Raw genomic sequence first — 71,249 nt, forward strand, 5'->3', positions numbered from 1 at the left:
GATTCTTGACCCCCCTCCCTCTGCGTAGACAATTGTCCATACACAATTTTTTAAATTTGTTTGGGCCATGGATTATTATATTATAAGATCGATGTAGGCTTAGGAAGGCCTCTGCTGGTATCTAGGTTGGGGCCGAATACGCCATAGCCGACTTTGCTCGCTGTTTTTGAACCATCCGTATAAACGAGCTCGTATCTAAGCAGTATCTAAGTGAAGACCAACATGGCTTCACCTCTGGTCGATCTACTACCACGAATCTACTGTGTCTGACATCGTACATCACGCAAAGTATGGTTGAAAGGACACAAACAGACGTCATCTACACTGACTTGTCTACTGCCTTCGATAAGATAAATCACGACATCGCGATCGCCAAATTGGATAGACTTGGGATTAGCGGAAATCTCTTGAAATGGTTTTGCTCATATCTCGCCGATCGTCTGTTGGTGGTAGCCCATGGTGAATACCTCAAGGAAGTCATCTGGGACCGTTGATTTTCTTACTCTACTTCAATGACGTGAATTTAGTTATCGAAGGTCCACGACTATCGTATGCAGACGATCTCAAAATCTACTTACAGATCTGCTCGATCGATGATTGTCAATTCCTCCAACGTCAGTTTGAAGCGTCCATTCAGCGTTGTTCTAATGAGCTCGTTGAAGCGCGGGACCACAGTTTTCAGATTTTCTTTGGTTGGTTTATTTAATACCCATCCCAAGCATCATTACAAGTTTTATTGAGGTTTTATAGCATTCTACAAGTCTAAATCATGGTCTACAGAACCCTCATAAAACCAGAATTGTTACTTGGGATATGATCTTAGGTGGAGAGTTGTCCCACGCTTCGTCTCCGACCTAGTGGAACCCTAATAGTAGCCACCCTGTGCAATCCAGGCATAAAATCTACAATCAAAATCATAACGATACTTTCGACGATTTTTATTTTGAGTTGTCCTTTCAAAAAATCATCCTTGATTTCATCATTCCATTTTAGTAAAGTGTTCCAATTTTATTCTGCTTTTTTGATACAAGTTGAAATGTAAAATTCCTGCCTTTCGACAAGACATTTCGCTTTCTCTTGAGGCGGAATTTTCCATCGCTTCAACGCTTTTTATCGCTAAAAGATTTCATTCGTTAGACGGTGACACGTGCTAGTTTGCCGTTTTCTTACCTAATACATTATGCACAAGCAACTATGCATCACTGATGAACGTGACAACTTGCTTACCTTTCCCCCAAAAACAGATGTTTCGGTTCCCATGGGTCAATATTTACCCATGCTGTCCGGTTCATCAGCAACCACCTGACTGACAAATCGACAAATCACGCCAACTAATGGGCAGACAGAAAACATCCAGGTAACCATGTTCGCGAATCAGAAAGTCATAAATCACTTGCCGGTGACAGTCGGAGCGATCGAAACGAAACAAAAAAAAAACTAAAATGTGGTCCCGCAGGAAGCGCAACCCCAAGCATCAAATCGATTCAGAAACATTGACCGAAGGGCCTCGCAAAATTCGCTTCAATCTGTTCCACCGGCCGAAGGCCATCATTGGGCAGACTAAACCCGTTGTTGATGGTGGAAAAGGGCAACGTCCCTTCTCGAAAAACCAACCGAAGGTGAATCTGTTTCCGCAAGTTTCGTTGACCGATTTGGGTGGCGAGGTAAATTCGGTTCAAATTAAGCACTATTCCAAGTTATTTTTATTCTTATGAAAATTGGATCGATTTCCAGGACTTGAACAATGTGCTGGAATACATGTACTCATCGGATTGGAAGGAAGCTTCCGCGTACTGTGCCCATGCCAGTTACATAAATCTAGGAGATTGTGGTCGAACTGCGGCGGTCAGTCGAGATGACATCACCAAGCAATTTCCAGATCGATTCAGAAAGCAATCGCACAAAGCCCGTCACTTGGATCTACCCCGTTCGGAGGTCGATTTAGTCAAGTGGTACAAATCTTTCGTGTAACAGTGCAATATAAACGTTTATTTCGACTTCTTCCTAACAATTGTCACGGTTTTCTTCGGAGTTTTTTGGGGCGCTTGTTCCTTCCGATGCCACTCCCAACGAGCCATGTCGGATTCGGATGGGCCGAGCCGCTCCAACAGTTGGTAGATGTCGAGAGATTCCCCATTCGGAATGCCGTATCCCACGGCGAGCCCATGGGGGTTGGAGGGAGTTTTGCAGTCCATATGTGATTCCTTACGGAGGACGGTGTCTACTTCGACCGTGGAAAAGAAGGCTACCGAATGCGGTAGGTCGTTGAGGCCCAATCTAGAGCAGACGGAAGTTCTGAATTAGTAGAGAATACTTTAAATAAACGGTTATTTAATAGCTTACCTTGAAACACAGAAAGCTCGCGTCAGAAGATTCGTTGCGTGCATGGCCAGTGCCGCTCGGTGCGCGTACTGATCTTCCACCAGGTAGCGCACTTCGTCGTGGAAGCTCAGGCAGAACCGAACCCGGTTGCCCATCAACCAACGCATCGACACCAGCATCAGATGGAGGAAGTCTACGGCTCCACTCTGAACGACCCAGTTGATGCGGGTCGGTAGGAAACGCTCTTCGGTTCCCTCCTGGGGCTCCAAGGCCCGGCTCAAGCGTCCTCCCAGAAATGGAGTTACGGGAGCTTCCGATCCGGCAATTTCTTCCAGTCGATTGAACATGGCACTTTCGGTCCCACCCTCCCAGCGAGCCTTCTCGAACAATTCATCAACCCCTTTATTGCAGACCCTCGCCATCTTCAAGGCTTCGTAGCCGGAGTAACCTTTATGTGGAAATTCGTCCCGGAATTCCGGTTTGAGGTAGTAAAATTTCTTCCCTTTGGTCAGAGCAAACATCTTCATAGCCTTCGAACGGGCTTCCGCTTCCGAAAAGGTTGGATTGAACTGCTTGAGCAGCCGTTCGGCAAAGTTCTGTCCTGCACCGTAGATTCTTGCATAATTGATGACCTTGGCGTGATCCCGGGAAATTCCAACTGCCTGCGCCGTGACGCTGTGCATATCAGTCTTGGCTGCTTTCGACCCACTCAAGGTCATCCACCCGAAAGGGGTAGCTCCATGAATCCCTGCTGCATGGCCATCACCCAGAACCGACGCAATCCATAGCTCCTGACTGTCTACGTCAGCTCCAACCATTTTGAACCCTTTCGGAGCTTGCACCATCGCCCTCAGTTCGGATCCGATGCGTTCCCTTTGGGCATTGCTTGCCGTCATCCAGGTCGGTTCCATAGCCCTTCGCGTCAGTGTCCCGCAGACTACAACCTGCGGAATTATCGCTCCATATTCCACGTCCTCGTCCCTCAAACTCTTTGGCAATTGATCCTTCCCTAGCCAAACCACCAACTGTCCGTTGATCCTATCCCGATTGTTCCTCCAGTAGGACAACATCTTGGCAATTTCGACAACCCTCTCCGCCGTTTTCCCATCCCCGGCTAGGACATTCTCCGAGAACTTGTTCAGAAAATCCTTGGACAACGGATTCCCTACCCTATGCGAAGGACCATCCTTGTGTGGCAGCTTCAGAAAATAACAGCACTCTTCCAGATCCAGGTTGCACCAAATCCCAGTTCCCTTATATGCGTTGTTAGTCTTGTTCTGCTTCAGCTTCCGGTAGTAATCCTTCCGGCTAATGTTCTGCTCTACATCCCGCCACAGACTGCCGAGTGCCTCGTGACTTTCCTCTGCCGACGCATGTGGATTAATTTCCAATACCGGACAAGCTTCGACTAGCTGATCCAGCGGAATCATACCGGCCTGGTCCGGGTCATCGCGTGCGAACTTGTGCGGCACCAGAAAACCCCAGCCCTGACCACGGATGAAATGCAACGGGTAACCTTCCCAGCACAGGCGCAGCAGCTTCGGAGCAATCTGCATGCCGGTACCGATGTTGGTCGGACCCGGGGACCACTCGTCTACCGTCGGTTTCTACAAACAGAAAAAAAAAACGGAATTAAATTTCATTCTGAATGGAAGTACCTGGTTCGCCACTTACCGAGCAAAGGTTCCGATACCAAGCCGGATAGCCAGGAAGCAATGGACGTCTCACTGGAAGCTGTTCCTTCGTTTTATACAGGTACTCAAACTTCGCCGCAAGAGGATCCAAATCCTCCTCTCCATCCACCGGATCCATCTTCTCCTCCACCGGGACAACAATACCCTTCTTCTTCGACACCTTCTTGGGCGCCTTCAGTTTCAGTTCCTGCACACTCCAGTCATGATCCCACAACCACAAATCTTTTCGATACTCTTGGTCGTGCATCAATCGACAGGCCGCATCCGCCCGCTGGGCAAGCAGATGCTTCGCCTCGATATCCAAATCTTCGTATGCCAAGTCCGATTCTTGAATATACCTGCTCCAATTGCTATTCACTGGCAAATACGCATTTCCTATTTCCAGCATCCCGGCCAGCGTCGCAGGGTGCGGAAATCGTTCCAGAAACAGCGGAAGCAACTGTTCTAATACTCCCTTCGTTGCCTTTACATCCCCCGCACAATAGGACATCAAATTTTGGAAGTCCTCCCTCACATCCGCTAACGTCCCCTCCAGGAAAATATTCCGCTTCTCCTTATCCAATTTGTCCCCACAATACAGCTGATAGACATCCGCCAGATTGTTTAGCGAACTCTGACTGCTCCACCCCAGGTCCTCCAGTGGCATCTCCTTACTCGACTTCAGCATCGCCCGCTGGTAGCTGGTCACTCCGCTTACACAAACGTGCAGTGACATCGTATCCACAAAACGTAATCCCGTCGCCTCTAACCAATACTGTTCTCGGATCCGAGCCCGATCGTACGACACATTGTGTCCTACCAGCACCTTCGGCACCTGGAATCGACCGTCCGCACGTTTATCCTTATCGCTCGATTCCATGGGAATCAACTCCGCTGGCTGGTAACGATGACCTTCCCCGAAAGGAACCAGATTGATCAAATTCGAACTGGTCCACGAGTACCAACGGGAAGGGCTCAAAGCGGTGGCCATTATGCGGTTGGTGGCCATTATGCGGTTGGTAATCATGTGAGTTTTTTTTTCGTGCCCTCGACTTCGCCCCGCAATCTTCCTTTACGATGTTCCGTGATCCCGTGTTCCTTTGCCATTTTCCTTATTGAACGCACTGGATTCACCCGAATCTTCCTTTTGATAGCAGCGATAACCCTCGGAACCCGAGCTGACCTCGGACGACCTGTGGTCACCTTCGCGGATAGTTGTCCTTTCTTTTCTCGGTCTAAAACCCTTTTGACAGTCCACCGGGACACTCCCACGGCGATTGAAATGTCTTTTGCGACACTTGCGCATGGGACAAATCACGAATACGCTGCCACTTCGTCATGGTGCAACCAACAATCAATACGAAACTAACGATTTTAAATTGGCTCACCACTTTAGTAGCCTATTGGTCCCAAGCAAACGATTAACGTACCCTATTCTAGTTGAAATTCTATTACTACACTATGTTTGTTTTGATTCGCTATGAAAGTTTGACAGATAACATCAGGGGTGTGTGGATTCATGCAGAACATGCAGGGGTGAGTGAAATAGCTTGGGACTGCTTGGGACCGTTGTTCTGGTACTGAGTGAGCCAAAAATAATAATGATTTTCTTCGGGACCCAGTGGTCTTAGAGTTACCTCTATGGTGCAACTGTCAAACTAAGTAAATCATTTTCTTTTATGCGCAGCCTACTACCTACCTCTATGCTACTACGGTATGAGCTATAGGTTTCGTGCATGCAAAGAAAACCTAGGCATTGTAAGCACAGGTGAAACGGGAACCTTATTTGTACGATGGTGCAAACATTATCACGCATACGGTATTCTTGGAATTCTACTGACAAGTTCTTACAAATTCCGTAGATAGAACTGTCTTGGAAATCTCTTTGAAATTACCTTGGACTCCTCAGAATTATGTTGAAAATTTCATTGCATCCTTCTCAGGATTCCCTTGAGATTATACTCAGAAATACCTTGGTATTATCGTAACGTTTCATCGGGAGTTCAACAAACTTGAAAGGAAGCCTCAGATTTCACTTCAAGTTTTCCTAACAATTCTTTCCTTTAATTCCCATGAAAGCAACCCTAGAGATCATTGGAAATTCTTACCAAATTAATTCATTATAGTCCATAAGCTGAGATATTTTTGCAAGGCTTTCTAAATCACTATAATAAAGTATTTTAAAAAATTTTGCAAGGCACTTTTTTAAATCTGGGTTGGTAGTTATCATTCCATGTCCGACGTCTTTAAGGGGCTGTTCATTAGCTACGTAGACTGTTTTTTTAGATTCTTGACCCCCCTCCCTCTGCGTAGACAATTGTCCATACACAATTTTTTAAATTTGTTTGGGCCATGGATTATTATATTATAAGATCGATGTAGGCTTAGGAAGGCCTCTGCTGGTATCTAGGTTGGGGCCGAATACGCCATAGCCGACTTTGCTCGCTGTTTTTGAACCATCCGTATAAACGAGCTCGTATCTAAGCAGTATCTAAGTGAAGACCAACATGGCTTCACCTCTGGTCGATCTACTACCACGAATCTACTGTGTCTGACATCGTACATCACGCAAAGTATGGTTGAAAGGACACAAACAGACGTCATCTACACTGACTTGTCTACTGCCTTCGATAAGATAAATCACGACATCGCGATCGCCAAATTGGATAGACTTGGGATTAGCGGAAATCTCTTGAAATGGTTTTGCTCATATCTCGCCGATCGTCTGTTGGTGGTAGCCCATGGTGAATACCTCAAGGAAGTCATCTGGGACCGTTGATTTTCTTACTCTACTTCAATGACGTGAATTTAGTTATCGAAGGTCCACGACTATCGTATGCAGACGATCTCAAAATCTACTTACAGATCTGCTCGATCGATGATTGTCAATTCCTCCAACGTCAGTTTGAAGCGTCCATTCAGCGTTGTTCTAATGAGCTCGTTGAAGCGCGGGACCACAGTTTTCAGATTTTCTTTGGTTGGTTTATTTAATGCCCATCCCAAGCATCATTACAAGTTTTATTGAGGTTTTATAGCATTCTACAAGTCTAAATCATGGTCTACAGAACCCTCATAAAACCAGAATTGTTACTTGGGATATGATCTTAGGTGGAGAGTTGTCCCACGCTTCGTCTCCGACCTAGTGGAACCCTAATAGTAGCCACCCTGTGCAATCCAGGCATAAAATCTACAATCAAAATCATAACGATACTTTCGACGATTTTTATTTTGAGTTGTCCTTTCAAAAAATCATCCTTGATTTCATCATTCCATTTTAGTAAAGTGTTCCAATTTTATTCTGCTTTTTTGATACAAGTTGAAATGTAAAATTCCTGCCTTTCGACAAGACATTTCGCTTTCTCTTGAGGCGGAATTTTCCATCGCTTCAACGCTTTTTATCGCTAAAAGATTTCATTCGTTAGACGGTGACACGTGCTAGTTTGCCGTTTTCTTACCTAATACATTATGCACAAGCAACTATGCATCACTGATGAACGTGACAACTTGCTTACCTTTCCCCCAAAAACAGATGTTTCGGTTCCCATGGGTCAATATTTACCCATGCTGTCCGGTTCATCAGCAACCACCTGACTGACAAATCGACAAATCACGCCAACTAATGGGCAGACAGAAAACATCCAGGTAACCATGTTCGCGAATCAGAAAGTCATAAATCACTTGCCGGTGACAGTCGGAGCGATCGAAACGAAACAAAAAAAAAACTAAAATGTGGTCCCGCAGGAAGCGCAACCCCAAGCATCAAATCGATTCAGAAACATTGACCGAAGGGCCTCGCAAAATTCGCTTCAATCTGTTCCACCGGCCGAAGGCCATCATTGGGCAGACTAAACCCGTTGTTGATGGTGGAAAAGGGCAACGTCCCTTCTCGAAAAACCAACCGAAGGTGAATCTGTTTCCGCAAGTTTCGTTGACCGATTTGGGTGGCGAGGTAAATTCGGTTCAAATTAAGCACTATTCCAAGTTATTTTTATTCTTATGAAAATTGGATCGATTTCCAGGACTTGAACAATGTGCTGGAATACATGTACTCATCGGATTGGAAGGAAGCTTCCGCGTACTGTGCCCATGCCAGTTACATAAATCTAGGAGATTGTGGTCGAACTGCGGCGGTCAGTCGAGATGACATCACCAAGCAATTTCCAGATCGATTCAGAAAGCAATCGCACAAAGCCCGTCACTTGGATCTACCCCGTTCGGAGGTCGATTTAGTCAAGTGGTACAAATCTTTCGTGTAACAGTGCAATATAAACGTTTATTTCGACTTCTTCCTAACAATTGTCACGGTTTTCTTCGGAGTTTTTTGGGGCGCTTGTTCCTTCCGATGCCACTCCCAACGAGCCATGTCGGATTCGGATGGGCCGAGCCGCTCCAACAGTTGGTAGATGTCGAGAGATTCCCCATTCGGAATGCCGTATCCCACGGCGAGCCCATGGGGGTTGGAGGGAGTTTTGCAGTCCATATGTGATTCCTTACGGAGGACGGTGTCTACTTCGACCGTGGAAAAGAAGGCTACCGAATGCGGTAGGTCGTTGAGGCCCAATCTAGAGCAGACGGAAGTTCTGAATTAGTAGAGAATACTTTAAATAAACGGTTATTTAATAGCTTACCTTGAAACACAGAAAGCTCGCGTCAGAAGATTCGTTGCGTGCATGGCCAGTGCCGCTCGGTGCGCGTACTGATCTTCCACCAGGTAGCGCACTTCGTCGTGGAAGCTCAGGCAGAACCGAACCCGGTTGCCCATCAACCAACGCATCGACACCAGCATCAGATGGAGGAAGTCTACGGCTCCACTCTGAACGACCCAGTTGATGCGGGTCGGTAGGAAACGCTCTTCGGTTCCCTCCTGGGGCTCCAAGGCCCGGCTCAAGCGTCCTCCCAGAAATGGAGTTACGGGAGCTTCCGATCCGGCAATTTCTTCCAGTCGATTGAACATGGCACTTTCGGTCCCACCCTCCCAGCGAGCCTTCTCGAACAATTCATCAACCCCTTTATTGCAGACCCTCGCCATCTTCAAGGCTTCGTAGCCGGAGTAACCTTTATGTGGAAATTCGTCCCGGAATTCCGGTTTGAGGTAGTAAAATTTCTTCCCTTTGGTCAGAGCAAACATCTTCATAGCCTTCGAACGGGCTTCCGCTTCCGAAAAGGTTGGATTGAACTGCTTGAGCAGCCGTTCGGCAAAGTTCTGTCCTGCACCGTAGATTCTTGCATAATTGATGACCTTGGCGTGATCCCGGGAAATTCCAACTGCCTGCGCCGTGACGCTGTGCATATCAGTCTTGGCTGCTTTCGACCCACTCAAGGTCATCCACCCGAAAGGGGTAGCTCCATGAATCCCTGCTGCATGGCCATCACCCAGAACCGACGCAATCCATAGCTCCTGACTGTCTACGTCAGCTCCAACCATTTTGAACCCTTTCGGAGCTTGCACCATCGCCCTCAGTTCGGATCCGATGCGTTCCCTTTGGGCATTGCTTGCCGTCATCCAGGTCGGTTCCATAGCCCTTCGCGTCAGTGTCCCGCAGACTACAACCTGCGGAATTATCGCTCCATATTCCACGTCCTCGTCCCTCAAACTCTTTGGCAATTGATCCTTCCCTAGCCAAACCACCAACTGTCCGTTGATCCTATCCCGATTGTTCCTCCAGTAGGACAACATCTTGGCAATTTCGACAACCCTCTCCGCCGTTTTCCCATCCCCGGCTAGGACATTCTCCGAGAACTTGTTCAGAAAATCCTTGGACAACGGATTCCCTACCCTATGCGAAGGACCATCCTTGTGTGGCAGCTTCAGAAAATAACAGCACTCTTCCAGATCCAGGTTGCACCAAATCCCAGTTCCCTTATATGCGTTGTTAGTCTTGTTCTGCTTCAGCTTCCGGTAGTAATCCTTCCGGCTAATGTTCTGCTCTACATCCCGCCACAGACTGCCGAGTGCCTCGTGACTTTCCTCTGCCGACGCATGTGGATTAATTTCCAATACCGGACAAGCTTCGACTAGCTGATCCAGCGGAATCATACCGGCCTGGTCCGGGTCATCGCGTGCGAACTTGTGCGGCACCAGAAAACCCCAGCCCTGACCACGGATGAAATGCAACGGGTAACCTTCCCAGCACAGGCGCAGCAGCTTCGGAGCAATCTGCATGCCGGTACCGATGTTGGTCGGACCCGGGGACCACTCGTCTACCGTCGGTTTCTACAAACAGAAAAAAAAAACGGAATTAAATTTCATTCTGAATGGAAGTACCTGGTTCGCCACTTACCGAGCAAAGGTTCCGATACCAAGCCGGATAGCCAGGAAGCAATGGACGTCTCACTGGAAGCTGTTCCTTCGTTTTATACAGGTACTCAAACTTCGCCGCAAGAGGATCCAAATCCTCCTCTCCATCCACCGGATCCATCTTCTCCTCCACCGGGACAACAATACCCTTCTTCTTCGACACCTTCTTGGGCGCCTTCAGTTTCAGTTCCTGCACACTCCAGTCATGATCCCACAACCACAAATCTTTTCGATACTCTTGGTCGTGCATCAATCGACAGGCCGCATCCGCCCGCTGGGCAAGCAGATGCTTCGCCTCGATATCCAAATCTTCGTATGCCAAGTCCGATTCTTGAATATACCTGCTCCAATTGCTATTCACTGGCAAATACGCATTTCCTATTTCCAGCATCCCGGCCAGCGTCGCAGGGTGCGGAAATCGTTCCAGAAACAGCGGAAGCAACTGTTCTAATACTCCCTTCGTTGCCTTTACATCCCCCGCACAATAGGACATCAAATTTTGGAAGTCCTCCCTCACATCCGCTAACGTCCCCTCCAGGAAAATATTCCGCTTCTCCTTATCCAATTTGTCCCCACAATACAGCTGATAGACATCCGCCAGATTGTTTAGCGAACTCTGACTGCTCCACCCCAGGTCCTCCAGTGGCATCTCCTTACTCGACTTCAGCATCGCCCGCTGGTAGCTGGTCACTCCGCTTACACAAACGTGCAGTGACATCGTATCCACAAAACGTAATCCCGTCGCCTCTAACCAATACTGTTCTCGGATCCGAGCCCGATCGTACGACACATTGTGTCCTACCAGCACCTTCGGCACCTGGAATCGACCGTCCGCACGTTTATCCTTATCGCTCGATTCCATGGGAATCAACTCCGCTGGCTGGTAACGATGACCTTCCCCGAAAGGAACCAGATTGATCAAATTCGAACTGGTCCACGAGTACCAACGGGAAGGGCTCAAAGCGGTGGCCATTACCGGGGCCACTCCTGCCGGAACACAGACTTCCACGTCGAATATGAACGCCTGTTCGTCCGGGTATGGGACAGACACTGGTCCCCGGTCGGGGTCGTAGCACGTCCAACCGGGAGTGTCCGACCAGCGGTCCGGAATGGTCGGAATCTCACTACTCACCAGCAGTTGAAGCAGATCTCTGTACGGTTTACTTTGCTCCTCAGCAATCCGTAAGAAATGCTCTTCAATGTCGCTTCCTTTTAACTTTGGCAATCGCAAATCAACACCGGGCATAATTTCCGGACTAGCCAAAGGAATTCCATGTCGGGTGAGATCTTTTCGTAGGGCTTCGATCTGGGCTGACGTTGGCGAATGTGACTTACGGCCCGAACCTACACTGAAGATTTGCTCGTACAGGCCTTTGGGCAGCAACTGGATGTTCATCTCATTCAGACGGGCTGGGTTTGGCGCCGTCACCGGTTTCGGTTCGTGTACAATCTTCTGCTCCTGGTTCGATGGCACTGCACTCATATCATTTTGCACTTTTAGTCGGCGGACGGTGCTACGTGGAAAAATTTCCTGCTGGTTGCAGTACCGCCGGATTTGGTACAGTCTTTGCATCTTTTGAGGTAATGGTCATAATAAATTTACGGTAATTGAAGGCGAATTTCACGTGCTGTGACAAAATTTTCGTGACTCGTATGAGGATTTTGTTTGGCCAAAGAAAATGCGCGCACACACAAAAACGCCGGTTATGTTTTGCTTCGTTTGTTGTGATTACTGTCCGCTGGTTCGCTTTTTGGCACAGTGCGATGCACGTGGATTTTTTGGCCAAAAGATACGATGAAACATTTCACACTTTAAAAAATTCTCATATCGTATTAATTAAAAATCTTCAGAGCAAGAGATGAATGAGCGGACCCGGAAAAATCAATATCAAGCATGATATTTTGTTCCAATATCACGCGTGATATTGCGAAAAATATCAATTGATTTCTGATTTTGCCAACACTGACTGCAACCATTACTTTGATCCTCGCTTTGATCTATTGTGATATTCCCCGTTTTTATATTGCTTTATCAGTTATGTCGTATCACTATTTTGTGAAGCGACCGACATAGACTGACCAAAAGCATTTTCCCAGCCAGGTATTACATTTCGAACGAAATGTACTACTTGACTGGGATCTGCATTCCATATCAAAGGGTTCTGCCCGAGGGGGGCGACACATCTAAATCTCAAGTTTAGATGCTCAACAAATCTCACACTAGCTAATCAATCTTCGAAAAATCTTCTTTCATTTGGCGCATCTACTTGCATCGTGCATCATCTTTTTGCAGGAAATCTTCAGAATCGTCATCAATCTTCTTTCTGTCTACTCAGCGTGCGCGCAGCTAGCCACAGTAAAACACAATCTTTTCTGCATCGCAGATAGAGTCGTCCCCCTCGGTTCTGCCAGCCTTTTATCCAGAAAAATACGCCTTTTATCTTGCCTTTTATTGAAATTGCTGCACAAGAGCATAGCAGGTGTTCAGAGTCTTCCTTTTCTATGCCACATAATCGACACATATCCTCTTGAAGTTTTCCTATTACCTTTAAATGATATTTACATGGACAACCCAACAAACATTGAATGTTGAATAAGAGCTTATTCAGGCAAAAACATGCTTCTTAAGCTAAAAAATAGCTTATTCAGCTGTTGATCAACTCAAATTGTTTGTTGGGAATGTCCTGTTATCAAACCAGTATAGACTCTGAGATCTTTCTTTGATAATTCAAGAATTTTGCTAGTCAAAATGTTCGGAATTATGAACCGTTTCGACTGCTTAGTAAGGAAGTGTTGTTCCAATTGGGCCCCCCTTTTTTTTTCTTCCATTTCTTGATCTCCATTATAAGAGGACAAGTATAAACTCCACAGAATGGTTCTGGTCCTATGAATTGCTGAGATGATCCAAGCCTGGCTAACGTGTTGGCTTTTTCATTCCCTTCAATTCCACAGTGGCCAGGAACCCAATATAGGTTTACTTGGTTTTGACAGGCCAATTACTGAAGTGGCATTGCACATTCCCATACGAGTTTTGAATTGCATGTTACTGATTTTAAATCATTTAATGCTACTTGACTATCAGACATAATGCAGATATTCGAATGTTTATAATTTCTGCGCAAGCATATTACAGAGCAATCAAGAATTGCTTGAATTTCTGCTTGGAACACGGTTGGTCAATAATCCATAGATATTGAGATATCTATCCCTGGATCAGTTAAACGCTGTACAGACTGGAGAGTTATAACATGTTATAACGGTTGTCAAATAATTGCAACACAGAAACCACCATCAAGATAGCACTATAACATGTTATAACTCTGTAGTCTGAACGTACTATTACGCCTGTTCTCACAAGATTGTTGAATCTTGAACCGTCTGTATAAAAAACAGTTGAACCTGGACTGATGTTTGGTCCCTTACGTTCCCAAACATTACGATCAAATTCTGCTGCATTGTATGAACGACAAAATCAATTACGACCCTTTGAAATGTTGGCACTGATTTGTTTGCCAATTTTGTTGAAACTCGCATCAGCGCATGTAAATCAGGGGTGGGATGTATCGGTCAAATACGAACAATCGTCGCCTACCTCATATACACTAAAGACGGTAAGCTCCATCTTGGATTAACTTTTAATTCCGACCCTGTTTCGACGATCTGCCAAATATTCGCTTAAGCTGGGTTTAGACAGGGCAAGTCAATTGATCAAGTCAGTTGAATTTAACTGACTTGAACGTGAATTGAACGTGTAAACCATGCCATTCAACTGACTTGATCAACTCACTTGAATTGAAAAAAGTTGGACCAGGCTCAACTTTTCAAGCCAATTGAATTCAACTGAGTTGATCAATTGACTTGAATCATCTAAACCCAGCTTTAGAGTCGTGTTATTTAACTCTGATGTTGAAGTCAAAGCAGCTGTATATTCTTGATCGGGATTTAATCTGAGGATAATACCAGTTGGAGCTTACCACCATAAGAGGGAGAGGTGACAACTGGCTTCTTTTTGTCTGTGACGTGTTTTTCTCTTCTCGCGGAAATGACAGTGCCAAAACTATTTCATTTTTGGGCAAAGCAGTCGACTGTCAAAATATAAGAAAATAGATTCCCTGTTGTTTCTCGTGTTTACACTCATAAAATTTCAGATTGTTTTTATGTGTCCCGCACATGAATTTTTGCAATGTGATCAACAAATGATATCTATGTGTCGGACACATACTTAATATGTGTACATACTAAAGCTTTGTGTAACCACATTGGTAGCCTAAATTATAGTCGCTATATTCATAGTCTGGCGGATAGAATCTTGGGAACCAATTGAGTTGTCAAATAGCGGAACCAATCGAGCAAATCACTACCAACAACTGAAAAGAGCACATCAGTTATTGCGAACAAATCTTCGGAACTCCTTTTCTCGTGACTCAAGACTCGCCTACGCAAATTAACACCATCTTTGGGTTGGGGAAAGTTTCCCATATCCGATGATGCTGGTAATTTGCGTTCGATTGGCGAGGAAAGAATAATCAACGTTTTATTTATAAAAGTTGATAGTACCTTTTCAATTGTTGGTCTCCAATATTTTGAATTGGTTCCGCTTTTAGATTGATCAAAATTCTATCCGCCAGACTATGAATATAGCGACTATAGCCTAAATGCCCCTAATTTGGGCTCAAACACTTAAATTTTTTTGCCGAGATTCCCACAGCCGAGTAGTTCTGCAATTTATTTTGCTGAGATTCAGTAAAACAATTGCCGAGACTCAGCTAACAAATAACTATTTGCAGAAATATCAGCTAACAAACAGATGTTTTGCAGAGATATCAGCAAAATTAAATGGCGAGGTAATCGGCTGTTGGAGATTTTACCGAGATAGATTAAGTGTACATACATAAATTCAGCTATCGACTAAATTTTCAATAGCGATCAAAAATATCCATTAGTACCGTCCCAATGACGCGTTCATCTAGATAAAAATGATAAACAGCAGATTTTTAGCGATGGGTCCAATCTTATAGCGAATTCGTTTATTATCGGGGTTGGAACCAGTTCCAACCCGTGCGAACCCGAACTTTTTGTCAGTGCGAACCTCGACCCGTGCCAGGTTTTAAAAACAAACGATCAAACTGACGTTTGCTAGAAAACAAGCAGACCCAATCTTGATACCCGATCCAGGTTGGAACTGAATAATAAACGAATTCGCTATTAGATCCATAGGCAAACATTAGAGCCATTTTCCCTACTATTAATTTAACTCATAAATTTCATGTGTGCTTCTAGGTGGATTCTGTTTATGTGTGGTCACATGAAAATCATGTGGAATTTCACATGGAAATTCATCAATAAAAATGTGTGGAATTTACGTTCACCATGGTGGTTGTTGTTGGTTCACCATTGTCAGAAAATTGGTTCAAAAAGGCCTCTATTGTCTCCTCTTCATCTTAGGTATAACTGGTTTCAAACGTAAACAAGCCATAAGAAACCTACATGATGTATATATTTGGAACCAATTTCATACAAGCATGAGTATGATGCCCGCAGGCGTAAATGTCTAAATCCAAATCAAAACAAAAGGAACAGACGAGTCTCGTTATATTGAAATACAGTATTTACAGTAACAATTTATGTTCTCCATGACCCTAATAAAAAATAACCATAAACGAACGATAACCCAAATCATTGAACTATTCGACAAATGGTTTGGATGATACCCAGAACACATCGTTAAGCAAATTAACCATACAATTTTTATTAGGGGAGCAAGTTGACATCAATGTTCAACCCCGAGCCCTACGGAATACTTCAATGCTGCACCTGCCCATACAGCGAACTAATTATAGTCTGTTCAATGCAATCGGTGGTGTACAGAGACTCTTCAATAGGGTCTCCGCACTATTTGACTTTGACCTGACTCGCCAGCTGCTTCTTCGGAGGTTTAGTTCGTTTTTTCTAGATCAGTTTGGTTTGTCTAGCAATGTTCCTTTTTTACGAGATGACTATTGACTTATTGATGTTTATTTTAGTTCTTTTCATGTTTAGTTTAGGCTACATCATTGGGGCCAATGAAGCCTGCTGATGTTTAGTCATAAATAAATAAATAAATTAATGGATGTTGTCGTATTTCTCTAACAATTCCATCGTTGGAAACATGGTTAATTATTCAATAATTCAGTGCCAACATTTCAAAGGGGCGTAATTGCATTTGTAAACAATGGCTTTAGCCATCGGTTTCTCGCGAATAAAAGCTTACTCATGAAAAATAATGACACCAGCAGGTAGAGGAATGTTTCCTCTACCAGCTAGCATTGTTATTTTGAAGAGGTAAGATTTCATTCGCGAGAAATTGATGGCTAAAGTCATTGTTTACAAAAGCAATTACGCCCCTTTGAAATGTTGGCACTGAATTGAGTAATTCCTAAAATTATTCAAGTAATCGTAGTAATTTCGGTAATCGATAGTGTTAAAAATAAAATGTTTAAAGTAACAAAGCTATTTTAATTAATTTAAAAATAATCATAGTATTTTTTGGTAATCTAACTGGCACTGATCGGTAATTGACCACTTTGTCAAGCAGTTTTGGCGTTACTTTCTACCAGCGATTCCACAACACTGAACCAACTAATTTCTATTTTTTATGAAACGCACAAATGATGGCTACTTTTCTCGAGGTTCTAGAAGAAAAAAATCTCAAAATAATGTTTCATTTCAAAGTTCGAGTGGTAGTAAACGTCATTTTATCTGCTCGAATGAAGTGGTTAATTAATATTAACGTTAACGCTGGTAGAAATCCCTTGAGAAATAATTATACGAGTAGCTCGACAAATATCTAGATCAGTTTTAATTAGCCATGTGAATACGGCACTGTATGCGTCCCCGACTGACAGAATCTGCTGTCATCGCTGTTTCTCTTTTGCTTTCCCAATTCTTTGTTCGCGTTTGGCAGACGGCAGTATTCGGAACGTTTCTCGTTGCAGCGCAGTTGATTTTTCTACATCGGTCTCGTCGGGTCGGTCATCCGCTGCAATCGCGGTCGTAACAATCCGTCTTAATCCGTTAGTGTTTCTGTTCGTCTCTCGTATCTGGCTACAATTTGCATAGCTGCAGTTCCGTGCATCCACTGGGAGTAGCCTATCGACCGCAGTCAGTCGCAATTATTCTGATGGTGGATAGTGGATTTAGTGGACACAGCCCCCGTTAGCACTCAGTCGTATAACATACCTGCGCCCATATGTGCCATTACAACATCTCGTTTTTTTTGCTTTCCAATACCTCAACGTAGTGCTTGTGGGGCGTTTGCTATGACTAGTGAAGTCAGTAGTGCTGGAGCAAGTTTTTAGTTTTAAAACCGACCGACGACCGCCAACCGAAGGCTCGCTTTTGAGGATTGATTTAGCACCTGTGGAGACGATAATACATCATAAAGTCGTCGTTGAGTTGTGTGAAGGACACTGCTCAGTTCGAGGATTAGATAACAAACAATCCGATTTCGAATAGCGGTGGTGAGGAATTTGTTCGCAGTGCAATTGAGAGATACGTGTAGATACTTCTTTGATTTTGCAAAACAACGGCAGTAGTCTCCCTCCGAGGATCGACCCCCTCCACATAACTAGTAGAGAAACAAAGAGAAGAATCAATAAAGTTGTTGCCTATAGGAAGTGGAAGCCAGCAGGAAGAGGAGTGTGGTGTTGTGAGGAACGCGACTGGTGCTGATCGGAGAAGAATAACAAAATATCGTACGATACAGCAGCAGAGCGAGAGGGGCCAGATAGATAAAGCCCGCGAGGAACAAAGAAGGCTATAGATATCATCCCATTTTATACGCGCTCTTGCTGGGGGGACAGCGTGCGGATTGTGCGCGAAGTGCGTCGTCGTTCTCGTCGTCACCGCTGTCGTTTGTCATCATCATTAGTCGTTCGTCCGCGTGATCTCTGCGAATAAAACTGCGGCAATCCGGGCGGTCTTTATCTATTACTGTAGGAAGGCACTAGAGTTCATCGTGGTTTAGTTTAAGTCGGTGCAAGTCCAGAACTCATTCTGGTTGCGATTTTTTTCCTGTGCTGATTAGGAAGCCGTAGGAACTCACAGCGCAGCAGACATGGATACCGTCGAGACAGCCAATCACTTCATGGCCTTTGGGGAAGGTAAGTTGAATGGGAATGGATTACTCCGTTCAAGTAGATAGCATTGGAATGATGTGCGTAGAGGCAAAGCATGTGCCTTTATTGTGATGGGAACATGTGGCATTATATAGAGATAGTCTGCTATTAAGCGATAGAGATCGTACAGTGATCGGCGTAATGACCTTGAAGCGTATCGAGTGGGAACCTGTTGCGGGCGTTTAACATTCCTTCAGAAACACCACATCAGGAAGGCCAAATACAGAATGCATACAACGTGACAGACCGGGTCGTACGGACTACCATACCAATAAACAGCTTTCTCTTTATTTTGTACTTGTCGGCGTGACGACATGGAAAAACTAACCCCGGTCAATGACTGACATGTATCAGCTGATGATGTGATGCCAAGCCAATCGCCATCAGGGGGGACAAGAGCCACGTTTCTCAATTGGCCCAACCAACTCTGAAGTTGCCGCTGCCGGGCAAGTTCATACATACCTACCAATGCTGGATGCTTACAGTAATAAAATGCCCCGTGGGAAGCGAATGAGTAGTTCCTACCCGGGGCACCGCAGAAGGAAAACACGAATGAAAACAAACGGCAAGATAAATGTGCGAAACCACATGAAAAAGATGACGTACTGGATGAGCCGGACGGACTAGCCATAAAGCGGACGAAAGCGATTGATCGGAGTTGTTGAGTTGAAAGTGAAACCATTTGAATATGGTTGGACTGACGATGATGATACTGCTGCTGCTACTAAATGACCGGTAGTAACCGTTTTCCTAATCGTTTATTTCTAAACATAATTCAACTTATTCAGACTGATGGATTATGCCATTTTTTTTTAAACCTCGGGCCTCGACCAATTGATTGATGACGCAACGGAAGTCTCCTATTACAAGTGGTAACCCTAATAAACTAAACTACTTACTGCCACTTACCTCGGCATTAATCGAATTCACGAATTCCTTCAAGTCGCGTGGGTATCGGTTCCGCAGCCAAGGAAGTAGAGCAAAGATAGGCTAAATAGTGAAATAGAAAAATAATTTAAGACCCTAGTTTCTAGGATTTCCATGAAACTTTACGTAGGCGCAATTGTTCGCTATGTGCTGGAATTCAACAGTTTGCAGAACAAAAAGATTAGTTAAAGTTGATCTACAATTTTAAAATGTCCATCTTGAATGTTTCAGAAAAGTTGGCATATTTATATTTTAAAGATAACTTTAAAAATATAAAAATAGGAGAACATGGGACAGTTTTTCCACCTTAAGAAAATCAGCATGGCTTACTATTCTAATACTGCTCCTTAGGGGGACGCTCAGTTGCCTTAGCAGAACCTTTAGCAGCCATATTTAATGCATCCTTTGAGCAAGGGAAATTCCCAACATTGTGGAAGCAGTCGTATATGTTTGCTGTTTTCAAAGCTGACAATAAACGGGCTATTAAGAACTATCGAGGTATCACCAGTCTTTCGGCAGCGTCCAAACTGTTTGAGATCATCTTGAGCGAATTTGTCCTTAATCGCTCGAAGAACTGCATTTCAACTGACCAGCATGGATTTATTCCCGGTAGATCGGTAGCTACTAACCTTTTGGATTTCCCCAGTACATGCATCACCGCGATGGAGGATAAGGCACAAGTCGACGTCATATATACTGATCTGAAAGCCGCATTCGACAAAATCGACCTGAAGGTTTTGTTATGCAAGCTCTCCCGACTAGGAGCGTCTGAGCAACTTAGGTCGTGGTTACATTCCTACTTGACTGGACGAACTCTTCGAGTACGACTAGGATCTTGTGTCTCTTCTACGTTTATCAGCATCTCTGGAGTACCTCAGGGAAGTAACCTGGGTCCACTTTTGTTTACGTTATTCTTCAACGATGTAGCAGCTTTGTTGGGAGTTAAATGCAAGCTCGTTTATGCAGATTCGTCATAGAGCTATTCGTCATAATTCACTCGATTGAGGATTGTCATCGTCTTCAAGCTCTGCTAGATTTGTTTGTGGATTGGTGCCGTCGCAATAAGCTCATCATCAGCGTTCCAAAGTGTGCAGTGATGACGTTTCACCGCTTTAAGAGTTCAATCCTTTACGACTACTGCACTGACAATGTAACGCTTCGCAGAGTAGAACGTATGACTGATATTGGTGTTCTTTTGGACCCAAAGTTGACCTTCAATCTTCACTATTCCTCGATCATCTCTAAGGCGAATCGTCAACTGGGATTTATTTCGAAGATTGCACGTGATTTTAAAGACCCTCACTGCTTGAAGGCACTATATTGCTCTTTAGTTCGGCCCATACTTGAGAATGCATATGTGGTCTGGTCTCCATATGAGCTAGTGTGGAATCTCCGAATAGAATGTGTTCAGAAAAGATTTTTGAGGTTGGCTTTGCGCAGCCTGCCGTGGCGCGATCCAATGAATTTACCACCCTATGCAGACCGATGCATGCTATTGGACCTGGACACATTGGAACACAGAAGAAAAATGCAACAAGCCTTATTTGTAGCGAAACTTTTAAATTGCGATTTGGACTGGCCTCAACTGCTTTCACAATTGAACTTCCGTGTTCCTCAAAGGATGTTGCGGCAATCATCCTTACTACAACCAAAATTCAATCGGACTGCATATGGATACCATGAGCCAATGTCTACGATGGAAGAAGCATTTGAATTCGGAGAAACGTCGAACCAATTTCGAAACCGATTGAGAAGATTGTGATTATTTTTGTAATCTGTTTATCTGTTGCTTTTGTGTGTATTATCTAAGTTGACCACTTCTTTCTTCAGTGCACCTCGAATATAGTGATGCCTAATATCGATATGCCTTGTCCTGGGATTATAACCTCCAGCTTTAGCAACGGCAATTGTGCTTTGATTATCACAAAGTATCTTGATCGAACCTCGACATCAATCCTTTCCACCATGTTACTTCTTGAACTGCTGCAGATGGGCCATAGGGCCCATATACTCAGCTGCACACGTAGATAAAGCGATCGTAGGCTGCCGCTTACAGCATCAGAAAATCGCTGCACCCCGTAGCTTGAATATGTAACCACTTGTTGATTTCCTGTCGTCCGGATCAGCTGCCCAGTCCGCGTCACTGTATTCAATAACTTCTACGTTTGCATCCTTCTTGTACACCAGTTTCATTCTCGAAGTTCCACAGAGGTAACGGAACAAATGCTTGACAGCACTCCCAATGTTGCATTCCTGGATTTGAATTGTAACGGCTGAGCTGGTTCACAGTGAAAATAATATCCGGTCGGGTACATTGAGCTGCCGATTGCTTCCTGATACGGAATGGTGGCCATCTGGTTCGTCTTGTCCGAGATTTTTGGTGACATTTCATTGTTAAGCTGGTCGGTCATCGGTGTCTTCGTTGATTTGCAGTTAGACATGTTGAATTTAGTCAGCATCGCTTCAACGTAAGCTTCTTGATCTAACGCAACGGTATCCTCAGTCCGGCTGATGTGTATGTCCAAGCAGCTCTTAGATTCGCTTAAGTCCTTCATCCGGAAGTTCTCGTTCAAGAACACCCTTGACTTGCTCGATCCAATCGTCAATCGAGAAAAGTGGTCAATCGAGACGGTTTTATAAATTTCAGGGAATTTCCCATTTTTCAGAGACATATTGAAAAGGCATTCTAAAGGAAGGGTGAGTTGTTCTGAAAGATTCTTCAAGAATACAGGTGCAATTCCGTCAGGTCCTGGTCCGTAAGATCCGTCTAAATTTTTTAGTGCATCGAGGACTTCATGTTGACATATTTGATTGACAAATAAGTTGTTAGAGACTTCGGGAATTAATGCAAAAAAGTCGCGGTCTTTTTCAGAAAAATGTGGTATATACTTCCTGAAATAAATTTGCAAAGATATTGCTGATTTCAGATGGATTTTCACCTACATTTCCATCAAAATGCATTCGTGATGGAAAATTATTACTTTTCAATTTCGTTTTTACATAATTGAAAAAGTTCTTAGGACATGTTTGGCACGATGGGACACATAATTGACAAGTAGGCCATAAATAATATAATAAAAAAAGGCCATCACTGTTGAGTGTTGACGTTCAGCCAATCGTTGCTAAAGTGGACTACTCGATTGAAGACTTTGTTTACTCAAATGTGTGACCAGTGAGAGAATGTTGTGCCATACATAAAACTGGTAGAACAACGATTCAATGAAAATTTAAGAACGACAAACCGGTTTCGAGGATCATTCGAAAAAACCTGAAAGTAATCTGTAATCTAGTAAAACTCAGTCATCTGATTCCCAGCAAAAATTCCAGCGGCTCGAGTCTTCATCCAGAACAGCTTATATTCGAGCTTCACTTCAATCAAGTTTAATCAAGTGGTCGGTTGAGAGGATCTTGTCAATATGGCAGTCAAGACGGCTGAAAAGGGGTTACCTCCAGCTACGGTTGGTCAAAAGTCTGGAAGATCTGGTACAGTTCGGAATGCGGTCGGCGAAGTCGTTGAGTTTTTCTATGGTGCAGAGTAGTTGGATCCCACGATCATGAAAATCTAAATCAAACCTGGAGACATTGAACATCAGTTTATGCACGTTCACAGTACGTATCATTGTTGGGACGCAAATCAAAATTAGGCCGGCTGCGGAGGAAACTTTGAAGAAGTCTGACCATAGAAGGCAAGTTTTGACTACGCTGGGACAGGGTAATGCTATGATAATTACAAGCTGGTCACACTGTGGCTCACCGACCGAAAAATGCCCGGCGGTTGCCATTGATGGCAAAATTGAAAGGCCAGACAATCTCATCAATATCAAGCAAATGGATCCCCTATGGATGAACCTCGATAAACCCTCACATTCTTGCCCACATGCTTTCACCAAAGGTCACCCACTGGAGGCTTTCGCTTCTTATTTTTGGACTTAATATGTTGTACTGTCGTGGGTATCCGATCTTGAAGCGTACAATGAAGAATCAGAGTAGGATGACCTGCGAGAGTTGCAGGTAAAAGGGGTAAAAGTTTGTTATGCAAAATAATCAATAGCAAAAAAAGCTTATCCCCCCAGATTCAAATACCGGTCTTACCGAGGATCACCGGTATGGACATTTTCACACTTTTCTCTGCGTTATCTCTCGGTTATTCTTGCCAGTCATTGATCTCAATTGGTATGGGCTTTGATGGGATATCCACTGAACTTTATAGGGATGTCTATATCATATTGAAAGAAGTTTCAATACTGCTGTGGGATGCCAATACGTATTAACCCCACACTACAAAAAATATGCACGTCCGATCTACGTGAAAACATAGGTAGCTTTTGTTCATACTACTTTTCACGTAACATTTACGTTAATACCATGTAGCCAAAAATATTCCCATTTAGCGGTCAACGTGAACAGTAAGGTAAATGTAACGTGATTTCCACTTAAGTTGAAACCGGTTATCACGTAATGTTTACGTGATTTTGAAATGATATTTACTGGAAAATACTGTTCATCTTACGTTTAACTCTGTGTTTACGTTCTGTGGTTTCCGCTATAGTTGGAATGGATTTGCATGTGATTTTGAAGTGATTTTTATCGGATCTAACAAATACTGTTTTCCATTTTGTCCAACCATTTAAACATTGTTAGCATTTTTTGTATATCATTGTATATCATATAGTATATCATTGAAATGTTAATACTAACCATTTCCCTTTTCCAACAATTAATTGATCATGAAAATTCAGATCTCGATTCAGATGCAATATCCGTTTGCACTGTTTACTGCCTGAAATTGACCTTTGGAAAATGTCCGTAAATTGTATCTTGTAATCCAGTCTCTGAAATCAAAATTAATTTAATTAGCAGTGTATGACGGATTTCAAATAAAGCGAAATAATATAAAAATACATTCAAACAGTTGCAGTATGCTGCTAAGGAATCACTTCTTCCACTAATAAAATCGATGCCGCCATATTGAATCACTTTTTCATACATCACACAACCGCATATATAAGTTTGATGTGAAAATGTTGTCACATTCATCATAATTTGACATTGACGTGAGCCACGTAGAAATGATCGAAGTGGGATGTTATAGAGGTTACGTGATTTTTCACGTAGCATCAACGTGAAGATTTTTTAGAGTGCACATATTCCATCAGACCTGGATCGGTGTACGATTGCCTTAGCGCAATAATATAGGATTTATAGGAACGAATCGTTGCTGTTAGGAATGCAATTACATTTTTTTTTCTAATCCACTAGTCCGACATCAAGCACATCCCCGTCACCAGATACGGTCATTTTGCAGATACATCTCTGTCATCATCCTTCTGTTGCACTAGCTCGTACCAACCCGCATAAACAATAACCATAAGAAGTGCCTAGCCACCAATTCGGGATATCATCCCAACTTTATGTGGTACTGTCGTACCATATCGTTAGTGTATGGTACCCGTTTATTAGGGAAGGAACTCCGTGTTTGCTACAAGTTTGATGAGTCTCGCAATCCGTTAACGCTCTAATGAGAATGATGGGAAGCGGATTGCTTGCCATGATCCATCAGAGAAATTGAGAATGTAAACACAATCGAAAAAGTCATAGCTTTCGGGGTTGCCAAACTCATGGAATATTGACTTCTTGAAAAGGCATAACGCTTGGCAGAGTTTTCGGCACATCTCAATCACTCGGCACAGATTTAGGTGAGCAGAGTTGAATACCCCTTGGAATGAAGACATTTATTTCGTCGATAGGAATCATGGCTTACTATTCTAATAGCGTTAAGTTTAAGTCGACCAAATTTTGATCGTAACACCCTTTAAAGAATCTGATGGCCCTTGAAATTGCAACATCTAATAATCATTAATTCCCCATCAGGTACACGGTAGCCTTCCTTAACGTTTTTGCTCTTACTGTTGGTATCAATTCCATTTCATACGGCCCTTTTCAAACAATCGGCCACCAGTTGAAATATTTAAAAAATCAAAGATCAAGAGATCAAGATTTACAGCAAAATAGTATCTTCACTGCTTGACACTGAACTAACAAATTGACAGCTCAATCCCATACAAAGTCCCACCAAGGGGCACTATAGGGGTATTTTTTGCTAATGTAATAGAAGTTATTTAAAATAGTTCCAGTGCACCGGAATTGATGAAATTTTGGATTTAGATTCCATTTTTAATGCAGATGACTAATATGCATTTACCTGCAAGGTCCCTAAAGAACCCAATTGTACCGACCAACCGCGGTTCTACGTCAACCATTTCGTATTAGGCCGTATCTTTGTTCGATGGTCAAATTTCAGTTAGATCCTAGGGCCGCTTACCCTGCCTTTCTTCTTTTCTCTGTTTTTCTTCGGCACAGCAGAAAAGCTATATTGCCACCAATACTCTTTTGAGTCCCTTAGACTTTCTGTTAATCTTCTTCGTTTGTTTATTTTCGACACATTTGTTCACGACCAAATTGCCGCTGTTTACACCTTCCTTAGTAATGTTTATACCTTCCTTAGTGATGTTTACACTGCTTATAATATTTTCTTTATCTCCTTCAAAAACTGTGTGACATTTTTTTAGAACAGTTGTATTTCTTGTAGCATATATTTCTTGGAATGAGTTATACCGAGGGGGCGACACAACTAAATCTCAAGTCTTCGAAAAATCTTCTTTCATTTCTCGTATCTACTTGCATCGCCCATCATCTTTTTGTAGGAAATCTTAAAAATCGTCATCAATCTTCTTTCTATCTACTCAGCGTGCGCGCAGCTAAAGGGTGATACGGTCAAAATTTGGTCAATATCAACTTGACGTATTTCTTTCAATTTTGCATTTAAAAAACCTGAACACCCCTCATTTTGAAGGTGTGTGTGTGTGTAGAATGTTGCTCCTATTTTGATTTTGGAATTCACTCTTCAGTTGTCAAAATGCCGTCCAAGCAAGAAGAGCAGCGTATCAAAATTTTGCTCGCGCATCGCGAAAATCCGAGCTACTCGCACGCAAAGTTGACAAAATCGCTAAAAGTTGCCAAATCAACCGTTACAAATGTAATTAAAGTGTTTGGGGAACGTTTGTCGACAGCCAGGAAGTCTGGATCGGGGGGAAATCAAAAACCGGAAGCCGCTGAGACGACAAAGAGAGTTGCCGGTAGTTTCAAGCGAAACCCTAACCTCTCTCTCTGAGATGCCGCAAATAAGCTGGGTGTATCGTCTACAACCGTGCATCGAGCCAAAAAACGAGCCGGACTATCGACTTACAAGAAGGTAGTGACTCCAAATCCCGGAGGCTGTACACGACGATGCTGACGAAGTTTGACTGCGTGGTAATGGACGACGAAACCTACGTCAAAGCCGACTACAAGCAGCTTCCGGGACAGGAGTTTTATACGGCAAAAGGAAGGGGAAAGGTAGCAGATGTTTTCAAGCACATGAAACTTTCAAAGTTCGCAAAGAACTATCTGGTTTGGCAAGCCATCTGTACCTGTGGCTTGAAAAGCAGCATTTTCATAGCTTCCGGGACTGTCAACCAAGAAATTTACGTGAAAGAGTGTTTGAATAAACGTCTGTTGCCTTTCCTGAAGAAACACGGTTGTTCCGTACTGTTTTGGCCGGATTTGGCATCTTGCCATTACGGTAAAAAGGCCATGGAGTGGTACGCCGCCAACAACGTGCAGGTGGTTCCCAAGGACAAGAACCCTCCCAACACGCCAGAGCTCCGCCCAATTGAGAAATACTGGGCTATTGTCAAGCGGAACCTAAAGAAGACCAAAAAAACTGCTAAGGGCGAGCAGCAGTTCAAGGCAAACTGGCTTTCTGCGGCGAAGAAGGTGGACAAGGTGGCTGTACAAAATCTGATGGCAGGGGTCAAGCGTAAGGCCCGGCAATTCGGATTTGGAAAAGCGGAAGCCTAACTGAATATTTTTCCTGAATTTTATACTAATTGAACTTGAAAAAGAAATTTAATTTGATTTTTTAAATAAACGATTTCACCGATTTACACGCGTTTTCCCTTGACCAAATTTTGACCGTATCACCCTTTAGTCACAGCAAAACACAATCTTTTCTGCATCGTAGATAGAGTCGTCCCCCTTATCCAAATCATACTTAGCTCTAGTGTTCAAGTATTTGATACAAAACAGGATCACATGCATGGCGCCTTCAATTTCATTGCATAGATCGCATATGCAGTTGTCTTCTAGCTTGATTATGTATAGTCCATGCTTCGAGTGTCATGTCCAGCGAATATTCTGTTCAGTGTGCGTATCTCACCGTTTTCCAGTCCTAACGCATGGTGCCATGGCTTTCCCGGTATAGTGTTCTGTAGTGTGAAGAAATTTCTGCCTTTGCCCAGCTCCGACGTATAATTAACGTACCATTCCTGTGACCGTAGTTCCGTTAGCTGACAGAAGTAGTTCACCGCATCGTGCTTCAGAATTTTATTAACTGCCGTCGAATCCTGATTCAAAGCCGACTTGGAATATTTCTTTTTTTAATCTGATGATATTGCATTCCGCTTTCTTGAACTCGGTCAGTTCCACCATACCGCTTGTCCTGTTGAAAGTGGCTCTGGCTTCCTTTTTGTGGAGCCAGGCTTGTTTAACTTGGTCACTTCACCAATGTTTTAGCACAGACAAATAGACATAACTCTTACAAGAAAATTCTTCAAAAAATATCGTCAAGCGTATTTTGAATGCACACTAGCACCCTCTATCTTGCACATTCCGTGGCATTGATTTGCAACCGAAGCATCCCTCGTCCATGCAATTTTTTCACTAGTTGCTTTTCCCTCGTTCTGTCAATAGGTCAGCTGTGTTGAATAAAAACAAAACAAATGCAAGTCAGTGATGCCGGTTCTACGAAGGGTTCAGTATTGATTGAATTTAGAATTTGTTTGTTTTGCAAGATTTTTATTTTGATGGAAACAAGCTTTTAATCGTGATAATGTATCACCTTTCTACCACCTATGTACACAGCAAACAAGTATAATATGCATCAATCAATATTATTCATGATGATGTATTGAACTCATAGATTGTTAAAGTGGATACAATATTACACTCATTAAAATGATGTGTTGTCAAATAGCGTAATATTACACTATAAGCGGAACGAGAACGACCAATGTGCAGCTTTTCGAATCTAATATTCAAAGCGTTCCTCTTCTTCTTCTTATTCGCATTTTAAGCTTATTGCTTAGCGCATATTAGCTTATTGCGTGCTCTCAACTTAGTGTTCTAAATGCACTTCCACAGTTATTAATTGAAAGCTTTCGATGCCATTACCAATGCATGAATTTGTATATTGTGTGGCAAGCACAATGATACTCTGTGTCCAGGGAAGTCGAGAAAATTTCCAACCCGAAATATTCCCTCGACCAGACCGGGAATCGAACCCGCCGCCTCCGGCTTGGTAATACCATAGAGGTAACTCGTAATACCGTGCCTTTACTGACTAGGCTATGAGACCAAAGCGTTCCTGACGTTGCTGAAAATTACGATAGCATCAGATTACGGGGTTGCTAGTGTATTATAATGTTTTGTTGATTATTCATGAACTCTTGATCGCTGGGAATGCTTATGAATATCCGAGGTGGACAAAAGAGTGAAGCAACTGAAAAGTGTTGAGAGAATTTATAACTGTATTTTACCGAGCTAGATTAAGTTTGTAACTGTAACCAGTTCGTTTTTGTTTGCTAATCTAGTTAAATGTTATACTTAATTATCTTAAAGATAAATCTTCCATCTCAAATCTTTGTAGGAGTAAGCGGTGGGACCATCATCATCACCTCCAATAACTTTTTTTCTGTATTCGCTATATTAGTACGTGGGATGCTTTCCCTAGAGTCGGTGTATAATGAGTCACGCCAAGAGTGAAGCCAAGTCTACCTATTGAACTGTCAAACCGGCTACCTATCGTGCAAAGTAAACAAGCATTACGATGCTATGAAAGGTCCACGAAAGGTATTGCAATTAAATATTAAATATAACCGAAGAAATGATCATATACACGCAGTGAGCATTACATTTGTCATGCGATACGTTTTGTAATGATCAGTAATGACAATTTCTACTATTTTTCCTTAAGATAATTCCACAAAATCACTGATATAATGATATACTACAGCCGTTATTTTTTTTCCTCGCTAGAAGTCATTTGAAGTTGATGCAGAAGTCCTCTGTTGCCAAGTTAAAAGAAAGGGAATCTTTCGAAAACCGTGATGCGAGTTCAACTGTTTTTCTCTTGGCGTGACTCATTATACACCGACTCTAGCTTTCCCAAGAAACAATGAAAGGTGATTTGTTGCGTTGCTTCTTTATTTCAAGAGCTAACATCTACTATATTGACCTGAAAACGAACTGGCACCACTGATAAGTTCGAAATGTGTTCACTTGCTTAACGCTTCAGTGGCACCACCATGACAAATGCGAGCACATTCCGAACTAAAACCTTGTTTGCGAAGAATGTTATTGTGAGTGTTATGTCTGTTTGTCTGTGGTTTTTGTATATGCTTGTTCTTCTGCTTTGCGTTTTTTGTAATGATTTTCACTCATGATTGTAGATCGTTCATGTCCTCTATCTCTTCTATTGGTAATTTACCCAGCCCTTCCTTAACTTTTTTTTCTGATTAATGAAAAACCAGTAGGTTTGTTGGCTTTTCCCACGTTGCTAGAGCCAAGTGTCGACTGCCTTCTATGCCAAAATCCAATACCGTCATATTAAGATCTTGATAGCTTGCAGGTGTCGCCAGTACCAGGTCAATCGCCGATGGTTTCTTGTGTAGTTCCGCTGGAATGAAAGTAGCTTCTCCTTGGTTCAGTAGCAGGAAGTTATACTCGTTGACTAGGTCCATGACAACTGCACCCTTGCGATCCCAAGGGTTCCATCAAACACTACTTTGGGAAACTTTTCGATCTTCTTGAAGATTTGTTTAAGGCTATTATTTATATCATTCCTACTTATGCTGTAAATTGAAACGACTACTAGATCTATGCTAAGTATTCTCTTGCTAAACATTGTATGTGATCGAATTCAGGGATTTGTATTTCTCTTGAATTGTATCGTTTGTCGATTAGGATGGCGGTTCCTCCACCGACAAACCGACATGACACTTAATTCTGACTTTTGCCCGAAAATTGTAAACGGTCGATTTAAATGTACAGTGATCCGAACTGTCAAAACCATAGGATTTTTTTTATATAGATAAAAATAATTTGTCCATAATAGATCAGACACGAACCAATTCATAACTTTTGCATGCGGGCTCATGGCTTAGCTGAATATTTCCCGCGAACCCGGAGCCAGATGTCATTTGTGTGCTTTGGTCAGAAATTTTATTGTTTTTGCTATGGTCATTCATGTCGGGTTGTCGGTGGTTCCTCTATAACCATCCGCTCTAGAGTTAAGGTAAGTATGATAATTCGTTATGCTGCATTTTGTTTTTTCCAACTGTAATTTGCTCCAAGTTTCAGATTGTTCTTGTAGGTATTAATATTCTGGATAATTCATCCTTGTTCTTTTGCATACTTTTCCTGACCGCTGGTCGGCCCGGTGCTTCTTGTATTTGTTTTGTAGAGTTGTTCGTCAACAACTGTTGTCGTTGCTTCTCGAACTGAGCCTATTGAACAGCGTGACGCCTGTCTGTTCAACCGGTTCGTCAGATTTCTGCTTCCTGTCCACGTAGATTGTGACGGAATCTGCAATGTTCACACCCTTCATGGCTCTCTTGTTCTTCTGCGGCTGCGGTTTGTACTGGTTCTGATCCTTTGTTTTGTACTTTCCAACTACCATGGCAGCAAAGCTCTCGGCTGGCGTTGGTGACTCCGACAGTTCCTCCAGCAAATCGTTACGATTCTGCGTAAAGATGGGGCTTAGTTCCTTTGCTTCAAGATATGTCATGTTAGATTTCGCCATGATTGTTTTGATGTTCCTCATGTCATAATAGGCACCTCGCATGACATTTTTTCCATAATTTCAGCATCCGTCATGTCTGCCGGCACCCCGGCGATGACTCCCGCTACTGACAGGAAACTTTTCGGTAGACGGTTGGCAATGCTTAGGTTCCTGACAAATACCAGCAGTTTTTTCAGTCCTATAGGACGCATGTTGATGACATTGTCCTTGTAGTCCTTTGTTTTGCTCAGCGGTTTTCCTAGCGTCAGCTTGTTGATACGGATCGTGCCTTCCTTGTCGTCGAGTAGCTCTACAATCAGCCGATATGATCCGACATAATTTTAGCGGTATACGTTGACTTCGTGAGTTTTCTGCTTGTTCCCGGTGCCTCCAGTACCGGGGGTCGGATCCCCTGTCGGCATGGTTGTGGTTATGTAACTCGCGCAGCAGCGAATAACAATTACACTGATTTCCCGTTTCAATTTACTAAGGCTCTGAACCATTTGGTGGATTTTTTTTTAACTTTTGGTTAAAATTTGACAGTCGGAAAGTTATCGATTAACCCTATACTATCCGAACGTGGTTATTTCTGACAGACAAGAAGTTAAATTTAGACAACCGTGGCTGAGTTCTTATCGAAAACCGGTCGATCGACAGCACAGGGATTTTCGAACATAGAGAATAACTTTCAAAATGTCACTTTTAACCACGAGTTAAATTTAACTCGGTAAACTGTTGGGCTGTGTTCCATTTGGGCATTTTTTGGTAAATTTTCACTTACATTTGACACTTCGAAAATAAATTATAATGTTCGAAAATCCCTCTGTTGTTGATCTAAGAGGAAGAGTTGACAATTGGCTTCTTCCTCTTTTATTTCTATCTCTATCTTTATCTTTATCTATCTCTATCTCTATCTTACGCAAATGAAATCGGCCAATCAGGAGCTGGTTCACGTTTGACAGAAAAGTGGTTCATTTTCGCCCCCGTATTGTCACCTCTTCTCTTATAGTAAAATCCAACCAATTACCGCCCACCCGTGGCGCTGTTGTCGTAGCGGTGATAAAAATGTAAACATCTGTCAAACGCACCCCCCGAGCATCTAGACAGCTCCAGTGTAATGCTAATGTACCCCGAAAATTCTGGTACTCTGGTTCTGTCAAATCGAATAATGGTGGAGTTAATTTACAATTGGTCTTATTTTTTTATCAACTTTTTTTTCCCGGTTTTAAGTTTTTTGTTTTTTTTTTTTAACTTTTTATAAAAACATTGATATTTTTTCTAATAGTCTTCCAATCGACTCAGCATGACGGGATCGGAAAATGCCTGTCTATTTATGTGTGTGAGAGAGCGCGTAAGACAATTTTCTTATATGTATTTCTCGGCAACCACTCTACCGAATTGAACGCAACAACAACCAAATGAAAGCTACCATGATTCTATAGAATGTTAATTAATAGACTTTCAATCGATTGACTGGTTCCGGATATATGGACGGAACAAGACCCTAAAATCCGGGAATTAAGTGATGTTTGTCGGCAACCACATAACCGAAATAAACGAAACCCTTTAATCGGGTTACTGCCCAGTGCCCACATAGGAAATAACCATAAAAAGTGCTTAAAAACCTGTGCAGGTTCCGAACTATGTGTCATATGGTTAAACCATTTGGGTTATGGTTCGTGTATGGAACATTTTTATTAGGGTGGTGCTTTCGGGGTAATTTTTAAAAAGAATATCAGAATTTACAGAAATAAGAAGTGCCAGATCACACCACTGGTGGATTAATAAAGTAATACGACTCACTCAAAATTTATTCTTGGTTTGCTTTCGAAGTCCACATGAAGTGAAACAAAAACATGTTTTCTGATGTGAAAAAAGTTGTGCCACCAACTTTGGCTGACCCCATTGTTTACGTACGGTGGAGACATCTACAATTTGCAAGTGGGTACGTGAAACTAAGGTTTTCTGTCTAGATGCTCGGGGGGTGGTCAAACGTGACTCATATCAGAATTTTCACTTTTTAAATTGAAAATTTGTCTTGTCTTGGTACGTTTTTGGTGGTCAAAAAGCTTGTAGAATTGTAGGAAAAGTGTCCTTCTTCAAAGTGACAAATGACTACAATGATATCACTGCTTGCAATCAGGAAAATAGTTGAATTTTTAGACTACGTAAACACAAGTTCCACCGCTTAACATTCTCATTGTTGTTGCAGGATCGTTGCATTATCCCGGGATGCAACGAGAACAAATTTCAACTTTTTCGAGTTCCAAATTCGGGGAGCAACAAATTCGTGCAGTGGAGAAAGGTTGCCACTGTTTACGGATCAGAAGAATATAAGTTCCAAAGTTTGTTGTCCCCCCGACAACATTAAATTTGAGATTAACTTCATGTGGTCGCTCCCCGGGATAGGAACTTTGCAGAACAAATCCATTCCCCTCAATTCTTGCTTTGCTGCTGATCTACTGGTGTAGCCCAGGCACACAATATGCTAGGTCTCTAAAATCCGCTAGCACGGAGTCCCCAACATCATCCAGCAGACTGCCTCGGACGTCGATTTCAATCATACAAAACATAACCTAAATAATATCGGTGCATCAATAAACACATTTTCATTATCTTTCAATGACATTGTAATGAAAATTAATATAACATTACATTATTCGACAAATTTCCTACATGTATCATCCATAGTAATGCTCGTATCTCACTATTTTGAACTCTTTTTTCAATAATTTATCACTCAAACTCTGGAATTTAAACCGGCTGTCATAAATTTATCACCATCGACTAGTACTATTTCCCGCCACTAGTGACGCATAAATTTCACTTGGATTCTACTATAGCGAATTCGTTTATTATTCAGTTCCAACCTGGATCGGGTATCAAGATTGGGTCTGCTTGTTTTCTGACAAACGTCAGTTTGATCGTTTGTTTTTAAAACCCAGCTCAGGTTGAGGTTCGCACTGACAAAAAGTTCGGTTTCGCAATGCTTAGTTCTGGTTCCAACCCCGATAATTGAGAAATCCAACTTAAACTCCTGCGCGCCTGGTGGCAGGAATAAGCACTAACCGACGGTGATAAGTCTGTGACAGCCCTTGACAATTTCATTGATTGTTTGCAAAATTGTTTAATTTCAATGTAATTTCATGCAAATTTCTTGTCAGCATGGATGAACCTTGTACAAAATGCATAAAATTATTTTGTAATGCATTGTTCCTAAATAAAAAGCTACTTCAAGACAGTTAAATTACAGAAAACATGTTAAGGTTTGAAATCATCTGCCGATTAAACAACAGACAAAGTTGACCGACTAAATCAATCAACTAAAAACTATTAAATAGGCCGATTGCTCGGTGTAGCACCAGACGAAAAACGATTTAATCTGCTGATTAATACACCGACTGAAATTAATTTTTAAGTGGCAATAGATTTAGTCGGTGGACGAATCGGGTGATCTGGATGATGTTTGTTTATTTGGAAGATATTTTCGAAACAAAGCACGATAAAATTCAGAATTATATACCATTATTACGAGTACTACTTTTTTGCTCGGATCATGTTTTGACTCCCACAGAAACTCGCTAGAATAAATACAAAATAATAGTTTTTTGGTTGAAATTTCAAAAATGTATTCAGTTTGACACATTATTTCAGACTTATCACCGCTGCGATTGCAGCGCCACGGTGGCCGATTGAAACTTGGATTTGTCAATTCGCTATTAGTTGTTGATCATAAAGCCCTACAGTAAAAGTATGGACGTCTGTCAAAAGTTGTTCCAATCGAACCGTCAAAATGCACAGCTTTGCTCGATCGGAACAGCTTTTTTCAGTTTTGTGGTGACAGTTTTCCATACTTTTTTTTACTGTAGGGCTTTAGCTGCTCATCCGATTTTCGAGATGGTGTTTGTCAAAATTGATTCCTGGTCTATCAAAAATAAGTCAGGTATCCCGAAAAAAAAAATAATTATAATAAAACAATGAAATCACAATGATTTTTACTGTTGAATTTCGAGTACATTAAAATTTATTGTTTATACACTTGAATGACAAACTATGAGCATGAGCATTATTTGTAACATATTTCAACACTGAACCCGCATGTCTCCGGTAAAATCTGTAACGGCAAATTCTCAATGTTTTAAAAATCATTGCTCAGCAATTTCTCTATAGATTTTAAATCTATTGATACCGAATAATCTTTAAAGTCCGTAGTTTCATATAGCGCCAATAGATTTGAAATTCGTCAAGAAATTAATAGCTTTTTCAAGCATTGAAATTTTGCTGCTGTTACACATTTTACCGGAGGCATCGTGTTCGGAGTGTTAAAGTGGACTTGTGGGTAATTAGTGTTATTGGAATAAATGTTCTGGTTTGTAAATAGCCAAGCATTATTGATTGCAGTGGTGACGTGCTATCGTAGTTTCTAAACATTAAACTCGTGTTCAAACTCTAGACAAACAGAATGTCGTTTCAACGATGTAATTATTCATCAGAACTCGTTCCACTGCACATGTGCCAATACTTGTAGCCTACAATCAGAAATAAATATGTATGAACAGCCGCCACAGCCGCCGCCATTGCTGAGGGCATCGGGTGGAGCGGAGGAGAAAAGAACACGTCATTGGGCAGACTGTAGAACCGGTAGAACGTTCTTCACCTGAGTCATATTGAATTTGAAACGCGTCGTGATCGAGTGTTTAACAGCAGCTTGTTATTGTGTTTTTGTAATTTTCGAACAAACCTCACGATCGCACGTTCGTGTCCGGTCTTCAGTGTCAAGTAAGAAACAACAAAATCCATTGAAGAGTGGCGGCGCAGGTATATTTATATTTGAAAACGGCACCTCTTCAATGCCATTCGAATTAAAAACAACAACAACGCTGCTCAACGCCACAACAAGCACAAACTCAACTCAACACAACGCAGTTCGGTTTGCCGTAATCAGATTTTGAATCGCGCAGTATTTATCTAGGACGCGAAGTCGTCAGCTGATTCCCTTCTTCTTACCACTAAGACCACGCGTCTTCCTACTGATGCACATCGCTCTTATCAGTCACATCAAACAACGTGCCATATTCATGTGTTCGTCGTGTGATTCTTTGTTTACGGAACTAATTTTAATTTTTTTTTTCTTTTCCTTGACTCGTTTTAGCATCCAGCGATAAGGCGCCACTGCTGGGAGGAGCTATGACGTCGCCAGCATCCAACGGTCAACTGAGGTATGCTACGAGCAATGGCATCGGTGTTCACTCGACGACCACACAGCGGAAGACCCAACCCAACGGAAGCGGCGTGGAGTGCAATGGAAAGGGACCAGCAACGGTGGACGAACCCAGCAGCGAAGACAAAGAAGAGGAACGATCTGCCCGACAGTCGCTGATCATTCTGGCGTCGATCTTCTTCACCAGCCTGTTTGCGATGATCTACGTGTATGCGATGTTCCCTGAGCTGGAGGAGTGAGTATTGTTAAGGGATTAAGCGAAGCAGCATTAGAATCCTTGAAGTTTATATGCAGGCATCACAACTGGTATAATTGTTTCACAGGTCCGAAAAGCAGTACATCAAAGTGCCGTTCGACATCGATGATGCCAAACAGCTGGGCCGTGTGCTGGATCGCTACAAAGATCTCTACTACCTGGAAGTGATGTCCGGCGTTGTTCTGGTGTACATATTGTAAGTAGAGTCCCTACCACAGTCACAATCATTGTGCTTTCAATCCACAATTCCCCTTTCTATTGCAGCCTTCAAACGTTTGCCATTCCCGGTTCGCTGTTCCTATCGATTCTGAGTGGGTTCCTGTACAACTTCCCAGTCGCATTGACGCTGGTCTGCTTCTGCTCGGCCCTCGGGGCCACCCTGTGCTACCTGCTATCGCAACTGGTTGGTCGTCGGGTGGTCATACACTACTTCCCGGAGAAGGCTCGCGTCTGGGCCCACCAGGTCGACAAACATCGCGAAGATCTGCTCAGCTATATGCTGTTCCTGCGGATGACCCCATTCCTGCCGAATTGGTTCATCAACCTGGTGGCTCCGGTCATCGGCGTGCCGCTGTATCCGTTCGCATTGGGAACGTTCCTGGGCGTGGCACCGCCCTCCTTCATTGCCATTCAGGCGGGCAAAACCCTCTACAAGATGACTAGTTCCAGCGATGCCTTCAGTTGGGGCTCGGTTACGCTGCTGGCGGTGTTCTCTGTCTTTTCCCTCGTTCCGGTCGTATTCAAACGGTACTTCAAGTCCAAGATCGACTAAGCGGCCACCACACGCTGGTATTACCACGAGTTAAACAAAAGGTTAGTCATTAGGCTATAGAACGGAACCGATACAAACGATTTAGTGAAGATGGGAGGGAGAAATTCGCAATCGGAAAACAAGGATGAATAGTATAATTTTAGCCAAAGATGTGTGTAAGGTTACAAATATTGTTAGTTGTTTAAGGCGGGGATAAACGGCGAGCGATGCGAGTGCGTAGAGATAGCGGTCGAATAGATATGATGGGGGGGCAAACAATAGGCAATTAAGAAAATAGAGATCATCTGCGCAGCTTGTTCGAAAAAAGTAGGGATGGGGTGAACATTCAGCACCAACATTTCAAATTAGTTTAATTTGGTTGAGCCTTGATACGCAGTTTTGTCCTTTTGAAATGTTGATGCCTCCATAATTTGGCAGTACTGCATGCAAGTAGGTTATTTGCTTGCAATATCTGCAACCCACCTTAACCCGAACGAGCATCGAGAAATGATCGCTAAATTATGCAGAGTTCTTAAAACAAAAGCAAAGCATTTCGTTATTGGGTTGTGTATATGTTACATCCCCGTAAACTACCGCTCATATAAAATGGGGAATGTTTTTTTTTAGAGAAAAAAAATCCATGTTCCACAACTTCGAAACGAAGAAATGTGAACCCAAACAGGGGAAAGTATTACCGATGCAGAAACATAGAACACTGATCAAATGCCTCCGCGCGTTGCTAGCTGGTTCTCATCTCAAGCCATATTACCAGGCGCTGTAGGACCAGCGGCAGTCGAGGAAATACGATTGGTCACACTAGACATTTTAAAATCAATCATGAATGATATAGCTACATACTATATAAGTGAAATAAAGCATCCTACTCCTATTACACCTAAAAAAACCGGGGACAATGTTGATATTCCCACAAGATATCAATCGCATAGAAATGACTAAACAGTTCCCACTATATGTGAATTTTGAGTTTCTTTTAATACGAACTTTAATCTTGGTAAATAAGCTAACTATGATATTCAAATAGACACACTTTTATCTTGAACCCAAGCACACACACCAAGAGTGGGAAAATGTTGGCACCATTGTTGTATGCGCCCTTAATAGTTATCTCATCGATGTGATTTGTTTGCACAGGTTCGAAGAACGAAAAAAAAAGAAACCAGTTTATGTCGTATACGCACCGACGAACCGACATGCGATTCGAACGTTCAAACGGGGGATCAGATCTGTCAAATGAGGTGAGACGTAAACCAAGGCAATATAAATTATACGTGGGTTCGTGTCCTTGCTAATGGTATGACGCGATCGGATGAGTAGATGTCGGTAGTGTTTAACGTATTTTAAATATTGGGCACGAATTTGAAAGTACAGTCAAATTTCGCTCGTTGGGCTATGTTTAAGTGGGCTACGTTTTAGTTGGGCTCCCGTTAGTAGGACCGTAGCCTACCTAAATCGAAGTCAAATGTCATTTTTGACAGTGCTATTTCTTTTTCGAGGGGCTCATGTATGAAAGCCTTTCACTAAGTGTGGGCTACAGGTTTAGCCCAACGAGCGAAAGTTGACTGTAGCTTGTATGAGCTGTCACGTCGGTTCGTCGGTGGTATTAGTTCCCTATGCAAATAAGCAAATGAACGTGTAACACCGACTAACTGACATGAATGATCATATTAGTAACTATTTATAGAATCACGACTGACATCTGTCGCCATGTTCGCGGAAATCGTTTAGCTAATACATGCAAAATTCATGAGTTGGTTCGTGTCCGATCTATTATGGACAAACTATTTTTATCTAGATAAAATAATCGTACCTTTTTGACAGATCGGATCGCTGCACATTTTAATCGGCCGTTATAGATTTTCGAGTAAAACTTAAGTTTTAGTTTCATGTCGGTTTGTCGGTGCGTGTAATATGATAAAAAAAAAGATGAAAACACAACCGAATGAAAGTAAGTCAAAAGGCAAAAGGGATAAAATGGAAAACAAAAATAGTGAAAAGAATGCTAAAAAAATATGAAAAAAATATTAAAAACAAAGAATACCTAATGACACGAATGTTGGTTGCTTAGAAGTAGTGTATATCACCGGTCCTTGCAATGCTGTCGTTTCTCAGCCAAAACATTAGATGGCGTTGGTTGAGTGGTAAGCGTAACTGCTTTCGCACCCAAGGTCTGTCTGAGTTCAATCCCAGCCGAGGACGTTTATTGTTTATTGCTACTATACACACTTGTTTTGCATCAACTTTTTTCGCAGTGTAGCTCAGTATGCCGCAGCTGGCTCTACACTCAAAAATATTACAAAACGAATATAGATTAAATTTTATGCATTTTATGGTTTTTCAAAATTTATACATTGGTTCGATTAAAATTTTCGTCAAAATTATACTAACTCTGAATAACGGAGTGGAATTCGATCAGTGTTTACTAAAATGACAGGAATAAGAACATCTGGATTCCCTTCGGAGCTTCGTGCTGGTGAAGGGCTTTGTCCCAGCGGATTTCTACTGCGCTTGTAATCTGCTGGGCAGCATCGAAATTGTAAGTATTTTTTTAAATATTATAAATAAAAAATAAACTAATGAAAAAAGCTTCCTGAGACAATTTTTATTTTCATTTGAAAACAATAATATTTACCATAAATGAAATAAAGAAGCAAAAAATACATTCTCTTGAATAAACCGTATCTATGCATTGTGAGTATATTTCGATTTTATACTATGGCACGCATAAACCATTTTTATACTAAGTTTGCATTCTCTCCCTTTATACCGACCTTTGCGTCGGTACGGAGAGTTGCTATTTAGCGTAACTTTTATACTATTTAGATTTTAATATTTTTTGAGTGTACAGTGCCGAGAAGTAATTGAACTGACTTTTGTTTGCTTTTGAATAATGAATTCTCGCGTCACTTTTCAAATAGACCAATGTAACATATCCACCATTTTGAGAAAATCGAAGTTGAAGTTCGACAGATTATTTTTTTAACTGTTTAAAAACAATACATTTTGCATTACTATTTTTAATGTAGTCAGCATATAATAACGTTGAAAATTCAGAAGAAACAGTAAAATCACAATTTTACTTTGAATTTCATGCTACAACATAGAAAAAATCACATAGGACGTTTTGACAAGTCGAGTTGTACATCGGACATGTTACATTGGACGATTTTTCTCAATGACATAATCAATGATTGTTACATTGAACGTTTTGTCTACATGATACTAGATTCCCTTTCACAGATTTCAGAGTATAGTACCTAACTTTAGATTGGCCCCGCCTTTGGAAAATGAGCACCAATCATGTTAGGCAGTCCGAATGACCAAAGTAACAATCATGTACCCATCATTTCAAACTGTACATTGGACAATTTTTGATCAATGATTATCTTAAATAAATGAAAGTAAATTTGGATGGATGTTTTTGTATCACATACAATGACAGAAGAGCAATAGTTTGTATCGCTTAACTCGATTTGTTTACATTTGTTACATTGGACTATTTGAAAAGTGACGCGAGAATTGTTTAGCAACCCGGTATTTTGACAACTCTTGATTTTGTTCTGTTTTTCGAAACCTGAGAACTCATTTGTCGACGACGATTTTGCGTGGCCGGAGCCGGAAAGCAGTCAAGAAAGTGGTGAATGCTTTGTGCTAGTCACGATTGTCGGATCTTCGGAATCGAAAGGAAGAAGAACACCAACGGACGATCAAAGCCATGAAGCAGCTGAACAAACAGCCAACGGTAGAGGAAATCAATCGGTTGAAGGAAACGGAATATTTCTACCACTCGAATCTGTTCCGGCTGCAGGTCGAAGAGATGCTAAGCGAGGTGAAGGTGAAATTCAAGGAGTTGAATTATATTAAATGAACGATCTCTGAAGATGTGGATTATGAAGGGGTTGATTTTCCGCTGGCATTTCCCGACGGGTCGCATGTTCTTGCCAAGGAAAGCTCCAAATTTGTTCAGCAACTGATCGCGCACCATATTGGATACAGTCGTTTGGGAACATCTTATGGCAAGCCACTGAAAGTAGGTTTACTGCTGGAGATTCTGGACATGTGTTTCCGGAAGGATGATTATCTCAACTTTACCTTAACTCACATTAAGAGGGCACATTTCCTGTGCCATCTGGCTGGCGGAAGCATTGGACAAACAGTCAAAGTATTCTTTGGCCAGTGGGATGCTAAAAGGGGACATTCGATGAAACATTTGCCAATCGCGTTCTGTTTGTGGTGCACACTGCTGCATTTTATTTGCAACAAAATTAATTACAGTTTTAATTTTTAATATAACCATATTTTATTTCAGCAATTATTAACAGTAGTATATGGTAGCATAATGAAAACGAGCATTTTAGCCATGTGCATCTATTATCACTCGTCGGCACCTTCCTCTTCTTCGTCGAACTTTCCTTCCTCGTCAATCGTCGTCTCCTGGTACTGCTGGTACTCCGAAACCAGGTCGTTCATGTTGCTCTCGGCTTCGGTGAACTCCATGTCGTCCGTTCCCTCGTCGGTGTACCAGTGTAACCTTCCGGCGGAACATGGCCGTAAATTGTTCGACGATGTGTTTGAAAATTTCCTGAATCGGCGATGAAGGTGGACGACATTTTCAAATGTATGTATGGCTCTACGACGGTGGGGAGACTGTGTGCGATGGATCGATGGAGAACGGGTTCATGATGCGATCTGGGTATTCTTCTCGAATCTTCGAGATCAGTATCGAGGAAAGTATTGTTGCTAATGAATTCTGCCAACGTTACAAAAGATTTAAAATTTACCTGAGCCAGTTTCACCGCCGAGCGAGTGCGTAAGCTGAAAGCCCTGCAGGCAATCGCAACCCTCGTATTCCTTACGGACAACATCCAGCACAGAATCCACCAGTTCGGCACCCTTGGTGTAGTGTCGTTTGACCCAGTTGTTACCAGCACCGGACAGTCCGAAAACGAAGTTATTCCGTCAGAACAACCCAAATGGTCGTCCCGCTCGGACTAAATCCATTAGGCCTATTCTGCGCGGCGTGTGAGGTGAAGTGCCAATTGTCACCTTGGGTGAGGTGAGTCTCCATGCAAATCAAATGGAGTCACCTCACCCGAGGTGACAATTGTCACTTCACTTGTGACAGCGAGTCATCTCACCTCACACGACGCGCAGAATAGGCCTACATAGTTCCCGGCTCAAGGTTGATCAGAACCACTCGTAGGACGTACTTTTCTCCGGTCACGGGAGTCTGAGTAACGACTTTAATAACGGAGCTGGAGCATGTAATGTTGTGATTGATTGAGTGGTGTTTCTATGCAAGCGATTGCCCTGATTTTTCCATGTACTTCTTCGGACAGGCAATAGGATGTGCGCTGACGGTACTTTGTGGAATTCAATTCGATTTCGGAGAATCACTGGCGGGACTTGATAGAGATTCACGGTTGTGGTTTGTAAAAATTGTATTGTATTGTGGCAACATCAATATCAAATTTTGATACATGAACATTCCGCAGGCGCAGAAAAAGTTCAGTGTTGCCAGTAGCTTTAAAGATCATAAAAATTGTAACCATGAGCATGATTGACCGCCCACGGTTGCTACTCTGTTATTGCCAGACCTGCTGTAATTACACAGAGAACCAATAGACGATGCTTGGGACTAGCAATCATCCTCAATGTGTAAAAACTGGTGATCTCAAACTAGGCAATACCAGCGCCGGCCGCGCCCAAACACAGGTCAAGAAAGGAAGGGGTAGGAATGTGTTGACGTGACACTCGCTTTGATGGAAGCGGAGAACACCTCTGCACTTCCACGAGGAATCACTGGGATATTGGGTAATAGGGTTGGGTTTGCAGCAGGGTTCGTTTTGGTAAACGATAAGTTGAATTGATGTCCAAACAATCATATAACGCGAAGGAGCTTGGGATTGAACCCACGGTCTTCTGCTCAGTAAGCAAAAATGTTTGCCACTAGGCAGACGAGCTCCTTTTTATTCATCGAGTTGCTGTTATTACCATGCAGTCATGTTAACAAATAAAACGATTGACCAATTTTGAATGTGGATTGGGCTTGACATTAGACTCATGATGTTCTGCTCAGTAAGCAAAATCGGTTGCTCTAAGGCCACCAAGCCCCTCATATCACATTATAGCGTTACTGAAGCTTTAATAACTATTCAAACCCGGCAGCGACGACAACGAAAAGTTTTACAAAATACACGATAAACAAGCGATCTTACCATACATTTTTAATATGAAAGGACCTGGGACCGCGTTTTTCTGCAACCGACGACCTTTGAAATCCTAAAACTACACCCAACCGGTGGATGTAAGATTCGCTTACAATTATGTGGGATTCATCATCAGAGGATGTAAGTGGAGACCGCATGAACCGAGGATGCGATATACCTAGCTGCGGTCCAATGCAAGAAAATTGGAGACCGAAAAATGTAGAGTGTATTAGTGAGGTAAATTAATTATGTCGAAAAAAAAATAGGAAAAAGGTTGCCGACTGGACTCGAACAACGAACGTTGCGATTATCAGACCTGTGCTTTCTCCACTGCTCTCTCCATGCTTCTGAATAAAGGATAGCCTAAAAGCAAACAAGAAGCGCTCATTTCCTCTCACACTCGACTTCGTATGCATTTTATGCTGGAGAGATTCGAGGCAAGGGTGTGCGTCGTTCTACCATGTTATACATAAAAATCAAGGCAAATGCTTGCTTGTGTAGGTGAAAGCACAGACAGAACACGAAATAAAAAAGGCAAAAAACCATTACATCGCCTGCAAGGTCAACTTCTAACATTCGCTGCGATGTTCATGAACAGAGGATGATAGGAAATGGAACTAACATTCATTGTAATAGATTTTTGGTTTGCGTGTAGAAGCTACGAAAGAGTACTTATGCCTTCATTAAGATCCACTTTCACACGACGTTCAATGTTTCGATTTTCTCTTTACGCATGGTTCAAGCAATCATAACAAGCTATGACCGACGTGACGATTGTTTAAGACCTGGTTAAACAAGCTATTCAAATAAAATTACGTTCGCGAATTTCACTAGGCATGTAATGAACAACAGAAATACGCGATAATTCATATTTTCAGCGGATGATGGTTAATTTTAAATATACTAACGGTACTGCCTACAGCGACTACGAAGGCGATTACGACAGCGACAACAGCGAATTTGTAACTTACAATTTGTCTAGGATATAACACCTTTGCCCGGCACCTCCACTTCATGGTTCTTCATGTCCGCTATCTGTCACTGTTTGCAAAAATATCTAATAGCAATTATCTTTGTTGTAATACTTGCTGCATTGTCATGGTCATCAGGAAGGAGCGTCGCATCTAGTGCTTTCCCCAGCTACCGTCCGTCCAGTCTTGGGCGTATCCAGCAAGGCATCCTTCAGCTTACTCACAATCTCCGACACTCAATGCAAATCGCAGGCACACTTACGCTAGTTACAAAAAAAAAACACCCGTGCAAAGAAACGGATCCAATAAACGTCACTCTCGCGAAAGCACACCCGTCGTCGTCGAACGGCAAAAAAAAAAGGATTCGGTGGGTAGTTTTGTGATACGGATTTCCACAATCAACCGGGAATGCACGAATTTCACCACACCCAACTGCGAAATTCGGGGCCCTATTACGGGTGTCACTACACGGTGATAAGCAAGTGATACTCAGAATAAGAGCCGTGATTACCGTACAAATCAAATGGGAATCACTTCACCGTGACGACTAGTGACAAGTTTTCACCGTGAAGTGACATCCGTAATAAGCCCCTCGTTCAGAAGCACTTTTGGTTCGTTCGAAAACACTTAATTTTTTTCAAAAATAGTTGCAAGTGAACCAACATCATGACCGCGTAAATAAACTAAAATTAAAATTATCACTCGCGATGCCACAAATTTCTGGTCCGGGGGAAAAGATCAAACAACGCAGATAGTGTCAAATCTTCTGTTGCTTGCAAACATGATGAATCATGTTTTCTTTCTCGATTCTAAAACTTCTCGGAAAGCGAGTATAACCGTCCGGGAGGCTAATCCGGCAAATGCAGCCGAAAACTATGAAAGCGAATGCACGCACAAAACAGAGAACAAATTTAAAACACAACCGTATCCAAAGGCGTTCGAAACTGCACTCCCAAACCGACCATCAAACGCTCTGCGCACAAAAGCAAGACACGTCCCCTCGAAAATGCCATCGAGAAATGTATAAGAACAATCTTCAACTGGAACGTACTCACCAAATCAATATATCCGGGAACGCATTCCCGATGCTTCCACGCATATTTTCCTCTATTTATTTTTAAAACAATTCCTCCTCCAGCGATTCCAACCAAACAATAAATAAATGAAAATCACGTTTCTTTTCCAAATCACTCTGTGCACCAGATCATAAAAATTGTAACCATGGGTGCCAAACAACGCCAATGACTGCGCCCGGGTGCGTCCAAGTTTGATTTTGGCACACTGTGTAGAGTGACCAACGCCTTGTACTATACATAAAGGGTGTCCCACATCAAATTGCATCACGAAAAAAAAAAAATGCTGTAGGAAATTACCCATTGAGTATTTTCTCTTGAAAATTTGGGTAGAAGTAGTTTAGAGTGTATTGTTTACACTGTATTTTTATCGCTGTCAGTTTTTCGAATGTTGAAAAAAATGGCGTCACGCGAAAAGCAACGTCGCGAATTGATTTTGCGCAAGCAGCTGGAAAATCCTCAACTACCTCATCGGGACATCGGAAAACAACTCGGAATCGAAAGGTGAGTCGTGAGATTAAACGTTACTACGAAACTCTGAGCATCGAACGGAAGGAGAAATGCGGTCAGAAAGGATGTTCTATTAGTGATCAGGATCACAAACGTGTCGTAAAAGTGTTTAGGCGGAATCCCAATCCTTTAAATTTGTCGAACCTCTTAACGGAACCCCTTTATGAAGAGCTTTGAGTGGGTTGGTTTATTTCCTTTAAATTCCGTTATAATTGCTTATCTTTTGACAGATACGCGTATTTCGTCTACTACTTGCAGACTTCATCAGTGCCAAGTACTCAACACCACTGGTGGTGTTGAGTACTTGGCACTGATGGAATCCCAATGCTTCGGTTAGGGATGTGGCCAAAAAGTTGAAACTGTCCAAGTCTTTCGTTCAGAGAGCCAAGGATCGAGAGGGACTGCATACGTACAGAAGGCTCCAAATCGTGACGAACGGCAAAATACGGTGGGAAAGTCACGGGCCCGGAAACTGTACACCCAGATGCTGACGAAGCCTCATTGTCTCATCATGGATGATGAGACTAACGTCAAGGTGGACTTCCAGCAGCTTCCTGGGCTACTGTTCTTCACCGCCCAGCACAAGTTTGATGTTCCGGAGGAAGTAAGGAAGCAGTTTGGCAAGCGATCTGCTCATGTGGCAAACGGAGTGCGCCGTTCGTGACTACCGGAACTGTAAACGGGGAGATCTACCTCAAGGAGTGTCTACAGAAGCGTCTGCTGCCTCTGTTGAACCAACATGAGAGCCCTACGATCTTCTGGCCAGATCTAGCTTCGTGCCATTATTCAAATGTTGTCCTGGAGTGGTACGAAGCCAACGGGTCACTTTCGTACGCAAGTTAACCACCCCCCCCCCCCCACCAACTAAGGCCCATCGAAAAATACTGGGCTATTATGAAGCAGGCACTACGGAAGCATCCCAAAGAGGTCAAATCTGAGGAAGACATAAAGAAAAGGTGGGTTTGAAAAGGATCGGTTAACTAGGTAATTTTCTACAGCGTTTTTTTTTCCGTGATGCAATTTGATGGACACCCTTTACATTGGGGTTGTTGATGTTGACAATAGTCCCTGTCATTACGTACAATATTGCCGAAGACACCAAACCGGACAAACAGTTTTCTAAATATATATACTTAGCATTTTTCGCTTTTAAAAAATAAGGCTGGATTTAAAGTGGTAATCTGAAGATGCAGAATACCAGACTGAAGGCCGAACCCAACTCAATTGACCGTTTGCTTCTGAATGCAAATCCCCGCCAACTGACGAATCGATTTTATCGAAGACAACAAATCAAGAAGACTGGCAACATTGTTGGTTTTATTTTACTTTCTCCGAATTCCATGAAACTTCGCATAATTGTTTACTAGAGGCAATGAACCTAATTTAGGCTAAAATTCGGCCATTTTTTCAATTTATCATAGCACGTCCGTTTTAATCGAAATGCTTGAGACAAAGTTTACAGCAACTGGATTGTCTTTTCAGAAAAAAAATACACACTGAAAAAAAAATCACAAATTTTTGTCAAATCACAAAAAAAAACTGTTTAAGGCTTCAATATAAAAAAGTACATGGTTAAGATTTTTTGACTTATGTTTACTTGAAAGCTTACCAAAAATGCAAACTTTTTTTCTGATATTGGACCTAGTATTGGAAAATTGTTTTGCTGGATTTGCTCCAATGTAAAATTCAGGACAGCGGAACGTTTTCGGGGAGGTCATCATACTTTCCTTAGGCGATAGAAGTAGGCAAGGAGATTTCAATTTTGAGCGATTAAATACAAGTTTTCTCGTCACACTTTATTTTCACTGTTCTGACTGTTGACTGTGACCGTTTCGCGTTCACTATTTTTCGGTTTTTCTTTTCTTCTTTCTTTTACTGCAAAAAAATATAATCTGCACTACTTGCTTCCCCATCATCTAATAATGTTATTTACAACCATTTGCGCTTTCTGCCCTATGTATACTGTTTACTTCTCTCTCTCTCTCTCTTTCTCTCTCGGCTGGAAAATGCAATAAGATTTATCTTGTTTATCAGTGGGAGGGGGAAAATGCACAATTCTACTCGCATTTTGTTTTTCTTTTTATCGACAATTTCGCATACACTAAAATTCCCATTTAAACCATAAAGATCACCTCGATTAATAATAATATCATTCACTGGCGGGAAAAACAATAATTCCATTTGTGGGTAAATTTACTTCTTTTTTTTCTCACTAATTTATAATTGAGTTGTTATGGCATTGTTCCTTTTAGCTTGTTTGTGTTCTTTTGTTTTTGTTTGTTTATCTAAGGAAGCGTCTATTCTTCTTACTTTCGTCTAATTGTCGCACCTTTTTTTTCTTCTATTGTTGGTTTGGGGATAATTTTTGGCATTAATTTAAACTAAAAAAAGAAGACACAGTAAGAGGGAACTAGCAGTTAGGTTAAATCAAGTGGACTAACTCGTTCTTCAGTCAAACGAATTCTTTTCTCTCGAGAGCATAATTTGAAACGGGAAAGAATCTTATTTTTTTAAATTGTATTTTAGAGTAATATCGTAAAAAAGGGGGGAAAGTGTAAATTATCAAGTGGAAGTACGTCGTAATAAATATACTTAGAAAACGTTTGGACTTAGCAGACAGCGTCGCACGCAACCTAGAATTAAGGGCCTATGTTGATAATGTGTGTTAAGCCTTATGCTCCAATTGCATGCATTGAATAGTGGTGGACTGGTGCAACATTTTAAATTTTCGCTCCACAGTGCTCAAACGGCTTCAAATCTATTCTTGATCAGCCTCCCAAAAATTAAACTCATCTGGTAAGAAACTGACTTGGCACAAACCATTTGAAGTTTATATGGAAATTACTGTGGGAAAACCAAACTTTTTGTTAATTGTCTTCTAGTCTTTTTTCCATACTGTCCTGATGAAAAGTTCTATAGCATTTTCTCAGCTACAAATTTGCGGATGACCGTTTTTCATCCAAACGTTAAATTAAATAGTTATTGATTATTTAATAGATTGATAATCTTATGACATGATCAAGCAACTGTTTTGTCGGCAACACTGTATTGTACAGTGTGACATGATTTGTGTGCTCTATTTTACGTGCTGCAACGAGTAGCCTTTCGCCACCAGTCGATCCTATAGCCGCTATATTCATAGTCTGGCGGAAAGAATCTCGGGAAGCAATTGAGCGGTCAAATAGCGTTACCAATCGAGCAAATCACAACCAACAACAGAAAAGAGCACATCAGCTATTGTGAACAAAACTTCGGAAACCCTTTTCTTGTTACTCAAGGCTCGCCTACGCAAACTAACACCATCTTTGGGTTGGGAAAAGTTTCCCCTTACCGATGATGCTGGTAATTTGCAATCGATTGGCGAGGAATCAACGTTTTGTTTTAAAAGTTGATAGTAGCTTTTCAATTGTTGGTCTATAATATATGTTACGATGTAGTTAGTTTTACATGACATTTTGTTACCGGAACCTAACCGGAGTATGTCATCATTAGCATTTAAGCAAATAAATGCAGCAACCCTCGCTCCGCCAACCGATAATTCAAAACGCGCATCGAAACTGTCATACAGAAGTACCGCTCAACGAAGGAAAAGGCCTCTTCGCAAGCGACAATGCAAAGCAGCCCGGCGAACAACGACGTGCAAAAGGCAAGCACAAAGCGATACCGCCCTGTAGGAAAAGTTCCAGCAGCAGCTCGTACGATTCCGGTTTCATTCGCCATTGCAGTTTTCGGAAAGTTGGGTTAGTGTCACCGACCGTAGTGAAGAGCTAAACGAAGCTCACGTTTCTCGTTCTTTGCCTCGGTGTGGGCAGTGGCCGAATCGTTATCTGGAGTGTGGTGGACAGTGAAAAAACCTCTGGAATCCCGGCGGAGTTTGTGCCACGAAACAGATTGCGCAATAAGCGGCAACTCGTTGGTCGACTGCTACGCTAGACGTCCGTGGGGGATCCAACACTGGACGAAGAAGTCGTTTTTCCATTGCGAGGCAAGTCGGCAAGCCATTAGTCACCGGTAGGGTAACCATCGGCTACACCGGGCAGCACCGGCCGGAGGCTGGGTCCCGAGTATCTGCCGGCACTAGGCAGAACGCTGACGTTACTCAAGAACGTTGGCCAACAACAAACGTGCGGCGAGAAGTTGCCTTGCTGTTGCAGTGGCGGACACGAGTGAAACTGGCAACTCGTTAATCAGAACTCCTATTCCGTCAGGCACGACAAACGATATCAGGGCAGGCGGTACCATTTGGACGAGAGCAAACGAGCGGTTGGAAGTAGTTTTACCATTGCAGTTGCGGATACGAGAGCAACCGGCAACCCGTTAATCACAACCGGTAAGGGGAAATCTCGAAACCAACAACTTGCCGTCACTGACGGGCATTTACTTTTTTTCCGTCAGGCACGATTCAGAACGCGCTTCAGAACGACACCGCCATTCAGTGGCCAACCGATAGCAAACTGGAAGCAAGTCCAGTCAACCAGGACCGATATCAGGAGGAAACGACCCCACGACGGGTTAGTTACATTGTACCCTTTTTGGTTGACAGATGGTAACGGATGTACCCTTCAGGGTCGTTTTTTTGGTTTCTCGTTCAAGTTTTTGCTTCATCCACTTCCCTCTGCAAAGCACCAGCGCCGATCAAGGAGTCGGCGGACACGAACGATGCACGACTTCGCCAACGGCCCCCACGTGTGTGGAACAGCGTTCAGCGAAGCGCAGTCAAACAATTCAAAACGAACGGGCAGACCTCGTGAAGAAGTCGGCAATCCGATAGGTCACGTCCACGGTACCGTGAGTAATAAAGTTAAGCTAGACAGATTGGACTAGTTGGAAAGAACAGGTGGTAGGCACAATGAGAGCATAAATGTACACAATGTAAGGGACCAATGGGGGGGCACAAAATATAAGCTATAAAATGATAATTTGTGTACCTTTGAAGATTTGTTGGTGCAATTGGCCTTAGTATTTGAGTCTTGGTCCGCCCCATGGTAGTTCTGCTCTACCACTACCGGAGAACTTGTATCATATATTGAATTGGTTCCGCTTTTGAATAGATCGAAATGCTATCCGCCAGACTATAAATATAGTGACTATAGTCGAGCCCTGAAGCGATCTACATTTCCAGCTTCATCACACTTCACCTTGAAGACCCATTTGCAGTCTACGATGTTCTTTCGCGCTGACTTCGGAACGATTCTAGTTCACCGTTGATTGCAGCTTTCCAATGGATCCAGTCACTCCGCTTCTGTAGACCGTCAAAGGAAAGCGTGACTGCTTTCTCACCCCAATCGGTCTGGGTTCACTTCCAGCCGAGCTCGGTGGGATTTTTCTTAGGTATAAAATCTCTGGTCACGTGTTCCTTCAGAAGAGAAGTAAAGCCGTTGGTCCCGGCTCGTGTGTCCTACGCAGGTGTGGAAGTTCCTGCACATTTGATTGCCGTCAATGGATGGCAATAGATGCCCGACAGTGATTGGCACTAGTTTGCGGAACAGAGACCGACGTTAAATAAATGAAAGACGAAGACCGTCTATGGTTGACGGTAGGTCCTCTACAAATGCCTCCGCATTAAATGCGAACGCCATCCCCGCCGTATGTACATCCTCGGTTGAACCTGCATAACATTCTCTGTGAGACTATTTGACTCAAGAACTTGTTGGAACAACTTGGAGACATCTTTCATCATCCGATACCGTTATTTGAGGACAACCAGTCTTGCATCCGGATTGCTGAAGAACCACGGGATCACAAGCAGATGACACATGTCAACATTCTATGTAACTTTATTATTTACACTGATATTTTTACGAAAGGACTGTCAAGGGAACCTTTGAAAAATTGCGAAACAAGCTATGGCTTTTCGGTTGAACGGAGGTGTTAAATGACAATCGACCGATGCGTTGCATAGTAACCTAGATCAGATATTAAGGTCGTGGTAGGCTTTGCCTTTTTAAATTTTCATTGTTCTCTTTTACCCAATCTACCTGTTGTGAATGCGATAAATTAGCAATAATTGAAGAACGTTCTCGAATCACTCAAGACGATGCAAAGAAATAAAAGTTCAAAGTCAAATATAAACAGCTGTTCTGTTCCATCATCCCTTCGCTTAGCCAGGTTCAATGAACACGAGAGCAACGAAAATGACACAATATTCTAGGTCAATGTTATGTAATAAGAGAACGCATAAGCGGTACGCTCTCGTTTGCTCCGTAGAATGTACCCAACGCAGTATAAAACAAAAAATAAACTCAGCATAGGGAAACCACAGACAAACAGACATAACACTCGCAAGATGTTCATCGAACAAGCATTTATCGGCCAATTTAAAAGTATCTTAGTTGGCGCATAGTCAATTCCCTTGCGTTTGACGTTTTCACACTACCGCCATCTGTACAGCGTACTACCCACCACAGTGTACTCAACACATGGCGGATATGTTTTAGCGACGATGTTTTACAGTGAGAAATAATCCAATGTGCTATGTCTGTTCGTCAGTGGGGAAACTATACGCTTTCGCCAGTAAAGGTAAAGGCGCTGCGTTGGAGTCGGATTGCGTTGGTCCCAAATGCATCACATGATCTTGAAGGAGAACGATGGATAAAGTTTAGATTAGGAATAATTTTTGACTCTTTCGTTCTTATCAACATTACGTTAGGAAGATCTTAGCAGGAGACTAATATTTCTAGACTCAAACCCCTATATAAGGCAAATTTCCAACTTATTAACTGAATGTTTTCGTTAGTCTTAAATCGTTTGTCGATCTGTTAAGATGCGAATTCCTTCCATCCAGTACCTTCATCAGGTTTTAAGCTTAGACCACTGTTGAGACCAGAATCTCTAATATAGTGAGAAGTTCAGTCCTCGGTCTAAAATCAAAGTCCAAAAACCTGATGCTGAAGGCACTCCTTTTCGGTCTATCAAAATTCTGAACCAAGCTATTGTAACAGTCTCTCAATTTAGGAGAATAACTGTCTTAGCGTCTCGAACAGTTTGTTTGATAGAATCGAGAAAAAAAAGGACTCGCTCCAGCAGTCCCGGCAGGGCAACATCGTACCATCCAAACCGTTCGGCGTGGTAAGTAAACCTTCGCGTGGTTACACAAACTCGGGACAGCTTGTGTTTAAGTCCTCTGGTTCGGCACGAACACTACCAATGCGTTAACTGGCGACTTCAATCTACCGGCAATTTATTGGCGATCATCTTACGGTGGATTCCTGTATCCGGACCACGACCGTTCTACATTTCCCTCTGGAGCTGTAAGCCTTTTGGATCATTACAGTATCGCCACTCTGAAGCAAATCAACCACGTGGTTAATGAGAACAATCGTAGCTTAGACCTTTGCTTCGTCACCGCTCAGGGTAGTGCTTCGCATTTGTCTATGGCTGTTTCTCCGTTGATAAAGACTGTTCCACACCATCCTCCTTCAGTTATTGCACTTGAATGTAACCAAATTCCTGAGGTCATTCCACCCCTAGAGGTCTCCTACGATTTCCGAAATGCTGACCACGACAGTATTGGTGAACTTCTTTTGAATTTGGACAAACGCTCTCGCATATTTTGGCTTACGTCATTGAGCGACACGTTCCTAAACAAGGTAATAATCATCCTTGGCAAACAAGTGAACTCCGTATGTAAAAGTCTTCCAAAAGAGCCGCGCTAAGAAAATACACCAAGTACCACACCCTACAACTCAAGGACCATTATGCGAGGATTATCAACGAGATGTTCAACGGAAGCTTCGAGCTCACCCGAAAACTGTTTGGAATTATGTGAATGAGCAACGAAAGGAGTCTGGTCTTCCATCGACTATGGTACTGAACGGCGAAGAAGCTTCATCCCCTCAATACATTTGCCGTCTGTTCTCAACCAAGTTTGCGAGTGTATTCTCGGATGAGAACCTACCTGACGAGCACGTTTCTCTAGCAGCCAGTAATGTTCCAATGTCTGGTCAATCTTTGGCAGCTTTCAACATTGAACTCGCTATAATAACTAAGGCGGCTTCGCAACTGAAGTCTTCATTTAAGCCTGGACCTGATGGAGTTCCTTCCGTCTTTCTCAAGCAACACATCGATAGCCTGGTGGCTCCTCTCTGCCTTCTATTCGAAATGTCCCTCTCCAGTGGGGTGTTTCCTTCCTGCTGGAAATCAGCTGATATGTTTCCAGTGCATAAGAAGGGATGCAAAAGAAACATCGACAACTATCGCGGCATCACATCGTTGTGTGCCATATCTAAACTGTTCGAGTTGGTCATTATGGAACCATTAGTCTCTCACTTCAAGCAGCACTTGAGTGAAGATCTGCATGGTTTCATGGCAGTGCGATCGACTACTTCCAACCTTCTGTGTCTCACCTCGTACATTATGGAGAGTATGACAGACCATATGCAAACAGATGTCATTTACACTGACCTGTCAGCCGCCTTCGACAAGTTGAACCATCCTATACTGCCGCTATTCGCATAACAGTCCCATGTCCTATGGATTTCCTATCTACATAGGACTGTTATGCGAATAGCGACAGCGATCGCCAAACTAAATAGGCTCGGTATAAACGACAGTCTTCTACGATGGTTCGCATTCTATCTATTTGATCGTCAGTTGGAAGTTGCAATCGACGACTGCCGATCTCCTTCGTTCCCTGCCACTTCGGGTATTCCGCACGGTAGCCACCTCGGCCCGTTGATATTTATTGTGTATTTCAACGACGTCAAGTTCGTCCTCGACGGTCCACGACTGTCGTTCGCAGACGTCATGAAACTCTATCTCCGAATCCGAGCCATCGCTGACTGCCTCCTTCTCCAACTCCAACTCAACACTTTTGTTAATTGGTGCCAACTGAATCGCATGGTTGTAAATCCAACAAAAAGTTCAGTAACCACGTTCTGATGGAAGAAACATCCAATTACATTCAGTTATATCCTAGAGGGCGTTGACGTACATCGTGTGAATCACATTAAGGATCTGGGAGTCATCTTAGATTGTCAACTCACATACAGTCAGCATATCTCGTACGTGATCGACAAAGCATCCAGGATAGCTAAAAGTTTCACGGACATCTACTGTTTGAAGTCGCTTTACTGCTCTCTCGTCCGGTCGGTGTTAGAATACTGCTGCCCTGTATGGAATCCCAATTACCAAAACAGTGTACAAAGAGTAGAGTCTATTCAACGACGATTCATCTTGGAGGGATCCTCATCGCCTACCAAGCTACGAAAGTCGGTGTGGATTCGAAGAGATACGACAAGGGCCCTGTTTGTGGCAGCCATTCTACAGGGCAGAATCAATTGTCCTTCTATTCTACAACAAATCGACGTTAACGTTCAACCACGAGCACTCCGTAACAACGCAATGCTGAGAATACCTTTTCGTCGTACAAACTATAGTTCGTATGGTGCTATCAATGGGCTACAAAGGGTTTTCAATCGTTTTGCTTCCTTATTTGATTTTCACTTGGCACGCGAGACGCAGCGTCAGAGATTCCGTGATATATTTTTAAGAATTAGAAATTAAGTTGGACTTCACGGCCTTTGGAGCTTGTTACTTCTTGACTATATTGTATTTCCTAGTATTGCTTAATCCATCATTAGGACTAAACCCAGTCTGTTGATGTAGAACCAAATAATCAAACTTTGCTTTGTCTATTTTATTACCCGTAGCAGCAATAAACGACGCCTCATTTTCGCAAGTGACATTTGCATTGCCCTTCTACTTTCGTTTACCTCTTCCATTCGGTTTGAGATTCCTCTCGCGTTCCTTCGCCGCAACATGACGACACGCTTGTGCCCGAAACGACCACATTCGAAGCACTTGAAGCCAGCCTTATTCCCAGCGAAAGCCGATTCCCCAGAATTTTCCTCCACGTGGCTCGTCTTATTCGCACGTTTTGCAGACTCGTCCAGAAGCCGCATCAATTGACGTACTCCAGGGTCAATTGATCATGATAACTGTTATGTCCTGTACTTCCGGAATAAAATGATCTTGAGCGGTTGTAACAAGTCTATCTTTATTGGAAGTCTAATTCGAAATTAATCGTCAGGTGACAAAATATTTAATTCAAAGGTTACTCTGATTGGATTGCGTGTCCAATGATTGCTGGGATCCAACAATAACAAAGAAAATTCAAAAAGGAAAGCCCTACCACGATCTTATTATGTAGTCTAGGTTGCTATGCAACGCATCGGTCGGTTGTCATAAAGTACTTTGAAATCGAAGAAAAAAATAAAATTAAACAGTTTTTTCAAAGTATTAGGAAAATGGTCAGTAAGTTTTTAAAGCAGAGCAATATGGTTATTTTTTGTTAGATAGATATGAATCAAAGATTTGTTTTTTCACCCATATAAACTTCAAATCGCCAATTCAGTTTCTTATCAATAGAGTGCAATTTTTGGGAGGCTAATCAGGACCCTATCTGAAGCCGTTTGAGCACTGTGGAGCGAATTTTTCAAAAGTTGCATCAGTCTAATGAATAGGTGTATCAAGTGTATCAAGAAATTACTCGATGAGCTTTTTTTTCTGGAACCGATTTGCTGACACCAGTGAGAAATATTTGCATCACGATTATCAAGTCATTCTCGCCATAACATTGTGACAAAGATATTGACACTAGAGGATCTGATATTCACATCAGGTGGCTAGTGAAACTCTCCATTTTGTTGATTGAAGGTGACACTTTACAACGCTGGAAGTGGCCAGACATTGACATATGCTAAATCCATAATGCTACACATCAAATCACACGTGAACTGATGAAGAGGATGGTCAAAGGCCATTGGTCAGATTGAATGCTGGGAGTCATATTGGTTACACCTGGTGGGGAAGTGGCCAAAGTCTGACTTGGATAAAATACATCATGCGAAACATCAAATCAAATTATTCACCGTGGATTAAAAGGGTCCCATATTGGCATTATTCAGAAATTGTCTGACATTATCTATTCAATAAACAATAATTGGAGCATTTTTTTGTCCGAATTTAAATTTCGTAGGAAGGGTCAGATCTCACCATATGTGGATAAATTAAGGTTTTAATAAATAAATAAGCTGTTTCTAAATGTAAGGCGATTGATAATTTAATCTAGAATGATTGTTAGATACCTCTTAAGACTTAGAAAAAAATATAGGACCGATAGAGTTGTGAAGAGTTGCAGGCTTTTCGTTTGAAAACAGTCCATTGTAATTTCGAGACAAGAATTAAATACTACATTCAAGATTCGAAAACATTTTTTTTCTTTAAATCTTGGTTGTACTAGGGGCAATTCCCCTTGGACGACGCTGTCTGCTTATCTTATAGCAGGTTCACATTGGCGAGTTATAACATGTATCAGAAGGCTACCTTGATGCCATTTTGCTTGTCAATTATTATTACAACAATGTGAACCATGCATTACAAAAAGTACACGTAAAACATTTAACTAAAGTCAAATCGGCCTAAACATACACACACACGCGCACGACGCCCTTACGACTAATACGGCTAATCTCACGTCATCGTAAAATAAATGAAAAAGAGAAAACGATGAAGATACTTACACAAGTGCTTTTGGTCTGCTCTGTCACTCACATAGGTGGTAAGTGTACATTTTTACTGCACGAGATGTCACCACTAAATTGTATGAGGGAAAAAAAATTCACCAACATTTTTCCCCCAAACATGTTTATGACATTTAGCACCTCTGCGTCACAACATAAATAGCAATATTCCGGTTGTACGTTTCCTGAAAGAGCTACTTTGAATGCATTTTGGCTTCGGTGAGATGGTGTCTTGTGCTGCTGCTGCTGCTTTTGCACTGGTCTCACTACGAACAGCACTTATTCAGCAGTAGGACCCGATGTAGCTGACGGAGGGTGTTTTGGCGTACTGTTCGGGAAGCGAGATCGGTTTCCAGTACCACCAGTTGTAGATTACTGTACAGAAGAAAATCAATTAGAAGTTGCATGAAATCGAAAAGCCATCACCGTCGACTACTTACACCCGTAGCTGGCGGGCAGCCGTACGGACAGGGTTCGACACCGGTGCCGGCATTCCTGCGTCGGTCGAAGCAGAAACGTCCGGCTTCCGTAGCCCTGGATGACGAACATGTTGGCACACTCGGCGTCCGGAATTCGGTACGGTGGTGCCTGCGGAGTGTCCACTACTAGGTACCGCTCCAGACTGACTCCTGTGGCGGGAAGCCGCGCCGGTCGGGGGAAAATTGACCTCAGTAACCGTGCCGGTGCCATCCGGTTACAGCGCCACACGCTGTGACTCTCCACCTGCTGACTAGCGTTCACAAAGTGTCGGAACAGATCGTCCAGATTGCGGATCTCGGTATGCGTCGATTGGATTTTGTACGCATCCTTGGTAAAAATGGCACGGTTCTGTTCGTACAGCGCTTGCAATCGGTTAATGTCGACTAGTTCCTTCTGCGTCTGTTGGGAACGGAAACAATCCTGCATTAATTCAATCCACTTCCGTCCAATACCACTAATATTAAGCTTACCTTAAAAATATACGGATAATTGACCGCCACATGGTCGATACTGGTCAGATCCAGTACGTTGGCTACGTCCGCGCACGGATCACAGTTGAGGTTCTCCACTTGGAAGTACGGATTCGTCAGTAGGCAGCTCTCGTCGTAGTATTCCGTCAGCGACGGGTAGTTGGCGATGATCGGTACGGTTACCTTCCGCCACACCCGCATTCCCGGATAGATGAAGCTCTGGATGTTCCGCAGCACCACCGTCGACACTTCATGTTTGTACGAAAACACAATAAACAATGTCAGCAGCACGAAGATAAAGTTGATAATCTTTTTCTTTCGGTCGATGACCGTCTTGAGCAGAATCCGGCTGGTGTTCTTATCAAAGATATAATTGATAATGTTATTATTGTGAAAGTAATGTCGAATCAGGTAGCGATTGAATTCCGCCTCGTTGATTCGCCCCCGCCTCGCAGCCAGCTGTTTCAGTTGATTCAACTGCTCCAGATACTTGCTGATGATCTCATTTTTGTCGCGTAGCCCCGCGAAGCTAGCCGTATCCACATCATCCATTCCACCACAGTTCCGGAATGGGGAACTCCCGACTCCGTTGTGCTCCTGTTCACGGCGATTCCAATTCTAGTTACCTGACGGATGGATGGTGAATAATGGCGAGAGAACCACACCTCTAGCACAACTCGAAACGCACGATCTATTCTCACTCGCAACACCTGGGACAACAAAGACGACGCAGACGAATACGATGGCAAAACAGAGATGATTGCACAATTATTTTTAGCATTTGCAATTGAGTTTTTTTTGCGTATAATTTCCCGTTTTATTTTCTTCACATACTTTTTTCGTTTTATCAATGCGAATGTCGGAGGAGATAAATAAATAATAAACAAATTGCTGCCCTGACAGATAAGGGTAATTTTTGCAAAGGGTCTAACGGTTACGCTATTTCAATTTCACTCAACTTTGGGTAGAAACATCCAGATCGGTAACAACGTAACTTCCCAAAAAATGGGTAAACGTTGTTGGGAGTAACAATCTGCCTAATAAACAAATACCATAAATGAACGATAACCCAAATTGACGAACTTTTCCACAAATGGTTTGGATGATGTTTGGGGACACGTCGTTAAGGAAAATAACCATATCAATTTTATTAGGGAATGAAAATCATGGAAATTCGCCAATAAAATGTGTCGAATTTTATGAGTGTACTATCTTCGGTCCCAATCTAATACCCCGTTCACATTACAGCCTATATCACGTAATATAAGCTGTCTTGCAATGAGCACTCATACATAGGATTTCCAGTGAAAACTAGATGTACGAGTGCTCATTGCAAGACAGCGTATATCACGTGATATACGCTGTAATGTGAACGGGGTATAAAACGCTGTCCAGACTAGAGAGTTATAACATGTTATAACGGTTGTCAACTAATTGCAACACAGAAACCACCATCAAGATAGCACTATAACATGTTATAACTCTGTAGTCTGAACGTACTATAATCGATGCATTCCTCAAAACACAGGAAAATCCACGAACCCCTCATTTTATCTGTCAAACTTTCATAGCGAATTAAAACAAACATAGTGCGATTTGCTTGGGACCGATAGACTAGTCAAGTAGTGAGCCAATTTAATATCGATAGTTTCGTATTGGTGCAACGATGGACATGCTAGAGGGTAGGTGATTTATACTATTTTCATAGCTAAGTTTTAGAAAAAAGTTGGAAGGGTTGTATACTAGATACGACCGCAGGGTTGGCGTTGGATAACGTCTGTTATGTGTTGTACTTAATTGTGTATATTATATTTTAGGAATATTCCTTGTTTTTCGTGCTGAGCACCAATGCTACCCACACCTATGCTTGGCATATACAGTTTTGTCACGAACTGCTCATTTGCTAATAACTTTGCACACAGTTGACGGAACATAGTTCTTTTCGAAGCAGTAGATAGAATAGAGTGTAAGCTTGTTATAGATATGTAAAATAAAGTAGATTTTATTGCTAGTAGTAAACTGTATTTGTTTTTGCGTTGTAAAAATGAGGTGAGAAATGCTTACTACACATCTCGGAATTTAAGTGTTAAATTGATTAGTGTTGATTCAAATGTTAAGCTTTACCTAATCTTCGCATATTTATAGTAAACTATGAGCCTAATTTATCAATTACTTTAAAGAAAAATAAATTTCAACATCTGAGTGAAAAGTTATTACCAAATTAGCAGTTGGTGTGTACAACTGTGCATGCCCACATCTGGACCCTACCTATCGACCCATCAACTCATGAACCGGGAACCCCGAAGGAAGGCGTGATCAGATATGTTATGCCTCAGAACTTCCCGGCAGCGTTGACTGGGATTGAACCCAGACCTGCTGCGACGCTTACCACTAAAGGGCGAACACGAAATTATTGCGACACATTCAACAGGGCATAACTTTTTTACCATTGGGTAAAAATCAACCAAATTTTGCACACTTTCTCATTGATGTGTATTGTGTACGTGCTGTCAAACTCGAAGTCGTGTTTTTCGATTCAACGAAAATGGAGGTGAACCAACGCGAGTTGAGAGAACAAATTTTTTTCCAAACACCTGGAATTTCCTGACCTGTCGCACCGGCAGTTGGGAAAAATGTTGAACATTCACCATTCAACCGTCTCCAGAGTATTGAAGCGGTTCCAGGAGCGGTTGACGTTGGACCACGGCAAAGGAGCTGGAAGAAAACCGGGACCGGAGAACAAAAAGACGGAGGGAAAGGTGAAGCGGATGATTAAAGCAAATCCCAACGTCTCAAGCCGTGATTTGGCTAAAAAGATCGGCATGTCGCAGAGCTACGTCCAGAATGCAAAGAAGAGAGCTGGACAACATACACACAAGGTACAGAACTTCCCAAACCACGATGAGCGGCAACAATCGACGGCTAAAACTCGGGCACGCAAGCTCTACGAGAAGATGCTGACAAAATATGGCTGCTGTGTGATGGACGACGAAACGTATATAAAAGCCGATTTTAAGCAAATTCCGGGGTTGGAGTTTTTTACCGGCAAGGGCAAGTTCGATGTGGACGACAAATTTAAGAAGAAGAAAATGTCGAAGTTCGCCTCCAAATATCTCATTTGGCAGGCCATCTGCTCTTGCGGACTGAGGAGTGAGCCTTTCGTGACAAAGGGCACAGTAAATGGCGAGATCTACAAATCTGAGTGCCTCGAGAAGCGCCTTTTGCCGTTCTTGCAGCAGCACGACGAAGCTCCGCTATTTTGGCCAGATTTGGCATCATGCCACTATTCTAAAAGTGTCCTGGAGTGGTATGAGGCCAATTCTGTCCATTTTGTTCCAAAGGACATGAATCCGCCAAACTGTCTGGAGCTGCGCCCGGTGGAGCAGTACTGGGCAATAATGAAGCGGGAACTTCGGAAGAGCAAGAAGACAGTCAAAGACGAGAAGGACATGTTAAGAAAATGGAAAAAAAAACTGAGAAACTGGTACCGGATGACACTGTAAAGACTTTGATGGAGGGCATCAAGCGAAAATGCGTTCAATTTTACACTCAAGGCTCCATCGATTAACTTTTCTTTTGATTTTTGAAGTAAATATATGTATAAAACTACCCTAAAATTTTGGTTTGATTCTAAACATTATAAGAAAATTGGCATGACATTTTCGGTGTCGCAATAATTTCGTGTTCGCCCTTTACACCACGGGCAAAATTATTTTTACACGTGTTTCGAGTAGAATGCAATGAGAGTGTAAGATCTTGAAATCAAAACAACAACAAAAACCAAAACAGACACTCACTTCGGATAATCATAACTGTCACTTTGACAACTCTATCTGTCATACGCATGGCCCGCACTTTCAAAGTGGGGAGTCTAGTAAGGTGCAAAATGCGCAATAACTCAGCTGCAAAACCTTTCCCTGTTGTATTTGACGTTTTGGACGCTACACGGAACCGAATTTTGTTCATTTAAATCATAAATATAAATGTTCATTCTATAAACATATAAATAATTCAAAATAAATTAAAAACATGTTTGCATCAAAAATATATATGTTTGAATTAAAGTCAAAAGCATGTTTATTTCAACAATATAGAATTTGGGTAAACGATTTTTAGCGTGCCCTGCCTTTTTTTCCTTCTTGTTCGAGTTCTTGTTTACATTCGGAAAAAAATGCCCCAATCAACTGAAAACGGCCCGCAACAAAACCGAAGTCATGGATTCGGAAACACACCTAGGTAAGTGTCTTAACAAAGTTCCAGGTCGATAAAACCGGCGGTATCGACGTCACTCTGTCGTTTCTGATGCCGATCCTGTATCATCCTCCTCCACAACTGACGTCGAAAGAAAAACGAAAATCCGAAATGGATTTTGAATCTATTCCGGATCCTCCAGCCCCCCTCCTCGAACACCGAATGTAGAAAGAGGCCGGCATGAAGACCAGCGTTAGAAACGACAAAACGACGCTAATATCACAAAGTTTCACTGGTTTTACTGAAGTTTTTTTGTTTTGATTTAAACAAAGTTGATTTTGTGTACAATGATTCTTTGACAGTGTGCAAAGAGTGTATCATTTTGTCATTTTTTTATGCATTTCAGTTTTGAGTAGAGTGAAAGAGATAGAACCAAAACATTCTAATACATTTGGTGAAAATGCTAGTACAATCCAGTAGTAGTGTTGCCATGTGGTACAATCCAGTAGTAGTGGTACACTGAAAAATTGAAATAGCAGGTTAGTCACCAAATTTTTAGAGACGGAGCGTTTGTGCTATTACACTATATACTGTCCGAATATAGGATCACATCCCACTTTTAAATTTATTTACCAGTCGAATTGCTTTTTGACGTAATCACCTTTCGATCAAAATAGTTTTCGATGTTACTTAAGTCACCCGATTTCTAAGGAGATGCCGTTTGCCTTAAGTAACAACACTGAGAAACCCGTGAAAAGTGTACTTTCGTCGTTTTGCTTTCTCATTATTAAAGTGAATAAATCGAACTGTTTGTTGCTAAGATGATTTCGGTGGTCCTAAAATGATGAATGGGCTGCACGTAAGGAGACGTAATTGATAATTCTCCCGAATATCCTGGTAAATACACTTTGACTTAAGTAACAATAGGGTCCACCAAACGACGTATAATAACTTTTGACTCAAAAACCAGTATTTCTTAGCATGAAACCTAGCGATTTGCCTTTGTATGATTAAAACCCGGCTAAATATGTTAAACATTGCTATCACTATGAGATTATATGTGTTTAATTGGAAATAGGAATAACTTTTCGGTCATCAAAACAAAACTTTATTTTTCTCGGATCGGTGCGAATGTTACTTACGACATAATGAAAATTTGCTCTTGTAATGGCTGTCGAATGGCGTAAAATTACTTTTTTGTGAACAATTATATGGTTTTACAAGTATGAATTAGATTGAAAATGAAGACGTGTTTAAATTCAAATGGTACACCTTTTTTGTTTCCAAATGTGTTAAACTCAATAGCGTTTTAGGCGTAAAATAACCAAAAAGTTCGTTGTTTTTCGTCAGCGTACCATCAAAGTGCGACTCAAAAAATATTCTCAAAAATCCAGTCACCACTGCAACAGACAATATTGACGAAAGAGAAAGTCGATGAAGAGAATCGATTAATGCAGATAGGACATTTTGAAATGTTTATCTAGATTTTTGATTATAGTTCGCGTGTATGCGGGAAGGGTGGGAAGTGTTACTTCGCTAATATATCGCATTCACTTCACAACACTTTGACGAGCACTTTGAGCTCTCACTTACGATTCCTACCTTATGTATACAACGTGAAAGTGCCGTACTGGACATCCCTAAAAACTCAGTCTTTAGCTTTGACGTTTTATCCATCCACACACTCGCACACATTCGAACAGTGTTGCAAAACGAAAAAACAGAGCAAAAAGAGACTGGCTTAGGAAAATTTCGCGAACAAATTTACGGTCCATCAGTCGAAAGAGGAGACAGCTGCGAAAGAAAAGTGATAATTTTCCCGATATCCTTCGAGGAAAATCGTGTAAAAGTGAAAATTTGTTCAGTTTGATCCCTGGTGTGGCAATTACAGTTGTTATTTAGTGGAGAAAGGGAAATAACCTTGCAATCAATATGTGTGGAGGTTTTCATTGCTCTAAAAATGCACTAATTGCATTGAATATCCTTTATGTCGTAAGTATATCATAAATATTTTTCTTTCTATTTCGTTTGGAGTTGGGTGCTGTGCTACAACAAGCAGAAAAATGGTGGCATGAATGATTTAGTTGGGATTTGGTAGCTATTAGGTATCAGTATGATTGTTCATTGCGAAAAAATCGATCGATCCCATATACGATAAAGCGAAAGTATCAGGAAGTGAGAGCTATTTTTAGCCTTTTGTGTTTCCTCTCTCACACTTCCTGCTGCCCCGTCGTCATAAGAATCGATTCTAATTAAAACGTTCTCATTTTATTTTAGATGGTGGGCTTCCTGCTCATCGGCGTCGGAGTCTATGGTCGTGCTGCATCGATCGTGACCAATCTGCCGATTATCGGTGGCATCCTGGCCTGCGGTGTGATTCTCATCCTGATCTCGATTCTCGGTCTCGTCGGAGCCGTCAAGCATCACCAGGTGATGCTGTTCTTCGTAAGTTGCTTCCTCATATGCTAGTGATAACCCTTTAACCTGTGCGTTGTTTTTTTTTCAGTACATGATTATTCTGTTCATGCTGTTCCTGATTCAGTTCTCGATTGCCTGCTCCTGCCTGGCGGTCAATCAGATGCAGCAGCGCGAATTTGCCGAACAGGGCTGGTCCCTGGCACCGGCCGATATCAAACAGCAGGTGCAGGAGGAGTTCCTCTGCTGTGGATTCAACGCGACCGTTACGGACGATCATCCCTCCTGTACAATGGTTAATGTAAGTGTGATTTCGTAGCAAGACGGATGATCAAAGGTGTCACAGAAGGAAGAACTGTTAGTTTGTTTACTATAATGAAGTCTGAGGATTGTATATGGCAAATTTTGCTATTATCAATCCTCCTTCTTCGATTTGCATGAAACTTTGCATAATTGTTTGTTAACATCAATCATTCACATTTTTGTTAAAACTTGGCCATTTTGAATCTCGCAAAGTCCTTCAATACGTCGTATTTGAGATTTTTTAACAAATCATAACTCGGAAACATAATTTCCAATCGAAATGACTTCTGAGGCACAACGATGCCAAATTTACAGACTTCTGTACACGAAAAAAGGGGTCACCGTTTTTTTATGCATAAAATATCAAATCAAATATTTCGTAAAGCTACGATCTATGCAATAGCTAGTTCATTTTTGGAATATTTTTTTCTATCTAAACATTATAAGAGTAAGTCAAACGCGCATTCTTTTGTCAGTGGATTTGAGGACATATCTCAAATCCCCTCACCCATCAAGTGAACTAGGCAGAGGTGAGCGCATTGGATAAGTAACATCTGTTCAATTTTCAAACTGCCGTACTCTAGCGGAACTATCAATCCATCCTCTTCAGAACTTTCTCTAGCTGTTACTTTATCGCATTAAAGCTTCATGTTGATATAAGTATAGCATTGCCTCCCAACGCTATCTAAGAAGATTAAATTAAATCGTTACAAGTTACAAGGGTTCAAACAAGATGGTGTCCACTTTTTTCGTATACAAAAGTCTGTAAATCTGGCATCGTTGGTGATCGTCAATTGCTTCTTTGTGCAGTGTACATCCCTCCCGATCGAACCCGCGACTTGGAGCTTATTAACGCACATTGTCGATCCGCTTTGGTCGCTTCAGACAAAGCAGGCCCTTCCGACGAAGTTATTGTTCTTGGCGATTTTAACCTACCGGACATTGCATGGACTCCAACCCATAGTGGTTTCACGAGCGTTCATCTTTCCACGTAGGAACCATGCAGGTCCTGGACAGTTATAGTACCGCAATTCTGTCATAAATCAATGAAAACAACTGCACCCTGGATCTCTGTTTTGTGATTGCTCGTGATACAGCTCCTTTCCTCTCCACGGCACCCGAACCTTTAGTCAAGGAAGTGCATCATCACCCTGCTTTAGTTATCTTGATCGAAAATACTATTGTCCATGTTTTCATCAGCACTCCAAACGCTGTGTCATATGACTTTCGTAGAGCTGACTATCGCAGTATTGTCCATGTGCTGTCTAACCTAGATTGGGAGCATATTCTAGATCCTGTAAACGTCAACATTGCTGCACAAACCTTTTCTTACGTCTTGGCATATGTTATTGACAGGCACGTTTCCAAAAAGATCATCCATATCGACTCTCGCGTCCCGTGGATGACGAAAAATTTTCGTTCGTTGAAAAGAACTAAGAAGGTTGCTCTCAGATGACTCACTAAATTTCGCACACTGCCGCTGAAATGCTACTATGTCAGACTCAACCACGAGTATAAGCGGTTAAGTCGTCTCACTCTGTTTTCAACGCTATCAAAGGAGGATTCAACGGCGGCTAAAATCACACCCGAAATCCTTCTGGAACTTCGTAAATGAGCAACACAGGAAAGTCGGCTTACCCTCTTCCATAATTTTCAATGGGGAAACTGCTGGCAATCAACAAGACATTTGCAACCTGTTCTCAGCCAAATTTGCTAGTGTGTTTGAAGACGAGCAACTCTCCTCTAATCTCATTACTTCCGCGGTCAGTAATGTTCCTTTGGCCAACCAAACGCTCAGCGTTGTCGACGCCACTACAGATACGATTTCTAGAGCAGCATTCACAAGACTTCCGCTAAGGCTGGACCCGATGGTGTTCCGTCGATTATTCTTAAAATGAACATCACTAGTCTTTTGGATCAACTGCGCCGCATATTCCAGCTCTCTCTTTCCAGCGGCATCTTTCCGTCTTGCTGGAAGACTGCGGATATGTTTCCTGTTTATAATAAGGAGAGCAACACTTTTTGAATTGCTCGTAAGCTGAACCACGAAATTGCGATCGCTAAGCTCGATAGGCTAGGGATCGGTGGAAATCTTTTGAGATGATTTCGTTCACACCATACGGAGCACCAACTGACAGTAACTTTGGATACTGGTCGCTCAGCAAGCTTCTGCGTAAAGTCCGGTATACCTCAGGGTTGCCATCTGGGACCGTTGGCATTTCTACTTTACTTCAACGACGTTCACCATGTTATCACAGGGCCACGATTATCGTTTGCAGACGATCTGCAAATTTTTCGTTCTCTCCAAAATTAGATTGACATCTTTGCTGACTGGTGGTCAACCCAGCTAAGTGTAAAATCTACTAGCCACGACTATCGAACGGGTGCATTGCGCGAAAGACTTAGGCGTTTTTTCTAGACTCAAGGCTGACATACTCACACCATATATCGTACGTCGTCGACAAAGCGTCCAGAACTCTTGGTTTTGCTTTCAAAATTACTAAGAACTTCACAGTTGCGTGAAATCGCTCTATTGCTCTCTCGTGCGATCTTTGTTGGGACACCGACGAACCGACGTGACAGCTCATACAAGCTACTTTCAAATTCGTGCCCAAGACGCCATATTTAAAATACGTTAAACACTACCGACATCTACTCATCCGATCGCGTCATACCATGAGCAAGGACACGAACCCACGTTTAGTTTATATTGCCTTGGTGGTCTGGAGCCCGAACTACAATAATGGGGCCGAGCGAATTGCATCTGTGCAACGACGTTTTCTTCGCTTCACGCTCCGTAAGCTGCCTGGGAGATACCCACTTCGTCTTCCAAGCTACGAGAATCGCTGCCAATTGATCAATGTCGAGCCCTTACGTTTTCAGAGTGCAACAAGTGAACAGTAATGTTCAATCTCGATCACTACGCAACAGTCTTATGCGGAGACTTCCACTTCTTCGAACTAATTATAGCTTAGGGAACGCTATTTACGGCTTGCAGCGGGTGTTCAACCGAGTAGCGTCGATGTTCGATTTCCACTTGACACGGAATATGCTTTGCAGAAGATTCTTTACCTTTTTTGCTGACCAAAGACGCTTGACGCTCAATAGCTAAGTGTACAATTTTAGACTTATACATTACTAGTTGAGTGTGTCCGGCCTTGCTCGGGATTCAATATTAGCTTGAGTTTATGCGCCGATTAAAAAAAAGCATACTATATTGTACGAGAGTCTGCATCCGATGAATTATGTGATGAAAGGCGGCCATTTTTTGCTGGAACGAATGGTTGTATATATCGAGAAATGCGAGTTTTCCGTCTTTTTCTGAACTCATCTAAAATTTGTGGAAAAGATTCCCGTTTAACTACGCTGAAGATATCGTCGACAAACCTCCACCAACGGTTTGGTAGTAGTCCTTTCTCCTTCAGGATTGTCTCCAAGTTAGCCATGAAAAGTTCAGTCAGGAAGGGAGATAGGGAATTTCCCATTCGTCTCCCTTCGTCTGCTTGCAGAAGTTACCTCGGAAAAAGAAGTAGTTCTCTTCCATACAAAGGCAACCCGCTTAAGGTACGTCCGAACCTTGTTTCTCCATGCTGCATCCTCTCGTTGTGTTAATAGCCAGTCCTCCAAATGGTTGACGTCGAAAGATACCTCGTTCATGTCTCCTGAAGATTGTAATTGCTGGGTGAACTCCTGTTGTGGGTAAGGGAACCAACTGCAGACATGATCTCTCGCATTTCATTCCCCAGTTTGTGGACTTTGGGGAGATCTTTGATTCTGGGTTGAATGGGATTTGATTCCCGTAAACGACCTGCTCCATCTCCTAATATTGATTTACACTCCTTTAGTGTTGGTTGGAAATGCTAACATAAAGCTTTAGTGTGATGATTTATTAGCTAGAGAATGATCTTTAGAAGAGGGTAGGAGGATAGTTCCGTTAGAGTACGGCAGTATGAAAATTGAATAGAAGTTGAAAATGAGCGAAGGGCCATTAATGCGACAGTTTTTCAAGATAGACGCACATTTTTGCCTAACCCGTCCTTTAGTGTTTTCTCCACGTGTTTCACCATGCTCTAGGGGTCTACTCGAAGCTGCCTATACGGTCCATTGTTATTCTTCGTTGCCATCTGATTGTCGTAATCGTACTTGTTCGTGATAACGACCGCGTTGCCCTTGTCAGCTTTCACATAGTGTACTGCTTTAGTTTTCAGGTCCTTTACAATCCGGATTTTCAGAGATCGATTAGGATCACGATGGGAATTCCACAAGGCAGGATATACAGGGGTTGTGAGAAATATAGGGTACTAGCAAAATTTTGTCCAACTTTGGACTGTTGAAACTTCGTTGAATATTGTTCGATTTTTAATCTTCAAGAAACCGTGCCGTGCAACAGCTCTTTCTTCATGATGTTTCATCAAAAAGGTTTCTGTAGAAGTGGATTATTGACCATATTGGCAATTTCGAAACCATCGAGGTGCCCCCGGAGAACCTATAGCAGAGGTCAATTATATTTTTACACCAATACATGCCGTACGACAGTTCTTTTTTCAATACTTTTCGTCAACATGTAAGATGTGACGATATGAAAAGATATGAAAAGTTTGGTATACACCGATGAAAATTCAATAATAACATTGAGAAAGATTTTTTCGGAAGCAAGAATTAGCCTTGGACTCGTCTGGGAATTGAATCGTACGGTTTATGAATTGTTTCAATAGGTATTTAATACCAATCGTCAATCAAAAGTTTTTCCAACTTTTTTTACAGACGTCGATGGTGGGAACACGCTCCTCACTCAAATGGGAAAGCAACGAAAAACAAAGCACTTTACTCCAGGGGTGCATTTTAGTTCATCCTTACATAATATTCAAATTTTGCTTTTGTCTGTGTTCATGTGACTATACTCACACGCTGCGAGTATGTAGTAAGATCAAATTGAAAAAGAGAAAAAGACAAAGATGCATATTCATTCTTTGCGATTCGTTATGAAAAAATGTAAACAATGAACATTGCGACCAAGATAATCATAGCATAGCCTTGATGTTGACTTGCATCTGTATTAGTATTTCGAAAATCAGCTGATTTCCAGTTGTTGTGATCAATTCAATGCTATAGAAAGCCTACTGATGCAAAACCATGAAGAAAGAGGTGTCGCATGGTATGTTTTGGTGTAAAAATTAAATTGTACCCTACTGCAGGTTCTCCGGGGGTACTCCGGTGGCTCCGGAAGTGGCCAATGTGGTCAATAATCCAAATAAAGTCTATAGAAAGCCTATTGGTAAAAAACCATGAAGAAAGAGGTGTCACATGGCATGTTTTGAGTGAATGAAAGAACTGACCGCACTCAGAACCCTCCCTCAGGACCGATTCCAGGGAAATGGCCATATCTCGGTTGATTCTGAGTCGATTTTAGCTATTGGTACGTCATTTGCTTTGAAAATGGTTCTATTTTTGGCGTATGAACAAAAACCACAGATTAGTAACGGACACTCTGAGAAAAACTCATCACAAATTTAGCAATTTAGACATGCCCTCAGGAAACCCGGAATATCTCCGGTATCCGGTAACCATGGTCACTTCCATTGCCTCACCATAAAACTTGATTAGT

At 42.2% G+C, this 71,249-nt stretch overlaps 6 protein-coding genes across 8 annotated transcripts in view; 3 read left to right on the plus strand and 3 right to left on the minus strand.

Annotated features, from left to right (window-relative positions):
- Window positions 1–1,425: 1,425 nt before the first annotated feature.
- On the plus strand, window positions 1,426–2,011 carry LOC135700772 (uncharacterized). The gene is made up of 2 exons (XM_065221418.1): window positions 1,426–1,664; window positions 1,735–2,011. The coding sequence occupies exons 1-2, from the start codon at window positions 1,443–1,445 to the stop codon at window positions 1,969–1,971; spliced, it is 459 nt and encodes a 152-aa protein (XP_065077490.1). The 5' UTR covers window positions 1,426–1,442; the 3' UTR covers window positions 1,972–2,011.
- LOC135700825 (DNA polymerase subunit gamma-1, mitochondrial-like) lies at window positions 1,988–5,004 on the minus strand. The gene is made up of 3 exons (XM_065221483.1): window positions 3,997–5,004; window positions 2,344–3,929; window positions 1,988–2,277 (listed from the first exon to the last, which is right to left on the minus strand). Exons 1-3 carry the CDS (start codon window positions 5,002–5,004, stop codon window positions 1,989–1,991), a joined length of 2,883 nt encoding a protein of 960 aa, XP_065077555.1. The 3' UTR covers window position 1,988.
- A 3,263-nt stretch (window positions 5,005–8,267) lies between these two features.
- Window positions 8,268–11,901, minus strand: LOC135700774 (DNA polymerase subunit gamma-1, mitochondrial-like). Its single transcript, XM_065221419.1, has 3 exons — window positions 10,277–11,901; window positions 8,624–10,209; window positions 8,268–8,557 (listed from the first exon to the last, which is right to left on the minus strand). The coding sequence occupies exons 1-3, from the start codon at window positions 11,864–11,866 to the stop codon at window positions 8,269–8,271; spliced, it is 3,465 nt and encodes a 1,154-aa protein (XP_065077491.1). The 5' UTR covers window positions 11,867–11,901; the 3' UTR covers window position 8,268.
- Window positions 11,902–17,273: 5,372 nt separating this feature from the next.
- On the plus strand, window positions 17,274–39,523 carry stas (Transmembrane protein stas). Its single transcript, XM_065221468.1, has 4 exons — window positions 17,274–18,434; window positions 36,407–36,710; window positions 36,799–36,927; window positions 36,996–39,523. The coding sequence occupies exons 1-4, from the start codon at window positions 18,389–18,391 to the stop codon at window positions 37,501–37,503; spliced, it is 987 nt and encodes a 328-aa protein (XP_065077540.1). The 5' UTR covers window positions 17,274–18,388; the 3' UTR covers window positions 37,504–39,523.
- An 8,598-nt stretch (window positions 39,524–48,121) lies between these two features.
- Window positions 48,122–59,592, minus strand: LOC135700810 (uncharacterized). 2 transcript variants are annotated; one of them, XR_010517604.1, is made up of 4 exons: window positions 58,736–59,592; window positions 58,226–58,664; window positions 54,928–58,160; window positions 48,122–54,883 (listed from the first exon to the last, which is right to left on the minus strand). XR_010517604.1 is itself a non-coding variant. In XM_065221467.1 (3 exons), exons 1-3 carry the CDS (start codon window positions 59,285–59,287, stop codon window positions 58,069–58,071), a joined length of 1,083 nt encoding a protein of 360 aa, XP_065077539.1. In that variant the 5' UTR covers window positions 59,288–59,592; the 3' UTR covers window positions 48,122–58,068. The 2 variants fall into 2 exon arrangements, 1 of the variants encoding a protein (XP_065077539.1); XM_065221467.1 differs by having other exon boundaries at window positions 48,122–58,160.
- Window positions 59,593–64,662: 5,070 nt separating this feature from the next.
- Tsp97E (Tetraspanin 97E) overlaps window positions 64,663–71,249 on the plus strand; it is a 10,590-nt gene continuing 4,003 nt past the window's right edge. For both annotated transcript variants that reach the window (XR_010517605.1, XM_065221473.1), the window contains exons 1-3: window positions 64,663–64,918; window positions 65,204–65,371; window positions 65,433–65,642. Coding sequence is in view for 1 of the 2 variants with exons in the window: in XM_065221473.1 (XP_065077545.1) it covers window positions 64,859–64,918; window positions 65,204–65,371; window positions 65,433–65,642 (438 nt within the window). In the remaining variant the exon portion in view is untranslated. The remainder of the gene's footprint in view (window positions 64,919–65,203; window positions 65,372–65,432; window positions 65,643–71,249) is intronic.

Source organism: Ochlerotatus camptorhynchus, unplaced genomic scaffold, assembly GCF_037179485.1.
Source record: "Ochlerotatus camptorhynchus isolate MF236.1 unplaced genomic scaffold, CSIRO-AGI_Acam_v1.1 ptg000142l, whole genome shotgun sequence".
Lineage (NCBI taxonomy): Eukaryota > Metazoa > Arthropoda > Insecta > Diptera > Culicidae > Ochlerotatus > Ochlerotatus camptorhynchus.

Coding starts and splice junctions, on each gene's coding strand:
- LOC135700772 (XM_065221418.1), top strand. CDS start 1,443: ATGTGGTCCCGCAGGAAGCGCAACCCCAAGCATCAAATCGATTCAGAA. Junction 1,665..1,734: donor TGACCGATTTGGGTGGCGAG/GTAAATTCGGTT, acceptor ATCGATTTCCAG/GACTTGAACAATGTGCTGGA.
- LOC135700825 (XM_065221483.1), bottom strand. CDS start 5,004: ATGGCCACCAACCGCATAATGGCCACCGCTTTGAGCCCTTCCCGTTGG. Junction 3,930..3,996: donor GGTATCGGAACCTTTGCTCG/GTAAGTGGCGAA, acceptor TTCTGTTTGTAG/AAACCGACGGTAGACGAGTG. Junction 2,278..2,343: donor CGAGCTTTCTGTGTTTCAAG/GTAAGCTATTAA, acceptor CGTCTGCTCTAG/ATTGGGCCTCAACGACCTAC.
- LOC135700774 (XM_065221419.1), bottom strand. CDS start 11,866: ATGCAAAGACTGTACCAAATCCGGCGGTACTGCAACCAGCAGGAAATT. Junction 10,210..10,276: donor GGTATCGGAACCTTTGCTCG/GTAAGTGGCGAA, acceptor TTCTGTTTGTAG/AAACCGACGGTAGACGAGTG. Junction 8,558..8,623: donor CGAGCTTTCTGTGTTTCAAG/GTAAGCTATTAA, acceptor CGTCTGCTCTAG/ATTGGGCCTCAACGACCTAC.
- stas (XM_065221468.1), top strand. CDS start 18,389: ATGGATACCGTCGAGACAGCCAATCACTTCATGGCCTTTGGGGAAG. Junction 36,711..36,798: donor ATGTTCCCTGAGCTGGAGGA/GTGAGTATTGTT, acceptor ATTGTTTCACAG/GTCCGAAAAGCAGTACATCA. Junction 36,928..36,995: donor GTTGTTCTGGTGTACATATT/GTAAGTAGAGTC, acceptor TTTCTATTGCAG/CCTTCAAACGTTTGCCATTC.
- LOC135700810 (XM_065221467.1), bottom strand. CDS start 59,287: ATGGATGATGTGGATACGGCTAGCTTCGCGGGGCTACGCGACAAAAAT. Junction 58,665..58,735: donor ATTATCCGTATATTTTTAAG/GTAAGCTTAATA, acceptor CGTTCCCAACAG/ACGCAGAAGGAACTAGTCGA. Junction 58,161..58,225: donor GCTGCCCGCCAGCTACGGGT/GTAAGTAGTCGA, acceptor TCTTCTGTACAG/TAATCTACAACTGGTGGTAC.